Source organism: Aethalodelphis obliquidens, unplaced genomic scaffold, assembly GCF_003676395.1.
Source record: "Aethalodelphis obliquidens isolate GAN/ISIS:26980383/991018 unplaced genomic scaffold, ASM367639v1 scaffold14, whole genome shotgun sequence".
In the NCBI taxonomy this organism is placed as follows: Eukaryota; Metazoa; Chordata; class Mammalia; order Artiodactyla; family Delphinidae; genus Aethalodelphis; species Aethalodelphis obliquidens.
Genome location: NW_020837958.1, coordinates 18,724,130 through 18,796,218, shown reverse-complemented (window position 1 = coordinate 18,796,218; position 72,089 = coordinate 18,724,130). Strand labels below are relative to the sequence as shown.

Below are 72,089 nucleotides of genomic sequence, written 5' to 3'. Positions count from 1 at the left end.
CGTTTAATGTGCTGTTGGATTCTGTTTGCTAGTATTTTGTTGAGGATTTTTGCATTTATGGTCATCAGTGATATTGTCCTGTAGTTTTCTTTCTTTGTAACATCTTTTTCTTGTTTTGGTATCATGGTGATGGTGACCTCATAGAATGAGTTTGGGAGTATTCCTCCATCTGCTATATTTTGGAAGCTTTTGAAAAGGATAGGTGTTAGCGCTTCTCTAAATGTTTGATAGAATTCACCTGAGAAGCCATCTGGTCCTGGGCTTTTGTTTGTTGGAAGATTTTTAATTACAGTCTCAGTTTCAGTGCTTGTGATTGGTCTGTTTATATTTTCTACTTCTTCCTGGTTCAGTCTCAGAAGTTGTGCTTTTCTAATAAATTGTCCATTTCTTCTAGTTTGTCCATTTTATTGGCATAGAGTTGCTTGTAGTAATCTCTCATGATTCTTTGTATTTCTGCAGTGTCAGTTGTTACTTCTCCTTTTTCATTTCTAATTCTATTGATTTGAGTCTTCTGCCTGTTTTTCTTGATGAGTCTGGCTAATGGTTTATCAATTTTGTTTATTTTCTCAAAGAACCAGCTTCTAGTTTTATTGATCTTTGCTATCATTTCCTTCATTTCTTTCTGATCTGATCTTTATGATTTCTTTCCTTCTGCTAACTTTGGGGTTTCTTTTGTTCTTCTTTCTCTAATTGCTTTAGGTCTAAGGTTTAGTTTTTTATTTGAGATTTTTCTTGTTTCTTGAGGTAGGATTGTATTGCTATAAACTTCCCTCTTAGAACTGCTTTTGCTGCATCCCATAGGTTTTGGGTTGTTGTGTTTTCATTGTCTTTTGTTGTTAGGCATTTTTTGATTTCTCTTTGATTTCTTCAGTGATCTCTTGGTTATTTAGTAGTGTATTGTTTAGCCTCCATGTGTTTGTATTTTTTACAGATCTTTTCCTGTAATTGATATCTAGTCTCATAGCATTGTAGTCGGAAAAAATACTTGATACGATTTCAATTTTTTTTAATTTACCAAGGCTTGATTTGTATCCTGGAAAATGTTCCATGAGCACTTAAGAAGAAAGTGTATTCTGCTCTTTTTGCGTGGAATGTCCTATAAATATCAATGAAGCCCATATTGTTTGATGTATCATTTAAAGCTTGTGTTTACTTATATTTGCATTTTGGGTTATCTGTCCGTTGGTGAAAGTGGGGTGTTAAAGTCCCCTACTATGATCATGTTACTGTGAATTTCCCCATTTATGGCTGTTAGTATTTGCCTTATGTATTGAGGTGCTCCTATGTTGGGTGCATAAATATTTACAATTGGTAATCTTCTTCTTGGATTGATTCCTTTATCATTATGTAGTGTCCTTCTTTGTCTCTTGTAACAGTCTTTATTTTAAAGTCTATTTTGTGTGATATGAGAATCGCTACTCCAGCTTTCTTTTGATTTCCATTTGCATAGAATATCTTTCTCCGTCCCCTCACTTTCAGTCTGTATGTGTCCCTAGGTCTGACGTGGGTCTCTTGTAGACAGCATATATACAGGTTTTGTTTTTGTATCCAATCAGCCCGTCTCTGTCTTTTGGTGGGAGCATTTAATCCATTTACATTTAATGTAGTTATCAGTATGCATTTTCCTATTACCATTTTCCTAATTGTTTTGGGTTTGTTATTGTTAGGTCTTTTCCTTCTCTTGTGTTTCCTGCCTAGAGAAGTTCCTTTAGCATTTGTTGTAAAGCTGGTTTGGTGGTGCTGAATTCTCTTAGTTTTTGCTTGTTAGTAAGGGGTTTAATTTCTCCGTTGAATCTGAATGAGATCCTGCTGGGTAGAGTAATATTGTTTGTAGGTTTTTCCCTTTCATCACTTTAAATATGTCCTGCCACTCCTTTCTGGCTTGCAGATCTTCTTCTGAAAGATCAGCTGTTCTCTATAGTTTGATTAATATGTGTCTTGGCATGTTTCTCCTTGGATTTATCTTGTATGGGACTCTCTGCACTTCCTGGACTTGATTGACTATTTCCTTTCCCATATTAGGGAAGTTCTCTACTATAATCTCTTCAAATATTTTCTCAGTCCCTTTCTTTTTCTCTTCTTCTTCTGGGACCCCTATAATTCGAACGTTGATGCATTTAATGTTGTCCCAGAGGTCTCTGAAACTGTCCTCAATTCTTTTCATTCGGTTTTCTTTATTTTGCTCTGCGGTAGTTATTTCACTATTTTATCTTACAGGTCACTTATCCATTCTTCTGCCCCAGGTATTCTGCTATTGATTCCTTCTTGAGAATTTTTAATTTCATTTATTTTGTTGTTCATAATTGTTTTTTTGCTCTTTAGTTTCTCTAGTTCCTTGTTAAATTTTTCTTGTATTTTCTCCATTCTGTTTCCAAGATTTTGGATCATCTTTACTATCATTACTCTGAGTTCTTTTTCAGGTAGATTGCCTATTTCCTCTTCATTTGTTTGGTCTGGTGGGTTTTTACCTTGCTCCTTCATCTGCTGTGTTTTTCTCTGTCTCCTCATTTTGCTTAACTTACTGTGTTTGGGGTCTCTTTTTCGCAGACTGCAGGTTCATAGTTCCCATTGTTTTTGTTGTCTGCCCCCAGTGGCTACGGTTGGTTCAGTGGGTTTTGTAGGCTTCATGTGGAGGGGACTGGTGCCTGTGTTCTGCTGGATGAGGCTGGATCTTGTCTTTTTGGTGGGTAGGACTACATCCGGTGGTGTATTTTGTAGTGTCTGTGACCTTATGATTTTAGGCAACCTTTCTGCTAATGGTGGGTTTGTGTTCCTGTCTTGCTAGTTGTTTGGCATAGGGTGTCCAGCACTGTAGCTTGCTGGTCGTTGAGTGAAGCTGGGTCTTAGCGTTGAGATGGAGATCTCTGGGAGAGCTTTCACCATTTGATATTATGTGCAGCCGGGAGGTCTCTGGTGGACTAGTCTCCTGAACTCGGACACTCCCACTGAGTGTCCCACTCAGGCACAGGCCTGACACCTGGATGGAGCACCGAGACCCTGTCAGCCTCACGGTGTGTAAATAGCATACGATTTAACAACTGCCTGCACTTCATGTTGCCCAGACTGGGCAGGAGTGCGCCCTGAGGTCGGTGGGCCCTACTCTGCACAGTGGGCGACGGGAGCTACCTCTCCAGTGAGGGAAACCCAGAGAGACTCCCCTGGAGCCACCGAGCCCCTACGAGGAAGTAAACCTTGTTTTCTACCTGTCGGTCTAGGCTTCCTCTTGGACCCAACCGCCGCGCTGCGCACCTGCCCTCCAGCCCACAGCTCCCAGTCCCGATCAAGGCCCCCACAGGTTGGTTTGGTTCTCCCAAATCCAAATCTTAAGGCTCCCCCCCAGTGCCATCTCTTTAACAAACTCTAATTGATCCTCCTGCTTCTAAGTTCCTCCTCACCTATGACACCTACTTTTAAGATGTTGCCTTATTTATATGAACCTTCTGGTAAGGGCAGTTGCTACTCAGCTCCACCTCATGGTCAACATACAGGTATTAGAGCCCCTGTTGATGGATCATCAGAGTTTTTTAGAGAAGCTGAATGAGAGACTTTTATGTGACTCTCTTCATTAGTAAATGGTGGTTTAATTTTAAAAAATGACCACTGTACTGGCTAAAATAAATCTGCACCCTAACAGGGTTTTTTTGGGCTTCTACTTTGTGACTTTGTTCCAGAACATTGTTTGTAGAAAGAAGGAAGGAAAAAAGAAACAAATAATAAGTTCTGCTTCTTCCTTTTCAAGGTGGCACTGTGAATATCTGTGTCTGATTCTACCCACACACATATATAAACCTACCTTCCCATCCATGGGTTGAAGAATAGGTCTCAAAATTTACCCACTCTTCTAACCACCTGTATCTCAGTGGGGCCACGTAATAGCAGTAAGTCTCAGTGGGAATCTGTGCAAGTCAAGTTGTATATGGTATATAAACATCTGTCTGGTGGGAGTGAGAGCACACTCACTTCCCTATGCCCCTCATTAACTTTCTGAGGTAGGGTTGTTTATGTTGGAACCTTTAGGTTAGTGTGACTATTGTACATGATGATTTCATTTTGTACAATGCGTAATATCGTATACCCACATAGAAGCTATCATTTTCATTTGTACAGAGTGTAATATGATATACCCACACAGAGGCTCTCATGTTGTGATTTCCAATCAGTTCATAAACATTTAATCCATGTTTTTGATGTGTATGGCTCTGTGTTTTGTGGTCTAGGCAGGAAACACATGGAAAGTGGGGAGGACTCACGTTAATTGAACACCTAGGATGTACCAAGACCTTTACTCTCTTCAACCCATTTCATAAGTAGAAAACAATAAGAATCTCATAATATGTTAGGAGTAGCTTACAAATACACATGGAAAAAATAGCTGGCAATACAGTACCTAGAATGTCATATACCATGAGTGGTACAAGTAGCAACAACAGGAACCTGTAGCAAGGAGGCATTACCTTAGGCAGGAGTGATCATAGAAGACTTCCTGGAGGAATAGGGCCTTGGAACTGATTGGATGAAGGGATAGAAGTAACTCTGCAGTTTATAGTGCAGTGGTCTAAGGAAAAACTAAAGGAGGGACTCTCTTCTGAGAGATATCCTAACCAAATGATTATGTTGTTGGAAATAAGCTCCCAGAACATCTGGTACCACAAACTATAATATAGAAAAATACATGATCTTGAGTAAACTTTAAATTATACACACACATGCACACACACATATGCACACATGTTACGTATATATGTAAACATATGTACATACAATGTATATGTACACATATAATACATATGTGGATATATATGTATAATGTACGTATAAATATACATGTCTAGATAATCTTCTAATTCTTGCTTTTGGTAGAGTAAATTAAAATTCAAAGCGGTTAAAAGTATAAAAGACTTTTGTGTTACATTATTAAACCTCTTCTCTCCTTGATTTGCACAGCAATTGTTTGGATCACTTCTAGAAACTTACACGAGTCAAATGTGCTAAGATAGAGACATTCACATTGTTTATTTAGTCACTTTTGTTTTTGCCTTTTCTAAAAATAATTTTGTTAGACTAAAGAGCCAGCTGTCTTCAAAGTTGCATTTTAAGTAACTGAATAAAATATAGGGCTTATTATTCCACGTTTAACAGGAGCTTCATAGAAATCTTCGTAAACTTTACAACCTCTGACAGCTGAGAACTAATGATTTGCCATCCATGGTTTGAGACTAGTGCTGATAACTAGTGCTGATAAAGAAAGATAGGAAGAAAGCAGTGTTTTAGGAACACTCCTTCTATGGTGTTATGAAGGATAGAACATTTACGAGAAGAACAAATGAAGGAAACTTTTTAAGATTGTAGAGTAAGCTCATCTGTCATTAAACGTAATTTTATGTTAACTAAATTAACCATGATTTAATAAAGACTTCTCTATGCTGAGACCAGTGCTGAATAATGGATAATGGTATTTATCAGCTTCCAAGATGGCCACCAACCATCCTACCTTCTGGTATTTATGCTCTTTTGTAGTTCCCTCCCATACTGAATCACATCTGGCCTGTGTGATCTAAAATACAATGGGACTGATGTGAGACTTTTGATGTGAGGTCATATATGGGATTACAACTTCCTCCTGGCATTGTAAAAGGCACTGCAGCTTCTGTCTTGGTCTCTTGGATCACCCACTCAGGGGAAGCCAGCCATTATGTCATGAGGATTCTCAAGCGGCCCACTGCAGAGATCCACATGGAAAGCAGCCTCCCACCAACAGCCAGCACTGACTTGCCAGCGATGTGACTGTATACTACCCTGGAAGTAGATCTTCCAGACTCAGTCAAGGTTTCAGATCACGATAGCCCCAGCTGACATCCTGACTGCTTTGGACACACTAAGTCAGAGCTACCTCGCTAAGCTGCTTCTGAATTCCCAAGTCCTTCTTTCAGAACTTTAATGAGTCTGCAAAGCACTTGCACAGAAGAACCGCAAAATCTCAGGTAGGGAGCGGGAGAAAGAGGATGGAGGAGCTGTTGAAATTCTTTCTTAATTCATAGTCTGGTCTTTCTCAGAGATGTCTCTGAGATCATGTGAGTCATGGAGGGAGGCTTTGCCCCTTTCTCTCGTCATAGAGCCCAACAGTGCAAGATGCAGGACAACAGGAGGGATTATTTCCAGGGAGTACTGGGAATGATGCTGAGCATGAAAATAGTTAACCAGGACAAAAGAAATACCTCAAACAGATCAACTGGGCAGAGAGCTGATGTGCATATAAAAGAATTCCCATCTGGAAACCAGAGGGTTGAAGTTCTGAAGAAAACTTCAGGGCCCCAGCCAGACAGTGTCTGTCATGCAAAAGGCCTCAGTGATGGAAGGAACAGGAAATGTCATCAAAAAACTAATGAGACTGTCAAGTTTCAGCTAGAATTAGATGAAAGCCTGCTTCACTTGCAGGGGATAGTCCTAGTTAGAAGATGAGGAGCCAGAACAGAGCTTGAAGAATTGGATGTTTAAGATAGATTTTTAAATCTCCCCTTATTCGCCTACACCCTCTATACTACATTTAAGAATAAAAACTTCAAAGTATCTGACAACCCAGAATAGTCGTCATTTCCCTTTGGAGAAATGACTGTTCAAAAAGGAGCCTGGAACTTCCAATTTTAAGGGGGAAAGTTTACGTGGATCAGGTACAACTTGAGGAATTGGGGCCTTTATAGGGTCCAATTATGGAAGATAATTTCAAAGAGAAACAAATTGAAGTTTGTTTCAAATTGAAGTGTGTGTGTGTATGTGTAAATTTGACCCAAATGTCAGCTTTGTTTTGCTTTCTAAACATACTTGAAAATGTTTGTGACCAAAGGGTCTGGCAGAGTTTCTTGTATATATTTTCTTAAAATTAAAGTTAAAAGGCATATACATATTTGACCTACTATTGGAACTATCTAATAACCGCATCGATTTCCCATATAGGACTACTTTTTCCCTAGTCATTATGTAACTAATCCAAATAGAAGATTTACTAAAAGTAAATGCTAATTGGCCATGTTCTTTTCTTATGACTTACCTATCAATGTCCTCAGACCATATTCCCAAAGTATTTAGGCTACTGTCTCTCCCCTCTCTCTTCTCTCTCTCTCTATCCCCCATATGTGTGTGTGTGTGTGTGTGTGTGTGTGTGTGTGTGTGTGTTGCCAATAAATCATAGTTTCAGAATATTTTAGGCTAAATCAGATACTGCTTAAAATATTGATGGATATTATAATCTCTCTATAAAAATTCCTGAGATCAGGAGTAATGGAGACCACACTTGCCTTGATGATGCTCTTTGGTTCTCTTTCTGCGTCCACAGCTTTCCCCCTCACCCTGCATCTCATTCCTTTTTAATACGTTCTGCTACAGATCCCCTCATTATGATGTCTGTGCTTTCCCTTGTCAGAATGAAAATCATTCTGAGTCATCACTACATCTCACTTTTTGTTGCGGGTGTGAGTTTTTATTTTTTCTTCCCTTTGTCCTGTTTGTTGTTTTAGTGTAAAGTCAGAAAAAAATGCACTGGAGGCTTCTCTCCAGTTGATCCTTTAACCTTGACAACTTATAAATAATTTTAAAAATCCGTTTTCTTTCTCTTTCCTTTGTACCAACTTTTGAAGTTTGTTCTGGCCTTCATCATCTCTCACTTAAAGATGGTAATAGCTTCTAAATTTATCTCCCTGACTCTAGACTCTGTTCTCCTCAAATATATCATACACCATGGTTCCAACAGGGTAATTGTTGTAAAACTCAAATATGATTATGATAATTCTTCCATTAAAATATTCCATGATTCCTCAGTACCTACATTATAAATACAAATGAAATGGCCTGGTATACAAAATCTCTTACAGTCTGTTCCCAACCTACTTTATCAGACTCGTCTTCCTTTACTCCTAATACACTTAATTCTCTCTCTTTCCCCTTTGTTTCCCTATACTCGAAGGGCCTTCCCCAACTATAAGACATTTTTTGTCCCAATACATACTCAGTTTTTAATTTCAGAAATAAATACTGTATGAGGAAAGGAAGCAAAATCCTTTACCTGTCCTTTATTATACATGTTCTGACTTAGAGTACCATAGACTGTAGCAATCTGAAAACTGGTAGCAAGTCCTTTGCCAAGTAAGTGAGAGGCAGTAATTTTATAAGACAACTATTGTCCTGTCAATTCATGCCTTCTCTTCTTTTTCTCCTCCTCTGGTCAAATTTCTAAACCCAAGTATAGCAACTTCCAGGGCATAACCAGGGGTAAAGTAGGTGGAAATGGCTGCAAACATGGGGGTAGATGTGACAGGTGATGTATCCAGACAGGTGAAGTCTCCACAATTAAAAATATTGCCAGTGTGACAGAGACTGGAAAAACCCTGGTAATCGTTTATCTAGAAAAGTTTTTAAAACTTCTCCATCAGTTCATAAAATCATATAACCAGGTAGTAGACATGAAAGACAGCTAACAAACCAGAGCTGTGTTAAAAGATTATCTTCCAGAAACAGAGAATTGTTTGTATTGTCCAGCCCTCAAGCTGTAGAACTGGAAAAGAGATTCAAACAATACCCAAAGGCACAGGAAGTAGAAACAAGAGCAGTTGTACAAGCAAACACAAATTTTTAGTCTAGGCAAAACTTATTTGATTCAAGGAAAAGTGTAAAGAAAGAAAACAAAACAATTAAAACTGTAGTACTGAGGGAAAATACTACAATATAAGGGAAATAAAATAGTATCTTACCTTAAAACCAAAAGTAAATAGATACCTTTGAAAATAATCTATTGTAACAGAAGAAAATATTTTTATAGCCTTAGTGAAATTCAGTAACAGATGTATAATAAACATGGAGGACAAAAAAAAAGGTGAAATAAAGTTAAGATAAATAGAAAAATGAATGAATAAGAAAGAACTGCTAGAAAATTAACAATAAAAGAACTTATTAACTGCCACATTGCAGTAAGAGCACATAATACTAGGGAAAATTGAATTGGTTAAATATAGGAGAACCTTGAGCTAGACTCTACAGAGATAAAGTTAAGAAAACTAAGGGATAGAGTGCTATATTTAAATAGATTGAGGATTTATTACATGTCAAGCTCTATATAGTATTTATCTATTAGATCTAATTTTCATGCATTATAATACAGTTAATTCTAATAACAAATCTGTCAGATGAACATTACTATCTTCCTCTATTTACAGATGAGAAAATTAGAGTTTAAGAGGTTAACTTGCTCAAGCCTGGACAGATGGCGAGTACAAGTGCTGTTGACTCCAGGTTGAGGAAAATGTTGTTAACTATTCTTCTTATAAAAATAAAAATCTCTGTCTATCATAAAAGACTCAAACTATAGTTGAAAGACTGAGAACAATATATGTAAGACATATGACAACCAAAGACATGTAATTAGCTTATTTTAACTGTAAAAGGAAAACATGAGCAATGAACACCATATGAGAGAAGATGGGCAAATCACAAAAGAAGAAACATGGCCAAGTAAAATACTTAGAATAAATAATAATTTTACTAGTAACAAAATGATTTTAAAACAAGGCAGTGGAATACATTTTTTCATGTTTTAAATCAACAAAAAGGAAGGGAATGATCCTGAGTGTCAGTGATAGATGAAAACAAGAACACTTTCGTTGACTGATGGTGCTAATACACATGGGCATAAATTTTCTGGAGAATCATTTAGCAGTGAGAGTTAAAAGCCTTAAAAACTAATAAGACTTTTAAGCCAAAAGTTTACTCTCAAGAATTCATCATAGATAAATTAATTTTACAAGTGCACAATCACATATGTTTATTACAACATACATTTATTATAGTATTGTTTATCATAGGGAAAAAAAGAAATAGTTAATGTTCTAATAAGGGACATTAAATAAGTTATTGAATATACAATGAATCATTTTCTAATGAAATGATTTCCAGATATTCAGAATGACGTTACATCTGTATAATCAGATGGGAAAAAGATGCCTCAGTTACAATATGAGAAAAAAATATAGAAAAGCATGTATGACATGCTCTATGACACTGTTTATTTGTGTTTTGCATTCTTTCCATAAAGAACCTGGATTATTCATGTTAAAGTAAATAGAAACTTCTCAGTGAGTAAGATTCTTGGTTTTCCATAAATTTAATGTAATAAAGCTCCTGTAAAGGTAACATCTTCATCTTCTGATAACAGCACCCTAAGTCAATCATACCAATATTTTGCTAAGGACAGACAACTAGGAAAGATACACCACAGCAGGATGGCCTGGAAGGAACTGGAACCATTTGTGGAATGCAGTTCCTCCCAGTTGCCCCCAGAGGCTGAGAGGAAGGAGTAGAGATACTCTGGAGCCCCCCATTCCTGTCCTCTGAGATCCTCTGCCTGTGCCTCCCATGAGTCTAACTCAGTCAGAAGCCAGATGGTGTGGAAGTCTGCAGTTCAGTAGCAGGGAAAGAGTGAGAACTAGATATAAGGGAAAATAGGACCAGGAGCAGCACAGGCAAGTACACAAACCACGTGGGTAGATGCCACTTTGAATTCTCTATAGGTCACCATCATTCAGAAGTGCCTGGTCTGAGGGGTTCAAGGTTAAGAGTGATCCACATGTAGAGAGCCAGTGGGCTATAGGTAGGTTCATTCTGGTTTGCCTGGGATAGACTTGCTTATATTGGTTGTTTTAGTATAAATTTTAATAATGCTCTTTGTCACTCTCACAAATGTCTCACCTTAAATGATAAATCACATCATTGTCCTAGCTATAAGACTTCCTCCTTTTCTCAGATTCTTTTTGATTGTTATCTACATTTTCTAAAATTGGTAGAGGTAATACCAAGAAAGAGGATGTATGTGGCCACATTATCTATATATATTGGAGGACAAACAAAATGGAATCCTTTGGAATAGCAAATTCAATAAGCACAGAAAAGAATCCATGCAAAAAGTAAGTTTTCAGTCCCAGAAGCTATTCTAATCCTCATAAGCTGCTGCTAGAATATTAAACTGGAACTGAATTTTTATTTAAATATCTTGAAGTCCATAACATGTAGTAAATTAGTAAATGAAGCAAAAACAAAGTAATAAAATATCTAGAAAAAGATGTGGATGAATATTTACCTGATCTCACAGTAAAAAAAGGACTAAATCATGTTAAGAAAGAAGCATAAAGAAAAGCTTAATACAACCTAATATAAGTTAATAGAGGAGATTTCTACGTAGTGAAATATTAGTTGTTATTCATTTTATTCTTTCAGTTTTCCTATAGTTTCCATTTTTCTACATTGGATTTGAATTAATTTTATAATCTAACAGAGTATTTAGAGATAAAGGTTGTAGTAATTATATGAATGAATTAATCTAAATGCCTTAATGCTTAGCATATAGTGAGACCTCAATAAATGATAGATATTCATATTTGGTGGTATAAAATAACTTGATTGCTTAAGACTAATTTTTTATTAAAATATATAGGGGTTATTATGGCTAAAACTTCACCAGCGTTTTGATGTCCACAGGTTTAAAATTAATGAAAATAACAAAAATTTTTAATTAAGACTTTATTTTTTAGAGAAGTTTTAGATTTACAGCAGAATTAAGAGGGGAATACTCCCCACTCCAAACATGCATAACTCTTGGTGGTGTACATTCTTTAAGTTTGGACAAATGTATAATGACATATAGCAATCATTATAATATCATAGAGTATTTTCACTGCCCTAAAAATCCTCTGGGCTTTGCCTTTTCATCCCCTACCACTACACCCCTGGGAATCACTGATCTTTTTATTGTCTCCATAGTTTTATCTTTTCTAGAATGTTATATAGTTGGAATTGTGCAGTTTGTAGTGGTTTCAGATTGGCTTCTTTTACTTAGTAAAATGCATTTAAGTTTTCTCCATGTCTTTTCATGGCTTGATAGCTCAGTTTTTTTTAAAGCGCTGACTAATATTCCATTGCCTGGATGTACAGTTTATCTGTTCACCTATTGAAGGACATCTTGGTTACTTCCAAGTTCTGGCAATTACGAGTAAAGATGCTAGAGAAATCTGCGTGCAGGTTTTTGTGTGGACATACATTTTAAGCTCCTTTGGGAGTGTAATTGCTGGACTGTATTATAAGACTCTGTTTAGTTTTGTAAGAAACAACCAAACTGTCTTCCAAAGTGGCTGTACCTCTTTGCATTCCCACCAGCAATGTATGAGGATTCCTGTTGTTCCACATCCTTACGAGCATTTGGTATTGTCAGTGTTCTGGATTTTGCCCATTCTAATACGTATGCAATGGTCTTTCATTGTTGCTTTAATTTGCATCTCGCTGGTGACATATGATGTGGAGGATTTTCTCATATGCTTATTTGCCATTTGTGTATCTTCTTTGGTGAGGTATCATAATAAATATTTTTTAGTGAAGTTGATTAATTTTTGGTTTTCTAAATCCTCAATCTTGAAATTGGGACAGGAATAATTTTTATTTAGTTACAAAATGGCAATATATAAAACAGAACACTTTTGCATTTGAATATTTTAAGTTGGAAGACATAAAATAAAAATGCAAGTTTTAAGACTTTAAGAAGTTTTAAAAAGACTGCATGTAGCACAGGCATTTCTAGGAAAAATGTTTTTCCAGGAATACAGTGAACAAGAGAAAAGAATGTTGATCATTCTTTCTAAAGGAGGGCAGCAATCTTATTTTGAGGTAATTAAAATTACCTTGAATTTTTAGATTTTTAGAGTTCAAATTGGTATAGTTTCATTTTTATTAATAGGTGGATGTCAAAGAGAAAGGAAATATACTGGGAAAATGAAAAGTCTGTGTCAATTGGATGTATTAAAAAACTGGCCAGAAAAAATAAATTAGTCTGTAGTTTTGTAAGATGACATGCAAGTATAAGGCAAAACAGTGATCGTTTTGTTTTGTTTTGGCATGTTTACTTTCAATGCTTTATTCATTGTGTTCTTTCATAATTGAGCTCTTTCTTTATCTGTTATTTAATTTTTTTTATTGAATTGTAGTTGATTTACAATATTATATTAGTTTCAGCTGTGTAGCATAGTGATTTGATATTTTGCAGATTATACTCTATTATAGATTATTACAAGATAATGGCTATAATTCCCTGTGTTATACAGTATATCCTTGTTGCTTATCTATTTTATACATATTAGTTTTTATCTGGTAATCTCATACCCCTAATTTGCCCCTCCTCCCTTCCCTCTCCCCTTTGGTAACCATAAGTTTGTTTTATATCTTTGTGAGTTTGTTTCTGTTTTGTGTAACATTCCTTTGTATTATTTTTTAGATTCCACATGTAAGTGACATCATACAGTGTTTGTCTTTGTCTGATTTATGTTCACTAAGCATAATATTCTCTAGGTCTATCATGTTGCTGCAAATGGCAGAATTTCATTCTTTTTTATGACTAATATTTCATTATATATATATTTATATATATTAATGGCATATATGTATGCCATTTATATATATATATATGCTTCTTAATCCAATTGTCTGTTGATGGGCTGTTGGGTTGCTTCCATGTCTTCGCTATTGTAAATAGTGAAACAGTGAATGTTTTAATAGCACTAAACTTTTAACTTTAAGAGAAGCCTAATTTTTTTTCCTATGATGTCACCAATGCTCATAACATGTTAGATATAGCTTGTGGGGGGGGAATTGGTCTCACAGTATGTGACACATTCTTTGAAACATTGTCATGGGCAGCAAATCTCCAACTTCGAAGTCACATTTTATTTTGTACTTTATTTTGAATGGAGAGATTGACTAAGCTAGGGAATACTAGTTTAGGGATAAATTTTTGGTGGACTATAAGAATATTGATTTTCTTCTGTTGTATGGAACTTGGTTTTGGAGATAATTCTGAAAAAGTAATGTGGTAGATTGAATTATAAGTTCCTAATGATTTATTTCCTTTCCACCTGTCTCTTCCTTCCCTGTAGGCATTAGTTTTGAGCTTGGTTTTATGACACGCCTTGGCTAATGGCATATAAGCAGAAATGACATTTGCCATACCTAGGCAGAAGCTTTAAGCGTGCCTTCAAGGTTTGGCTCTTTGTCTGTTTCATTCCTACCCTTTGCCATGAGAGAGGAGCATTTTCAGATAGTAGATACCTCTGGGTTCCAGAATGAGAAGAAACATGGAAACCCATGTTTCTTCTCTCTTGCTCTGTAACATGTTTCTCATGTTACAGAGCAAGACATTAATAATAATAATAATATTTTGTAAGCCTATAAGATATAGGAGTTATTAATTACTACAAAGATTAACCAGTAAAGTAAATGCCAGAAGTGGAATGATGCCGAAAAGAACCCTAAAATAAAGAACAAGGAAGTATGTAGTAAACTGATATAGGAGGCAAGAAATATGCCAAAACAAAACAAAAACAAAAAACAAAACAATCGCTGTTTTGCCTTATACTTGCATGTTGTCTCACAAAGCTACAGGCTAATTTATTTTTTCTGGCCAGTTTTTTAATACATCCAGTTAACACAGACTTTTCATTTTCCCAGTATATTTCCTTTTTCTTTGTCATCCAGATTGCTAATCCAGAGAACTGTGAGCAAGTAAAACAGTTGTTCTAAGCCACTAGCTTTTGGGGTAAATATTTGTTGCACAGTGACGAGGTAACATATATATGACATAAGGGGGCTTATTTAACCCCCTTGATCAGTTGTTTTATCTACAAAACAAGGCTAATGATATTTATTTCAGTGTTGTTATGTGGCAAGACCAGGCATATAGCAGGTTCTTAAAAAAATGTTTATCCCCCTTTTTGTCATTTTTCCTCTCTCCTCTTTTTCTATTTTTCCTTCCTCTGTTGCTTCTTCTCTCCTCCTCCCGGTGGCATCATAAGAACAATATTGTTGGAATCAATGTGTAGCCTACCAAGATGCTTACTTCAAAGAGGCCAAATGACTTATTCATTTGGCTAAGTCAGTACAAACAAGTTGGTGTAAAATTAGCTGCATCCCATTACAGATAGATTTGTTAAAAATCTCATTAAATACAGGGGAAAAGTGTACATCCCTGTAGAAGTACCAGTTTTCCTATAAATATTCCTATAAGATTTCCTATAAAATCTTCTTCTAAGTGATATATTTCTCAACTAGTCATAATGTTTCTCATCAGTAGAGTGAAATCTGTATGTTTTTATGTCTAGTCTTATTTCTATGCCAAAAAAAGAAAACAAAATCTTCTTTGGCAAAGCCAATAGACCAACAAGACATTCTTTATTCATCCAGCTTAATCAAAACTTGTAATCAGTGAATAAGAATCATTTGCCTAAAATAAAAAAAAAATGGGTCTAAGATTGAATGACTCATGCAGGAACTTCATGATTTTGCTCTGTGCTTTATGAAGTAATTCCATAATCATATGTAATTATTTTAAATATTTTATAAACTACAGTGACTTTTTAATAAGAGTCTCTAATTATCCAATACAGTGTCTAGAAAGATTTGCTGAATATGTAGTATACGTGTGATGAGTCATTTGTCATCCAAAAGCTTGTGAAGAAACCCTCATTCCTAAAAATAGGTTCCCATAGATTTGATACCGGCTGTAATTTTTCACTTGAGACATTTCCTTTTATATCTCTGACTCCACTTTTGGTAAATCATGATACATAACTATATAAAACATCACATAATCTAAAAAAAGGGAATAAAGGTGCCAACTGTACCACATCACACACAGTACACTATGCACCAAAAAATTAAACTAGCAAGTGAATTCCAGGATATGGAGGATTAAATTTTTAGTTTTCCTTACGCTTCGATTCACTGTCTTGCACCCTTCCCCTGTACCCCAACTTCTTGGGAATTCATGAGATCTGGCATACACTGACAATAGGGAAAACAATTATTAACATAATGAGAACATTTCTTTTTTTTGTTTAATTTCTTGGGATGAAGCTATCACATTAGTACAAGAGCTCATTCATTCTTGTGTATTCAAAGGATAGCACTCTAACAATGTATCTTAACTTTAACATTTCCTCTAGGAAACAGAATCAGGTTAGGAGGAACAGAGTAATCTCTTAGACTGGATGTCTTCTGAATACTCAGTGCCCCAGTCACACGGCAAAGTGTGGAAACATGAATTCATATTAGAATATAACATAAAATCCAGGTTAAAACGCTATATGGGTTGAAAATTGTTGTGCCATTGCTGTAAATCTAAAGAATGACATTGTATGGTAATGAGATTGTTACATTTTTGGTGCACCCTTGTAAGCTTCTGGAGGAATCCACAGATTAGGTCCATCTTAGGTTTTGATTAAGTTTGAATAAGCTTCCTCATTATACATCCACCAAAAATGTTCTGGTCCAATCTGATCAAATCAATATTTTAAAATACTTTATTAAAAAAAAAACTTGGTTTTTGTCTTCTTTGGCACAGGTTTTTCAAAGTACCTGTGATGTTTTTGCAAAACTTGCTAGGTAACAGAGCACATGCTTCAGGTTTATTAATTTCATCCTGAAATGCTTGTTTCTGCCCAGGAAATGTTTTTACGTCACAAGTTGGCTCATAGCCAACACTGTTGTATCATAGATAGCTTTGGATAGAAGCCTTTCAAAATGATGCAAATCTCTCTGGTCCAAATCTCTCATTTAATGGATGGGAAACTAGTTCCTAAGAGGTTACTATGCTTTCCTAAGGCCACGCAGCTTTGAGGAAAAAGAAAAAGTTAAAAACAAAACTCCCGCAGAATCTCTTGTTGTAGTGATTCATTCAAGGGTAGGCACTTGACCAGAGTTTGGCCAGTTAGAATAATTTTGCTAGCCATAGTGATTACTTCAGGAATGCTTCACTGAAACAAGATGGTGTAATCAGAATAAATTCCAGAACTCATACAAAATTCACAAGAGGTCTTTTTATTTCCTGTGCTGAACTTGAAAGATTGGTAGTTCTGGTGCTGAGGGCAGCCATGTAGACACTTCAAGGAAGCAAGCCAGTTGAATGAAGCTGGATAGATTGTTATTCCTCCCCAGTACTTACATATTTTCCTGATACATCCCTGATGATTTCAATTATGTAAACTGTTGACCTGAAACAAATAGACTGCCACATATTTCTCCAGCAAAGATGGGTTTATTCGCGATCAGCAGAGAATTGCAATTTGGGGTCTGCAGCCACGCAAGGCACGTGCAAGTCCCCACACAGCAAGGGAAGGAGAGGGCTTTTATAGAGGGGAAAGGAGGTTGGGAGGGCTACAGTAAACAGAGAGTCCAAGGCTTTTCATTGGCTGAGTCCTTGCCAGTAAAGAAGAGCACTTTCTTCTTCCTGTTGGGCTCTGCGATTGTCGCAGGGTGTGAGAGCGCCCCCTTCTGGTCCACGAACTCTTTTTTTTTTTTTTTTTTTTGCGGTAAGCGGGCCTCTCACTGTTGTGGCCTCTCCCGTTGCGGAGCACAGGCTCCAGACGCACAGGCTCAGCGGCTATGGCTCACTGGACCCAGCTGCTCCGCAGCATGTGGGATCTTCCCGGACCGGGGCATGAACCCGTGTCCCCTGCATCGGCAGGCAGACACTCAATCACTGCGCCACCAGGGAAGCCCCACGAACTCTATTTAATTGAGGTTTCTGTTTATCAATTTTTTACAAAACCAATATATTTCTTCTGTTTTTGATGTATGCTTTTAATTAGCTTAAGTAAATTTGAGTTGAGTTGTCTGTCACGTGGAAAGTGTCCTGATAGATGAACTCTGCATAATTTACTCGATTGTTAAAGCAATGTAAGACTTTTAGATCCCTCTAATACATTGACAATGTGAAAAAGAATGCTTTGTGTAGAAGTCTTTCTTTGTATTTCAGGATTATTTCCCTAAAAGCGATATAACAGAGACTCTTAACAATGGAATTCTTAAATATGAGAGAGATTCTTGAATATGGAATTAGTGGGCCAAGAAAAATGAATATTTTTAAGACTCCTTATACATATTTTCCAATTACCTTCTAAAAATGAGCAAGCTTTATTTCTATTGAAACTATATGGGCTGATTTTTCTCATGCAAATTTTATTAGACTTGAATACTATCATTTAAAAAAACATTGTTCCTAGTTCAAGGCAAAGCTGGTACCCCATTTTCAAAAAGGAAAGTTAATTTTTTAACTAGTCCTTTAGGTTTCTTTAGGATGGGTGACGTGAAAGTCATAGCAAAACCATTCCATCTGAAGCAGTTGCAGGTTGACAGAGTCTCTGACTTTGCAACCAAAGTATCCCTAACTGCAGGGAGAAGCAGAATAAGTCTGTTTGGGATGGTGTTGAGTAGGACAGAGAGCAATGAAACCCACCAAAAAAACAGGACTTTTTTTGGAAATCAAATTTTATTTTTAAAAGTTATTTTCTTTCTACTTTGTATCAGAACTACATATATTTGTAATCTGAAAGTAATGATTCAAATGTTTCTTCTTATACTTTTGCTTCAAATTATTTATATTCAAAAAGTGTGAGTAATTTAGTTTGAGAAACTCAAAGAGAATGAGACTAGATCACCAGTTGTTTTGAAATGTAGAAATAATAGAAACCCCTCAAGAAACAGCAGAAAGATGTTTCTTCTGGAAACTTTAAGTACTCCAAAGAGCAAATATTATAATTCAATATTCCTTTTATTTTGACCCAATTTTATATCCTGATGAGTAAAATATGTTATATAATATAATTAATAACAAATCCCAATGGGACAGCAGTAACTATGTGTATATTTCCTTTTGTAATTGTAAGTGGACCTTCTGTGTAACCACACATGGCAGGCTAGCTGATTGACAAGAGAAGATTCAATTAGTGACAGAGATGTGAGAGAGGTGATAACTGACAGTTTTAATCGTGTGTTGTGAGGAGCGCATACATCTATGGAATAGGTTAGGGATATTTTCCCCTCATTATAGAGGGAAGAAGTTTCAAGTTAGGCCTCTATATAACATGCTCAAAATTGCAAAGAGGTGTATCAGAACAAGGCTCAGAAACCCCAAAGTTGTCGTTGATATTGTTTTTAATTCTGTTACCTGCTACATGTTATATACTTCATTCTACAGAATTAAATTATTTAACTATGGAAAAAAGAAACACATTACTAATCCTATAATCATCATTCTAGGAGTGAATTTTTCTTGGTGACACAGTTTCTGTTGAGATGTTCTTTTTGTGACACTGTCACAGCAGTAATTATCATGAACGGAAGACATTGTCCTATAGGGAACAGAGCCTGTGCCTCACCTGATCTAAGCTGGTGTTTTGTGACATTTGAATAAATTAGTAATACTCTGCTTTTTGGAAGAAAAATGTTCTATCATTACTAAAATGTAATTTTAAAAATCTCATTTAAGAAAAGCTCAGAATGGTTATATTCTTCTTTTTTTTTTTCAGATGTACTGACTTATTGAGTAGGACCATTCTCTGATAATTCTGTAATGAATAATACTCATACTAATATCCTGATCATCCTTAAACAATAACCATTGTCATGGTAACTACATATCACGGGAAAACAAACTGTGCAAATGAGCTTCTTCCGTAGCTTTAATTATGTGAATAGAAAATTGAAGGAGTACATTTTAAGGATTCAGTTTCCTATTTAAGTGTTGACTAAAGTAAATGACTCAAGCACTTCTGCACATCTGACTGTTGATATGTTGAAGACGTTAACATGATTACGTCTGTCTGGATTTGTGTTGACGTTCAATACAGGAAACAATTTAAATTTCTGTTTAATGTTTTACTTTAAAACAGAGTAATGGTGTCTGATTCAGTTGTTTTAATCAGCTATTCTGATTGCTATATTCTGGATTCAGTGCATATAATTTAATGACTGCTCTGAAGTGAACTACTGATTTTTCACTTCTAATACAATCGGTTTGATAGTTGGACAGGAAAAGTAAGGGCTACCGTTGCAGATTTATTTATTCATTTAGCTTATATTTATAAAGCACTTGCAGTATGTACTGGGTGCCGTTAAGAGTACTCAAGTTAAAGTTAGATGTCTAATCCCCTTATAACTTAGACTCAGTAGGAGTCCATAAGATGAAACAACTAAAATGCAAGATGGTATGGGCTATGTGCATATCACTGGTATAAGTGTTCCTGGTGAATGGAACACATTCAAGGCTATATTATCAATGTGAGACCATGCAGATTGAATAAAAGGTTCAGATTGGAGAGAAGTGGGAAATTAAGAAAGAAAAGACAGATTAAGGAGGCTGGTGATAGAGAGGCTCATTAAAAGGCATTATAAGTCCACATGAATGACTTAGATAATTACAGATAATTACAAATCAGTGCATGGGAGGGGTTTTTTTCCCCTTCTTTTTCTTCTTTAAATGGAGATTTTCTAGAGTGGTTCAGAAAATCAGAAAACCGTAAAGAATAGGATATTCCTAAAGCAATAAAATGAGGGATAGATCATGGCCAGCAAATTCAAATATTGATGTCATAACCCTTTTTGAAAATCAGAGCACTGAAGAGTAATAACACACTCACACACACAAGATTCAGGATGCAAAGAAAGACACAAAGGTGGCATTGTTAAGGAATTGATTTTTAGTCTGCTTGATCAAAAGGGTGCTATGTCCAAGGCTTTTCTAATAAGGATTGCAAAGGCAGCATCACAGAAGTAAGGGATAGTAGGAATGGAGAACTTAAGCATATGCTGAATGTTTCACTGTACTAAAAACAGAGAATTTGATAAATGCTTAATTTCTCTTGAAAAAGAATAGAAGCATTGAGAAAGCAGCTGCTTTGGGGTGATTCTGACAACCAAGAAGAAAATTTTCATAGATATAGATCTGAGGTACCTCTTAGTAGAAGAGAGTCATGTTATATTGGATAAACATATAGCAAAGAAGAAACTACTGAACATTATTAGAAGATATTCTCATCTTCCTGAAAGTCCATTATGAAAATATAAAGCATAAAAGGATAACTATGTTCTGTTAATAGCCTTCTAACTAAGTACCAAAAACGTAATATAGAAAGCTGTGAGTTTAAATTTAGCAAATTATTAAGCAGATGTTAGCTAACTAGGAAGAAAACCCTATACAGTAGGAACTTAAAATTGATATAGCGTTGGCATTAGGTGCTTCCAGAGGTAGTAGACTTGCAGGTAAGCTTTACACTGAAATACTAGAAGATTTTTTCTCCCCAAATATCAACCTTTATCTGATAAATCTTAAGGGGAAAATAAAGTAAGAAAAGCAATTATAAAAGCAAACAAGAACAGCAAGATCAAGCATTTTCACTGCTTCTGGCTCAGCCTCTGATGTCAATATTTCACAAGTATTATTTCATCAAATTATCAACATTCCAGAGAGATAGCAAGATAGAAAGTTAGATTTTAATAGGAATGAGCCCTGAGATAAGAAAATGCTCATTCTGAAGTCAGTTATGGAATAAAGAAATCAGGAGCTTTCACTGAGTCTTGCATTTGGTGGGGGTTTATACACTTAGTGTATTTTTCCAATAAAACATTAATTTTAATATCCAATAATGAATGGTTAAGTGTTACATTATAAATCTCGTCAAAGTCATTTATGCTGCCCAAGAACCAGGAGAGAGTCTAGTACCTTCCTACTCAAAGTATGATCTGTAGAATGGCAGCAATGACATTTTCTGGGAGCTTGCTAGAAATGGAAACTCTTAGAGCAGACCCCAGGCACACTGAATCAAAATCGGCATTTTAACGAGATCCCAGTTTAGTTGAGAACTTTAACGATTGAAGGGTACTGTTCTAGAGCACCCCACTCAGTTATGACATCTACTTCCTTTCTTCCTGCCGAGAAGTTTCTATATTATATAGGTTTTTCCCCACCATTGGCAGATTTCTCCCCGTGGTTTTTAAATGAGTTCTTTGGCAAGAATATGTGACTGTTTTGAGTTATAATTAAATTTGGTGGGCTCTAGAGGTGCTGCATGAATGGAACATAGAGCTTAGCATTCTGCAGTTCACTGATTCACTCTTTCAAATGACTCTTTTGAGATCAGATCTGGGGCTCTGGTTACACGATGCCAACATAAATTGAAAAGTGAAGAAAAATGCAACATAAATTTTCTTTGGTATGGTAAATGATGTTAGGCAGTATTACAGATAGCATTTGTCTTCAACCTACTGGAATTAGAATACGACTCAATGCCATGAGGAATCAGGTCACTGCTCTGGCAAGAAATATGATCTATGTTATGATTCAGAACTCAGCAGAAAATGGTCTTCTCACTTTAATCCCTTTGCAGCTTTGAGCTGGTTATGCCATCTGTATCAGTCAAGTATTACTGTGTAACAAACACAGCAAACCTAATTTATTAGCTCCTGACTCAATGAGTAAGCAATTTGGACTGGGCTTGGTTGAGTTGTTCTGTTTATCTTGCCTGGGTTCACTCAAGCCACTACAATTAGCTTATCAATCACATGAGAGTTGATTGATCCTGGATGGCCTTTTCCATGTCTGGCTTTTGGCTGGGGTAGTTAAGCTACATGTCTTCAGAAGGCTAACCCAAGCTTTTTCACATGGAAACTGGGTTCCAAAAACACTAAGTCCCAAACAAGCACTTTTTAAGTCTCTAAATGAATCATTCTTGCTAATATTCCATTAGCTAAAGCAAGCCACACAGCTAAGTCCAGATTCAAGGGGTAAAGATACACATAGATTCTATTACTTGATAGATGCAGTAAAATGCCATGGCCATTATTTTTTTCTCAACTTACCACCTCTCTATCCCAAAATAATGAATAGGTTTTATGAACTTGTACCTCTTTCTTTGTAAGCATTTTCAGTTATTAGAAGAAAACCCCATGGCAATGAAACTACTGTAGGGCAGAGATGCCGTAGAGCTCTAAGATTATGGAATATGACTTTGAACTTGATCAGGAAAGGGCACTTTCTTATTTGCTCTGAAAGTCCACTTCCTTGCTTTTATTCTAGAAAATCTGTATTTGTGAGTGGAACTCTATTTTGTCTTGTTTATTTCACTTCTGTTGCATCGATAAAATCTTCACCTGTTTGTTCTGGCATGAAGAGCAGCTGTCTGCTCTGGAGGAGTATTTCCCACCTGGGTAGCTGAGCTGTTTCTCAGTGGAAGACACCTTTGTCGGTGTTGGTGGGAACTGAGCATCTTGGCTAATTTGGATGCTTCCCTTTGGACCTGGTTAAACAAGACAGAACAGGAAGTGTTTGATTCCCAAATCTGTACTATGAGAAGTTTCCTAAGACACACAGTGGGTGAGAAAAGCATCAAAAAGGAGGTATGTGGTACATGATACCAAGAGGCATTAATAATTGATGTGAATTGTGAGGTAGACAGAAGAATATATATCAAGGGACTTGGATTGTGTCACGGTAAACATGTGAACAAAGCCTTCACAGTTTTTTTTTTTTTATTTGAGGTATAGTTGACTTACAATATTATATTAGTTTCAGATGTACAACATATTGATTTAATATTTTTATAGATTATACTACATTTCAAGCTACTATAAAATATTGGCTATGTTCCCTGTGCTGTACAATATATCCTTGTAGCTTATTTATTTTACACATAGTAGTTTGTATCTCTTAATCCCTTATCCCTATCCTGCCCGTCTCCTCCTCCCTCTTCCCACTGGTAACCACTAGTTGGTTCTCTGTATCCATGAGTCTGTTTCTGTTTTGTTATATTCATTTGTTTGTTCTATTTTTTAGATTCCATATATAAGTGGTGAAATATAGTATTTGTCACTCTCTGTCTGACTTATTTCACTTAGCAAGCATTATGCCCTCCAAGTCCATCCATGTTGTTAAAGCCTTCATAGTTTTATATGATGGAAAAATACCTGATATATGTGAATAAATTAAGATATCATTTTCTTGTGTTGGACTCTGTGCATACCTGAGATATTATATATATGATCATACATATATATGTACATATATGTGTGTGTGTGTGTGTGTGTGTGTGTGTGTATGACAGTTGGGGCTTTTTAAAAATCTTATCCATGTTGTTGCATGTATCAGTCGTTTGTCCTTTGTTATTGCTGAGTACACTCTGTTGTATGAATACCCCCACAATTTGTTTTTCCATTTACTTATTGATTGATATTTGAAGTGCTTCTGGTTCTTGACTATCACAAATAAAATTGCTGTGAATAATTTTCTATGAATCTTAGTGTGGATATAAGTTTTAATTTCTCTCAAGTTAAGTAGCAGTAGGATTGCTGGGTTATATGGGAAAAGTATAATTAATTTCACAAGAGCCACACTATATTCCAAAGTGATTGTACTATTTTTCACCTTTCCAGCCATCTGTGAGTGTCCTGCTTGCTTGATATCAATACTAACATTTGGTATTCGTAGACTTTTTAATTCTAGTCATTATTGTGAGTAAGATTTAGTATCTCACTGGTTTTAGTTTGCGTTTTCCTGGTCATTAACTATGTTAAGGCTCTTTTAATGTAATTAATGATCATTTTATATCTTCTTTCAAATATTTTGTGAATTTTTTGTTGACTCATCTGTCTTCATATCATTAAGTTGTAAGAGTTCTTTATATATTTGCATACAAATGCATTACCACATGTATGTAAATATATGCATATATGCATTATGTGTTATGTATTTGCATATTTGTGGCAAATTCTTTCTTCCGGTCTATAGTTTGCCTCTTTTTCCCCCTCGATCATGTCATTTAAGAGCAGAAATTATGAAGTTTAGTGGAATTTAATTTATGCTTTCTTTTTAATACTTCTTTTTGTATCTTTTTAAAGAAACCTTTGTCTAACACAAGGTTGCAAAGATGTTCTCCTATGTTCTCTTCTAAAAGATTTATAAATTTAACATTTATGTTTGTCTGTATTACATTTCAAATTAATTTCTGTGAGAATGTGAGAAAAGGGTTAAAGTTCTTTTGTTTTTTCATACAGATATTCAGTTTTGACAGCACCATTTATTGAAAAGACAGTACTTAAAGCATTGACATTTGTTGGCACCTTGTCAAAATTATTTGATCATACATATATGATTTGTGCCTAGATTCTCTATTGTTTTCCACTGATCTAGCTTTATACCTATGGAACACTGTTTTGATACCTGTAGCCTTGAAATCAGATAGCTTAAGGACTTCCTTTTTTTTCTTTTTTTTCACAGTTGTGTTGGCTATTGTGAATTCCATGATTGACCTTGCTAAATTTGCTTATACAATCCAGAAGTTTGTTTTTTAGATTCCACAGAAATTTCTACGCAGTCATGTCATCTATGAATACATTAGCATATGTCTTTCGGTCCTAACTTCCTGTTTCTTTATTATTTTTTCTTACTTTATTATATCTCCAGTACAATATTTAATAGAAGTGGTGAGAGTGGGCATCTTTGCCTTGTTCCTGTTTTAGGGGAAAAGCATTCAGTCCTTAACCATTAAGTATGATATTAGCTGTAGTTTTTTCTCTGTAAATGCTGCTTATCAAATTGAATAAGTTTCTTTCTATTTTGAGTTTACTCAAATTTTTTCTCATGAAAGGGTGTTGAATTTGAGAAGATTATTTGAATATTCTCTTTAGACCTGTTATGGTAGTGTATTATATTGATTGATTTAAAATGTTGAACCAACCTTGCATTACTGAGATAAGTTGCACTAGGTAATGGTGTGTAATACTTTTACATATTGCCAAATTCAATATTTTAATACGTTGCTGGGTTCAATTTGCTAAAATTTTGCAGAGAAATCAATTTGCCAACATTATTTTGAGTCTTTTTACTTTTATGTCCTATGATTTTTCTCTTCTTATAATATCTTTGTCAGGTTTTATGTTCAAGTTATGCTGGCCTTATAAAATGAGTTGTGAATGTTCCTTCAGATGTTGATTTATAAAGGAATTGTTTGAAATTGATATTTATTTTAACTTAAATATTTATTAAAAGTTATTAGTAAACCCATTTAGATCTGGAATTTAGAGTGTTTTATTTTGCATTAATTTCTTTTAAAACAGTTTTAGGGCTACTCAGAATTTGTTTTTCTTCCTTATATTGTTTTGATAAATTAATTGTTTTTTAATGAATTTGTCCTGTTTATCTAGGTTATTAAATATATTAGCACAAAGTTGTTCAAAATATTCCCTTGTAAACCTTTCAGTGTTTATAAGGCCTGGATTGATATCCCTTTTTCATTACTAATATTATTAATTTATGTTTTCTTTATCTCATTTAAAATTATTCTGACTAGAGTAATTCAATTTTACTAATATTTTTATTTTTATTTATTTTGTTTTTGCGGTACGCGGGCCCCTCACTGTTGTGGCCTCTCCTGTTGCGGAGCACAGGCTCCGGACGCGCAGGCTCAGCGGCCGTGGCTCACGGGCCCAGCCACTCCGTGGCATGTGGGATCTTCCCGGACCGGGGCACAAACCCGCGTCCCCTGCATCGGCAGGCGGACTCTCAACCACTGCGTGACCAGGGAAGCCCTGATTTTTATTCTTAAGTCACCCAGTGAAAAACAATCCCATATTAAGAGCCTTCCTTCTATGTTCTCATGATAATTCAGTGACTTCCAAAGCTTCATGTATTTTTAATGAGAGTTCCTTGTGCTGTTACAGAGGAACACAAACAAAAATTGTTTGCTTTGCATTTCTATACTCAATTCAGTTCTATTGATATTGTTGCATAAGTGCTGAGACTAAGATGTCACACAAGCAGGTTTCTATGTTTTTTTGTTCTCTTGTCTCTTCCACTGTTTTTGACACTCTCCTGCATCTAAAATCTATGACCCAAGTTTGTCTCTTCACACGTTACCTCAAAAGTTCTAGTGAGTAGAAGAGGGGGTATATATTCAAACTCCTAGAAAACAGACTTCAAAGGTTCTGCATAATCCTGCTGCAGATGTAAATCTGGGTGATGTAAATACTCTGCAGAAAAAGTAGGGTGGTGTCTGTACAGGTGTAATAGTATCTGCCCACCATCTTGCCTATTGTACTTGCAAGCTTCTAATACCTTATGGGATTGGGATATGATAGGAAGACAGCTAAGGCTAGTCTGGCTCACAGAATTTTAAGTTATTCTATTTACCTGATGGTTCCCATTACTAAAAAGAATAAAAATTATTCTTCTGTGTCTTTTTTTTTTTTTTTTTTTTTTTTTGCGGTACGCGGGCCTCTCACTGTTGTGGCCTCTCCCGTTACGGAGCACAGGCTCCGGACGCGCAGGCTCAGCGGCCATGGCTCACGGGCCCAGCCGCTCCGCGGCATGTGGGATCTTCCCGGACCGGGGCATGAACCCGTGTGCCCTGCATCGGCAGGCGGACTCTCAACCACTGCGCCACCAGGGAAACCCTCTGCTGTGTCTTAAAGCTGACTCAGAGAGTATAAAATTTCCCTGAAGCTTACCTATGCCAGGCCCTTTTTTCTCAGCATTATATTATCTTCTCAATAACTTGCCATTTTTAATCCCACTGTCATAGTAAAATAATCAGTATCTTTTGGGGGAACTTCCAGCATGTAATGCTCTATTTTATTAAAAAAAAAAAAAGACTACAAAATTCCCTATGACCACCCCTTGTATAACATCATCATTAAATTTTTTCACAAAAAAAATTTCTGCCTGGAAGTTCTGCTTCCAGGCAAAGATAGAGTAACAGGATTGGATTTGTCTACCTGTCCCCTTTCTCCCTGCCAAAAAAGGAAAGAAAATATATAAAACAATGATTCATAAGACACTGGAGGTCAGTCAACAAAGAAGAACGTAAGAAGATGTAGGAAGGAAATTAGGTGATTGCCCCAGCTTACTGCCCAGAGGTTGTTTCCAAGCCACAGCATGAGAAAAGGTAACTCAAGAGGAGAATCTTTAAGATTCTTGAGCTGAAGAAATGATCTGAGTATCTGTGGAGACAAAGGAAGTTAAAATTCTCAGGACATAGTACTGTGAAAAGAAGCATATGGAGAGAGAACTCCAGAAATATACACAAAAGGCTTTGCTCAAGCATGGAGAAGAGTAATTATTAGTACATGCCTGTAAGGAAATTACCCAAGTCCAGGGACAGAACTGGCTGAACATATCAGGGAAAAGAGTTCTCAGCACTCACATAGGGCTGGAAGTAGTCCCTGTTACCCCCAGCCAGACTACAAGACCTCATGATTTATGAGCATTGGAGAAATGCCCAGAGGGGTCTTGCCTTATTAGTGGAGAATATTTTATTTTAGACTAAATTCTGCTCAGATCAGTCTAAAAAATTTTTTTAAGTAAGACCGAAAGGGATCAAACTGTTTCCAAGAAACTTAATTGCATTCCAAAAGAAAGATAAAAATTGATATGTAGTAATATAATAATATCTGGCATCTAACAAGGTAAAATTCACAACATCTAGCATCCAATCAATGATTGGTATGCAAGAAAATATGAATCATAATGTGTAGAGATATCAATTGAAACCATTACATATCTGAGTTAGATGTTAGAATTAGCTCATAAGGACATTAAACAATTATTATAACTATATTCCATATGTTTAAAAAATTAAGCAGAGACATGGAAAATACAAAAAAAATTCAATCAAACTTTTAGAAATGAAAAATCCAATGGATGAGATGAACAATGTGCTAGATGGCATTAACAACATATTAAGACATTGCAGAATAAAAGGTTAGTAATTTGAAGATACAGCAATAGAAAGTATCCAAAATTAAACACAGAGGAAAAAGAATTTTAAATAATGAAAAGGTTATCAGTGATCTAATATACTTATGATTGGAGTCTCTGAAGGAGTGGGCACAAAAAATGTTTGAAGAATAATGGCCAAAAAATGTTCCAAATGTTATGAAAGCTATAAACCCAGATATCCAAGATGCTTAATGAACCCCAAGCACAAGAAACATGAAGAAAACTACACCAACGCACATTGTGGTGGTTAACTTTTATGTGTCACTGGACTGGGCCATGGGGTGCTCAGATATCTGGTCAAACATTCTGGGTGTTTCTGTGAGGGTATTTTTGTATGATATTAAAATTTAAATTGTAGACTGAGTAAAGCAGATTGCCTTCCCTAATGTAGGTGGGTCTCATCCAATCAGCTGAAGGCTTGAATAGAACAAAAAGGCTGACCTTCCCCCACATAAGGGAGAATTCTTCCTGCCTGCCTGACTTCTAACTAGAACTTTGGCTTTTTCCTGCTTTTGGACACAAACTGAAACATTGGCTCTTCCTGGGCCTCCAGCTTGCTGAGTCACCCTGCAGATCTTGGGATTTGTAAGCCTCTGTAATCATGTGAGCCAATTCCTTATAATAGATCTCTTTTTATATACATCCTATTGGCTCTGTTTCTCTGGAGAACCTTCATTAATATATATACCATAATCAAATTATTTAAAACCAATGACAAAGAGAAAATCATAAAAGTATCCAGAGATGCAAGACATATTATATTTAGAAGAAGATAAAAAGAAAAAAAGAAGACAAAATATTTTTGCAGAAATTACAAGCAATAAGCCAATGGAGCAACATCTTTTAAATGCTTAAACCTAGAGTTCTGTACCTATTGAAAATATATCTCAAAAATGAATGCAAAATGAAGACTTTTCAGCCACATAGAAGTTGAAATAATTAACTCCAAAAGCCAAATGCTATAAGAAATATTAAAGATGGTAATTCAGGCAAAGGAAAATTATGCCATATGGAAATATAGACCAGCACAAAGCAATTAAGAGTCCCAGAAATGGTAACTACATGAGTTGGAAGAATAAATCTAGAGTCATGAGAAATAAAAGTTAATCTTTGATGTCAGACTATATTCTCCTGAGAGTCTTACCCAGAATGGAAAATATCTTTCCCATCTCTATAAGTCTCCTTATATATACATTGTGGCCTTCACAGGGACATCTATCCTGATTGTCTTGATTTGAAGAGATTCTTGACTTCATAAATCTGCATATGTCTTGTTTATTCCTCATTGATTTAGCTCTAATAGGCACTTCTGTTTCCAAAATGGATATTGATTCTTTCTCTGGAAGGAGAAACATATCACATATTGATTGTGGAACTCAGATCTTTTTCTTTTTGGCCCTTGGAATGTCCAAATATGTCCTCACTCTCATGGCTTATGACCTTAATGTGGTTATCTGCTGTAGGACACACAGCCTTCATGAGTTATCAGGTCTTCCAACAACTAACTGGCAGTAGGGTCTTGCATTAGAGGATAACTTTCTTCCTTGGCCCATGCCATCTATATTTTGCATTTTTCCATCTAAAGCCAAGGAAATTAACCACTTAACTCTGAGGTCCAAGTTCTTCTAAATCTCTCCTATGAAAACCCTACTATATATGAGATGGTCTTGTTGGTCACAAGTATTATATTACTGCTCATCCTGCTTGTCCTGATCCTGACCTCATCCCACATGCTTATCTTCTTCACCGTCTTACACATGAAGTCACACAAAGAGAGAGGCAAGACCTTAGCCACATACTCCTCTCACCTGAGTGTGGAGGTATTCTCATGAGGCCAGGACATTTCATCTATATGGCTCCCAGTGACTTCTGAACCCCAGATCAAGGCCAGGCCAACTCTGTGTTTGACAGTATATTCTACACATGCTGAGCCCCTTGATATACATTCTGAAGAATGCAGAAGTAGTGGTGACTCTGAGTAAGCTATTGTATAAATAAACTCTAAAAGTTAAACACACACCACTGTAGCTTTGAAGACAAATGTGTACCAGAATAGTGTGCTTTTTCCACCATTGTAATACCCAAATCATAATTCTTGACATAACACTGGCAAAATGAGAATTAATAAAATAATTAGATATTCATTGATTATTGTAAACCTTAATTATTAATATATGGCCTGAACAATTCCCTCTTTTTGTATAAGAGGAATGAAGTTAAGTACATTTTAAATTTAAACTTTCTAAAATGGCATTCCATGAAAGATAGTATTTGAGAAATATTAGCACATTTCAACTATGACTTTTTAGTCACCAGGTTTGGTTAGGGACAAGAAGACCATGTCTAACACTCAGAGACTGAATTATTTCGTAGTTAATAAATCATTTTATTTTGTCTCTAGGCTATAGCTGATCTTGTTATCATGAAGATTAATATTAACTGTACTGTGGTGAATTAAAGATGGATGCATATTCTTTGATACTCCTTCCATGGAGAGATAAGTCTATTTTTCTCTCCCTTTGAATTAGGGTGGCCTGTAACTGCTTTGACCACTAAGGTATGACACATATGGTGCTATGTCAGTTCCAGGCTTAGAGGACAGTCAACTTCCATCTTGGTCTCTGGAAGACCTGAGCTGCCATATAAGAAGTTTGACTCCCATACCCCTTGCAAGAGAAACAGCATGGAAAGGATACATAAATAGAGAAAGGAAGGTCCAGCTAATCCAGACAGGCATATGGATAAAGTCACCTTGGACCTTCCAGACATCACAGCTGCGAGCTGAGTACCCAGTTGGTATCACATGGAGTAGAAAAAAATCAGTGAACCAAGCTTTTCCCAGATTCTTGATCCACAAAATTAAACTGTATAATATATTTTTTTTCTATTTTAAGACAAAAAATTAAAAAACAAAAGGAAGAAAGGGAGATTAAGAAAAAGGGGGGAACCTATCTTCAGCTCAAGATTATTTCACCATATATACCCTAGACCATTCACGTATTCTCTCCAAATTGAAAAATGCTGTTGAGTAAAATTATCCAAAACTACAGTTGCTATTATACCATTGTCTAACAAACCTGTCTTAGAAACAATTGATATCCAGGGAGAGGTAGCTTTGACTTAGTGTATACTAATGACCAGGACCCAAGCTCTATAAAGTTACATGTTAATTTATAGAAGATTAATAAATTACAAATTGCTTTTGTATGAGAGGGATGCAAGTGAATTCCGTCCAGTAGAAAAGATAGTTTCAAAGATTCTGGTTTGATGGACTATAGAGTATCAACCAGTTTTGTATTTAATTTAGCAATCTTATTTCAGCATTCTTTCTTTTATTGATTAAACACATCAATTTTCCCTCTTTCTCCTTGAAAACAGCTTTACCATTCTCTTTAATATGTTAAATTAATCTTTGACAAGTAAAAATATTGAAATTATAAAAATAAATTGTCCTCTCAGTATTCTAAGACCTGCCCTTCCCACCTCCACTTCCTTGACTACCGTGCAGAGTATGGATGCTGTTATTGGGTTTGAATTTATTATTTTTCAAACAAAAAATAAATTTTTGTTTATTCATGTATAAATTCAAAGTATAGGAAGTTTCAAAATGTCTCAAACTCTTACCACTCAATGTAAAATGCAAAATGCATTTTAAAAATAGTCTTTCTAGATATCTATCTACAAAGACAATATTATAAATGTTGCTATGAAACAGTATATTTTATTCACTCAGTAACATTTTGCTGAATTTTTTCTATGTAAATGAGCATGGATATGCATCATTCATTCTTTTAAAAGTCTTCATAACTCCTATTTACCACTGCAACAAAAAGAATAAAATACCTAGGAGTAAACCTACCTAGGGAGACAAAAGACCTCTATGCAGAAAACTATAAGACACTGGTGAAAGAAATTAAAAATGATACCAACAGATGGAGAGATATACCATGTTCTTGGATTGGAAAAATCAATATTGTGAAAATGACTATACTACCTAAAGCAATCTACAGATTCAATGCAATCCCTATCAAATAACCAATGGCATTTTTTACAGAACTAGAACAAAAAATCTTAAAATTTGTATGGAGACACAGAAGACTCCAAATAGCCAAAGCAGTCTTGATGGAAAAAACAGGAGCTGGAGGAATCAGACTCCCTGACTTCAGACTATACTACAGAGCTACAGTAATCAAGACAATATGGTACTGGCACAAAAACAGAAACATAGATCAATGGAACAAGATAGAAAGCCCAGAGATAAACCCACACACCTGTGGTCAACTAATCTTTGACAAGGGAGGCAAGGATATACAATGGAGAAAAGGCAGTCTCTTCAATAAGTGGTGCTGGGAAAACTGGACAGCTACATGTAAGAGAATGAAATTAGAACACTCCCGAACACCATACACAGAAATAAACTCAAAATGGATTAAAGACCTAAAGGTAAGAGCAGACACTATAAAACTCTTAGAGGAAAACATAGGAAGAACACTCTTTGACATAAATAACAGCAAGATCTTTTGTGACCCTCCTCCTAAAGTAATGGAAACAAAAACAAAAATAAACAAATGGGTCCTAATGAAACTTAAAAGGTTTTTCAGCAAAGGAAATCATAAACAAGACGAAAAGACAACGCTCAAAATAGGAGAAAATATTTGCAAACAAGTCAATGGAAAAAGGATTAATCTCCAAAATATATAAACAACTCATGCAGCTCAATATTAAAGAAACAAAGAACCCAATCCAAAAATGGTCAGAAGACCTAAATAGACAGTTCTCCAAAGAAGACGTACAGATGGCCAAGAAGCACATGAAAAGCTGCTCAACATCACTAATTATTAGAGAAATGCAAATCAATACTACAATGAGGTATTACCTCACACCAGTTAGAATGGGCATCATCAGAAAATCTACAAACAACAAATGCTGGAGAGGGTGTGGAGAAAAGGGAACCCTCTTTCACCGTGTTGGGAATGTAAATTGATACAGCCACTATGGAGAACAGTATGGAGGTTCCTTAAAAAACCAAAAATAGGATTACCATATGACCCCAAAATCCCACTACTGGGCATATACCCACAGAAAACCATAATTCAAAAAAACACATGCACCCCAATGTTCATTGCAGCACTACTTACGATAGCCAGGTCATGGAAACAACCTAAATGCCCATCGACAGACGAATGGATGAAGAAGATGTGGTACTTATATACAATGGAATATTACTCAGCCATAAAAAGGAACGAAATTGGGTCATTTGTGGAGACGTGGATGGACCTAGAGTCTGTCATACAGAGTAAAGCAAGTCAGAAAGAGAAAAACTAATATTGTATATTAATGCATATATGTGGAACCTAGAAAAATGGTACAGATGGACTGGTTTGCAGGACAGAAATTAAGACACAGATGTAGAGAACAAACGTATGGTCACCAAAGGGGGAAAGCGGTGGGGCGTGGGTGTGGGGGTGTGATGAATTGGGAGATTGGGATTGACATGTATACACTGATGTGTATAAAATTGATGACTAATAAGAACCTGCTGTATAAAAAAAAAATAAATTCAAAAAAAAAAAAGAAAGAAAAAATGACATGCTTACACTGAATTCATCTCACAAATGTAATGCTGAGCAAAAGAAGCCAGACACACCAAAAGTATTTACTAAATGATTCCATTTATTAAATTTCAAAGATACATAGAACTCACCTATGGTGTTGTAAGAAGTCAGGATATTGGTTACCCTTGATTAGAAGGGGGCCATGAGGACTTCTGGGGTAATGGTCTGTTTCTTGATCTAGTAGTGCTGACTATATAAATATGCTCACTTTGTGAACATTTATTGACTTATACATTTATAATTGTGTACTTTTCTGTATTAGTATTATGTTTCAATAAAGTCTGTGTTAAAAAGAAAAAAAAAGTCTTCATAAGGTGTTGTTTGATAATATTCCTGTATTAAGCCTTTCTTTTGTGGATCAACATTTAGCTGTGTCCAAGTTTTGGTTTTATAAATATTAAACACACTTGTCATGCATTTTTATATGGTATATCAGTTATCTACTAGTGATAATTATTTAGAAGTATAAATTCTGGATCAAAATCTTGATACATATTAAGAAACTATTATCCAGGCATAGGTTTTACCCGTTGACACATAGACAACAGGATATGAAATTGTCCATTTTCCCATGTACTTCCCAAAACTCTAGTTACTATAATTGATTTAGTTATTACCTGTCTAATAGATTTAATTTTTATTTGAGTGACTCTGATTATCAGTGATTCTGATACTTCTTTTAAAAATTTGTATTGGGGACTTCCCTGGTGGTGCAGTGGTTGGAAGTCTGCCTGTCAATGCAGGGGACACAGGTTCAGTTCCTGGTGTGGGAAGATCCCACATGCTGTGGAGCAGCTAAGCCCATGAGCCACAACTACTGAAGCCTGTGTACCTAGAGCCCATGCTCAGCAACGAGAGAAGCCACTGCGATGGGAAGCCTGCGCACCGCAGCGAAGGGTAACTCCTGCTTGCCGCAACTAGAGAAAGCCTGCGTGCAGCAATTAAGACCCAAAGCAGCCAAAAATCAATAAGTAAATAAATTTAAAAATTTGTACTGGACATTTATTCATATTTCTTCTTCAAAGATTCTGTTTAAAGTTTTATATATGTTTCTCTTTGGATATGTGGATAATAAGGGCTCCTCTATATTATGAATATTAACTATGTGTCTGTTATATATCTGCACATCTACACCCATATATAGCTATCTATAACTGTTATAACTATATTATAACTATATACCTGTATTAAATCTATATCCCCCATTTGTAATGTGAATTTTAGTGCTGATTCTGATGTCTTCAGCTGAACAGAGTAATCTTGTTTGGTTTGGTTTTTCATATTCATCCTGTCATATATATCACCTTTTCCTTTGTGATTTGGGGCATTTATGTCATGTTTAGAAAGGTCTCCACCACTTGAAATTTTCATTAAATGCCAATTTTGTTTTACTTTTTGTGTATTTAATTTTTAAAATTTTAAAATTATTTATTTATTTATTTTTTACCGGGCAGGTTTTTTTTTGCATTTTATTTATTTTATTTTTTGACTTTTATCTTGTTTATACAGCAGGTTCTTATTAGTTACCTGTATTATACATAATAGTGTATATATATCAATTCCAATCTCCCAATTCATCCCACCACCAATACCCCCCCCCACATCCCCCCCTTGGTGTCCATTTGTTCTCTACATCTATGTATCTATTTCTGCCTTGCAAACCAGTTCATCTGTACCATTTTTCTAGATTCCACATACATGCGATATTTGTTTTTCTCTTTCTGACTTACTTCCCTCTGTATGACAGACTCTAGATCCATCCACATCTCCACAATGACCCAATTTCGTTCCTTTTTATGGCTGAGTAATATTCCATTGTATATATGTACCACATCTTCTTCATCCATTTGTCTGTTGATGGGCATTTAGGTTGCTTCCATGACCTGGCTATTATAAATAGTGCTGCAATGAACATTGGGGTGCATGTGTCTCTTTGAATTATGGTTTTCTCTGGGTATATGCCCAGTAGTGGGATTGCTGGGTCATATGGTAATTCTATTTTTAGTTTTTTAAGGAACCTCCATACTGTTCTGCATAGTGGTATATCAATTTACATTCCTACCAACAGTGCAAAAAGGTTCCCTTTTCTCCAAACCCTCTCCAGCATTTGTTGTTCGTAGATTTTCTGATGATGCCCATTCTAACCAGTGTGAGGGTATACCTCATTGTAGTATTGATTTGCATTTCTCTAATAATTAGTGATGTTCAGCAGCTTTTCATGTACCTCTTGGCCCTCTGCATGTCCACTTTGGAGAGCTGTCTATTTAGGTCTTCTGACCATTTTTGGATTGGGTTCTTTGTTTCTTTAATATTGAGCTGCATGAGCTGTTTATATAATTTGGAGATTAATCCTTTGTCCGTTTATTCATTTGCAAATATTTTCTCCCATTCTGAGGGTTGTCTTTTCATCTTGTTTATGATTTCCTTTGCTGTGCAAAAGCTTTTAAGTTTCATTAGGACTCATTTGTTTATTTTTGTTTTTGTTTCCATTACTTTAGGAGGTGGGTCACAAAAGATCTTGCTGTTATTTATGTCAAAGAGTGTTCTTCCTATGTTTTCCTCTAAGAGTTTTATAGTGTCTGCTCTTACATTTAGGTCTTTAATTCATTTTGAGTTATTTCTGTGTCTGGTTTTTGGGAGTGTTCTAATTTCATTCTTTTACATGTAGTTGTCCAGTTTTCCCAGCACCACTTATTGAAGAGACTGCCTTTTCTCCATTGTATATCCTTGCCCCATTTGTCATAGATTAGTTGACCATAGGTGTGTGGGTTTATCTCTGGGCTTTCTGTCCTGTTCCATTGATCTATATTTCTGTTTTTGTGCCAGTAGCATATTGTCTTGATTACTATAGCTTTGTAGTATAGTCTGAAGTCAGGGGGTCTAATTCCTTCAGCTCCATTTTTTTTTCCCCTCAAGATTGCTTTGGCTATTCGGGGTCTTTTGTGTCTCCATACAAATTTTAAGATTTTTTGTTCTAGTTCCATAAAAAATGCCGTTTGTAATTTGATAGGGATTGCATTGAATCTGTAGATTGCTTTGGGTAGTATAGTCATTTTCACAATATTGATTCTTCCAGTTCAAGAACATGGTATATCTCTCCATCTGTTTGTGTAATGTTTGATTTCTTTCATCAGTGTCTTAAAGTTTTCTGAGTACAGGTCTTTTACCACCTTAGGTAGGTTTATTTCTAGATATTTTATTCTTTTTGTTGCAGTAGTGAATGGGATTGTTTCCTTAATTTCTTTTTCTGATCTTTTATTGTTAGTGTATAGAAATGCAAGAGATTTCTGTGCATCATTAATTTTGTATCCTGAAACTTTACCAGATTCATTGATTAGCTCTAGTAGTTTCCTGGTGGCATCTTTAGGATTATCTATGTATAGTATCATGTCATCTGCAAACAGTGACAGTTTTACTTCTTCTTTTCCAATTTGGTTTCCTTTTATTTGTTTTTCTTCACTGATTGCCATGGTAAGGACCTCCAAAACTGTGTTGATTAATAGTGGCGAGAGTGGACATCCTTGTCTTGTTCCTGATCTTAGAGGAAATGCTTTCAGTTTTTCATCATGCAGAATGATGTTTGCTGTGGGTTTGTCACATATGGCCTGTATTATGTTCAGGTAAGTTCCCTCTATGCCCACTTTCTAGAGAGTTTTTATCATAAATGTGTGTTGAATTTTGTCGAAAGCTTTTTCTGCATCTATTGAGATGATCATATGGTTTTTATTCTTCAGTTCGTTAATATGGTGTATCACATTGATTGATTTGCATATACTGAAGAATCCTTGCATCCCTGGGATAAATCCCAGTTGATCATGGTGTATGATCCTTTTAATGTGCTGTTGGAATCTGTTTGCTAGTATTTTGTTGAGGATTTTTGCATCTGTATTCATCAGTGATATTGGTCTGTAATATTCTATTTTTGTAATATCTTTGTCTGGTTTTAGTATCAGGGTGATGGTGGCCTCATAGAATGAGTTTGGGAGTATTCCTTCCTATGCAGTTTTTTGGATGAGCTTGAGGCGGGTGAATGTAGCTCTTCTCTAAATGTTTGATAGAATTCACCTGTGAAGCCGTCTGGTCCTGGGCTTTTGTTTGTTGGAAGATTTTTAATCACAGTTTCAATTTCATTACTTGTGATTTTGTCTGTTCATATTTTCTATTTCTTCCTGGTTCAGTCTTGGAAGATTATACCTTTCACCTTTCTAAGAATTTGTCCATTTCTTCCAGGTTGTCCATTTTATTGGCATAGAGCTGCTTGTAGTAGTGTCTTATGATGCTTTGTATTTCTGCGGTTTCTGTTGTAACTTCTCCTTTTTCATTTTTAATCTTATTGATTTGTGTCCTCTCCCTCTTTTTCTTGATGAGTCTGGCTACAGGTTTATCAATTTTGTTTATCTTGAAGACCCAGCTTGTAGTTTTATTGATCTTTGCTATTGTTTTCTTTGTTTCTATTTCATTTATTTCTGCCGTGGTCTTTATGATTTCTTTCCTTCAGCTAACTTTGGGTTTTGTTTTTTCTTCTGTCTCTAGTTCCATTAGGTGTAAGGTTAATTGTTTATTTGTGATTTTTCTTGTTTCTTGAGGTAGGATTGTATTGCTATAAACTTCCTTCTTAGTACTGCTTTTTCTGCATCCCATATGTTTGGATGTTGTGTTTTCGTCTGTAGGTATTTTTTGATTTCCTCTTTGATTTCTTCAGTGATCTCTTGGTTATTTAGTAACAAATTGTTTAGCCTTCATGTGTTTGTGTTTTTTACATTTTTTTCCCTGTAATTGATTTCTGATTTCATAGCATTGTGGTCGGAAAAGATGCTTGATATGATTTCAGTTTTCTTAAATTTTCTGAGGTTTGATTTATGACCCAAGGTGTTATTTATCCTGGAGAACGTTCCATGTGCACTTGAGTAGAAAGTGTATTCTGCTGTTTTCAGATGGAATGTCCTGTAAATATCAATTTAATCTACCTGGTCTATTTTGTCATTTAAAGCTTGTTTTCCTTATAAATTTTCTGTCTGGATGATCTGCCCTTTGGTGTAAGTGAGCTGTTAAAGTCCCCCACTATCATTTGTTACTGTCAGTTTCCTCTTTTATAGCTATTAGCATTTGCCTTATTTATTGAGATGCTCCTATCTTCGGTGCATATATATTTATAATTGTTATATCTTCTTCTTGGATTCATCCCTCGATTATTTTGTAGTGTCCTTCCTTGACTCTTGTAACATCCTATATTTTAAAGTCTATTTTATCTGATATGAGTATTGCTACTGCAGCTTTTTTTGATTGCCATTGGCCTGGAATATCTTTTTCCATGCCTTCACTTTCAGTCTTTATGTGTCCCTAGTTCTGAAGTGGGTCTCTTGTAGACAGCATATATATGGGTCTTGTTTTTGTATCCATTCAGCGAGCCTGTGTCTTTTTGTTGGACATTTAATCCATTCACATTTAAGGTAATTATCGATATGTATGTTGCTATTACCATTTTCTTAATGCTTCTGGTTTGTTTTTATAGGTCTTTTCCTTCTCTTGTGTTTACTGCCTAGAGAAGTTCCTTTAGCATTTGTTGTAAAGCTGGTTTAGTGGTGCTGAATTCTCTTAGCTTTTGCTTGTCTGTAAAGGTTTTAATTTCTCTGTTGACTCTGAATGAGATCCTTGCTGGGTAGAGTAATCTTGGTTGCAGGTTTTTCACTTTCATCACTTTAAATATGTCCTGCCACTCCCTTCTGGCTTGCAGAGTTTCTGCTGAAAGATCAGCTGTTAACCTTATGGAGCTTACCTTGTATGTTATTTGTTGCTTTTCCCTTGCTGCTTTTAATATTTTTTCTTTGTATTTAATTTTTGATAGTTTGATTAATATGTTTCTTGGCATGTTTCTCCTTGGATTTATCCTATGTGGGACTCTCTGTGCTTCCTGGACTTGATTGACTCTTTCCTTTCCCATATTAGGGAAGTTTTCAACTATAATCTCTTCAAATATTTTCTCAGACCCTTTCTTTTTCTCTTCTTCTTCTGGGACCCCTATAATTTGAATGTTGGTATGTTTAATGTTGTCTCAGAGGTCTCTGAGACCGTCCTAAATTCTTTTCATTCTTTTTTCTTTATTCTGTTCCATGGCAGCGAATTCAACCATTCTGTCTTCCAGGTCATTTATCCATTCTTCTGCCTCAGTTATTCCCCTAATTGGTTCCTTCTAATGTGTTTTTCATTTCAGTTATTGTATTGTTCATCTCTCTTTGTTTTTTCTTTAATTCTTCCAGGTGTTTGTTCTTTAATTCTTCTAGGTCTTTGTTAAACATTTCTTGAGTCTTCTCGATCTTTGCCTCCATTCTTTATCCAAGGTCCTGGGTCATCTTCACTATCAGTATTCTGAACTCTTTTTCTGGAAGGTTGCCTATTTCCACTTCATTTAGTTGTTTTTCTGGGGTTTTATCTTGTTCCTTCATCTGGTACATAGTCCTCTGCCTTTTCATTTTGTTTATCTTTCTGTGAATGTGGTTTTCATTCCGCAGGCTGCCAGATTGTAGTTCTTCTTGCTTCTGCTGTCTGCCTTCTGGTGGATGAGGCTATCTAAGAGGCTTGTCCAGGCTTCCTGATGGGAGGGATTGGTGGTGGGTAGAGCTGTGTGTGGCTCTTGTGGACAGAGCTCAGTAAAACTTCAGTCTGCTTTTATGCTGATGGGTGAGGCTGAGTTCCCTCCCTGTTGATTGTTTGGCCCGAGGCAACCCAACACTGGAGGCTACAGGCTCTTTGGTGGGGCTAATGACGGACTCCAGGGGGACTTATGCCAAGGAGTACTTCCCAGATCTTCTGTTGCCAGTGTCCTTGTTCCCATGGTGAGGTACAGCCACCCCCCACCTCTGTAGGAGACCCCCCAACACTAGCAGATAGGTCTGGTTCAGTCTCCTGTGGTGTCACTGCTCCTTCCCCTGGGTTCCGATGCGCACACTACTTTGTGTGTACCCTCCAAGAGTGGAATCTCTGTCTCCCCCAGGCCTGTCGAAGTCCTGCAATCAAATCTCGCTAGCCTTCAAGGTCTAATTCTCTGGGACTTCCTGCTCCCCTTGCCGGACCTCCAGGGTGGGAAGGCTGGCATGGGGCTCAGATCCTTCACTACAGTGGGTGGACTTCTGTGGTATATTTGTTTTCCAGTTTTATTGTGATTGCGCCCCTCCTACCGTCTCATTGTGGCTTCTCCTTTGTCTTTGGATGTGGGGTACCTTTTTTGGTGAGTTCCAGTGTCTTCTTGTCAATGATTGTTCAGCAGTTAATTGTGATTTCAGTGCTCTTTCAAGAGGGAGTCTTGTGTATTTAATTTTTAATATGGAGAGAGACCAAGTAAAAATGTAGCATAATCCAGCTTTATATTTTCTAGATATTCATCTTCAATTGTTCTTTTTTTTTTTTTGCGGTACACGGGCCTCTCACTGTTGTGGCCTCTCCCGTTGCAGAGCACAGGCTCCGGACGCGCAGGCTCAGTGGCCATGGCTCACGGGCCTAGCTGCTCCGCGGCATGTGGGGTCTTCGCAGACCGGGGCACGAACCCGTGTCGCCTGCATCGGCAGGCAGACTCTCAACCACTGAGCCACCAGGGAAGTTCAATTGTTCATTTTTTACTCATTTATTTATAATGCCATCTTTGTTGTATTTTAAATTCCCCTATATAGTTAACTATACTGTGATTTTCCTTTATACTTTTAAAATGAGAAACATTCATAGATTAATGTAACAATTTTCACATAATTTGTATATTTTGTAGCTATTTTACTAAATTTTAATTTATTTCTAGTAGGGAAGCAACTGAAATTTTTCATAAATAACTTGCTTCCTCATTTCCAATATTTACATCTTACATTAGTTATCTTTGATTGACCAGCATTTAAAGATTAATTTTTAATATTATTTGTGTTAAAGAGCAAACTGTCTTCTTCTTACAAGAACAAATATTTTCAAGTCTTGCTGAGTTCAACTGTGTTTGGCATTTTCTGTTTTATTTATAGGTGATTAAGTTAAATCCATCTTACAGACCATTTAGGTAATGAAGTCGATATTGTTGCTCCATGAGTAATATTACTTCAGTAGCCAAATGTAATACCATCTATATCATATGCTCATAAATTAATGCATTATTGAACATGGCCTTGCATTGTGAACTGCAATCATATTGTTGGGTAAGAACAGATAGATGAGTATATTTCCTATGCCAGCTATTGTGGGGGCTTATGTGTAATACTCAGAGATTTTCCTGAAGTTCAGTAATTTAGGGTTATTGACAATATCCCTTGTATACTGAGTCCAGCTTTGGTAGGCGTGAAAATTTGTAGTAATTAATTAACTCATTTATTCATCTGTTCATTTACAGAGTGTAATGGTATTTTATTTCCAACTTGCACATTATACTGTAGCCAAGAATATATTCTATTCTGGGCAGAGTTTAATACCTCCAGGATACTGCATTGGTTTCTTGCTCAAATGCAGTTGTCCATTCCAACTGGATCAGTTTCACAGCATGGATCCTGTAAGCCCCCAGCCACATAATAACATAGTACACTTGAAAGTCTTTTTTTTATTTTTGAAAAAGCACATGTTATAATAAAGCAAAAGCAATACCTTGTATACCTCTGGGATTTACAAAAAATCAAATTCAGGCTATGTTATTGCTTTATATATGTATTTTCGTAATTTTGTAAATATAATTGTACTGTAAAACCTGTGTACTCAAATGACCAATCACAATGAAATTTTTACATAAAAAAGCACATAAGTAGTAGCATTGGGAGAATAGTGAAGGAGGCAGACATGAACAAAAAACTTAGAGCACACAATTCTAGTAAAGATATTTTGAGAGAAAGATGCACACACCTGTGCACACACTTGACCCATATTCCAATGAAGATATTTATGATCCAGAATGTCTGGTTTTCATAAGATGAATTGAGGGGTAGATCATAAAAGTGTGAGTAGAATGCTTTTTCTTTATGGAAAAAGAAGGCTAAGGATTTTTCTTACAATCCTACTGTTTTAAAACACAGGACTGGCTTGCCACCGTTATAATTACCTAGTTTTAGTGTTATCCCACTTGACTTTCATATCCCCAAGTCTCCGCTCCACATCTGAATATAATAACTCAGACCAAGGCTTTGGAAACTTCCCACAGGAACAATTCCCTCAATTCTCATCTTCGTCGGATAATATGACAGCTTTATCCCTCACTACGTCCACTATTATTTTTCAGTTCTCATTATTATACCTTTAATTCTATCTTACCCATTTATTTCTAGTTCTTTACAATTTCTCTTCCTAGTTACAAACTATTATCTCTCTTTTATTATGATTTTTTCCCCTAATCATCTTCTATTATCTCTTATTTTAGTACTTGGCTTTCCCTCTTTGATGTTTTTTAGTTTGAACTTCAGGTAATTTGACCCTTTTTGTTAATTCTTTGATTTATCATGGATCCATTATCTATTATTTTTTTGTATCTTTCATCTTTTTCTATATATTGAAATTCACACAATTGTATGGTTTAGCTGCAGCCGGCAGGGTGATGAGCTGTGGAGAGCTGTCAGAAGGTGAACAAACAGGCTTTTATGATAAAAGGTTGAAGTAGAGCATACATGAGGTTAAAAAAAGCATTTATTATAGGATTTAGAGAATTGAATGTACATGACATGATTCTAAAAAAAGGAGAAAAAGTACACTGAGTAGGTAATGACATCATGACAAGAGGAAAGCACTATTTATCTCATCAAAGCTTAGTGAACTTAAATACTAAATCGCATAAAGCATGCGTTTTCAAAATAGTTTGTGGAAGCTTAGATCAGAAAATCCACATTTGAAGTCTGTATGCATACGCCAGAAGCACTGGGTGTTGGAAATAGCACCTGACCTGGGAGGCAGGAGATTTCACCACTTGTTTAACCTTTTTCTTTTTGACTTTTATTTTTTCCTCTATAAAATGGAATTAATAGACCTTATTGCAATAGTTATATATCCTAGGGTCCTAGACTCTTGTCATACCATCTTTGTGGTAACGTCTGGAAGAAAGGTTAAAAACTTTCTATTCATATGTTCTTGAATTTAGGTAGACTTGAATGTAAGTCTGGTCCTCTTGACAACTATCCTAAGCTGCCTCAATTTTCATATATTAAAAAAAAACTTTACTACATACAATGATGCATTTAATCAAAACTCATGGGATGTAAAACGACGAGTTGTTAAAAATAAGTCCTATGAAGAATCTTAATATGTACTTCCTTTGGCTCAGTAATTCTACTTCTAGTAATACATACAAAGGAAAAAAAAATACAAAGTTAAGGGGAACCCTTTAACTTTAAATGCAAAGGTATTCAATGCAGTGTTTCCTTAAAATAAAATGAGGACATTTTTGAAATGATGTAGCTATCCAGTAGTAAGGAAATGGTTAAGTAAATTGTCATGAAGCATGTTTGAGAAGAGATCCAACATAAAAAATACTTTATTTTTAGGTAAAAAGCATGTTTCAACATTATGTAAATAATAGATCTTAATCGTGTTAAAATGCTTAGAAAGAAAACAAATAGAAAGGCAGAAATCAAAATAGTGTGTTTTGGCAATCTAGATGGCTTTGGGTACTTTTCTATTCTCTAAATGTTCTGTTATAAGATTGTTAATTTTTAATGGAGGGAACAGTAGCATACTCGTTTAATAAATCCAGTATAACTTTTTAGGAAATTCCCTGCATTCCTTCTATGTGGCAGGACTATATTTTTGAGACCTAAATGCCGTATCCTGAGGGATGTTTGAGAGCTGTAAATGTGAAACCCAAACTAAATCAAACCAAGCCAAATCTCAAAAAAGACAATCCCAATCTAAGGGATTATACACATTGCCCTGAATTTTGTTTCTTAACATCTTATTGCCTATTGGATAATATAAGAAACAGTGAAGTAATCGGCGTTTATTGATCTGGAGTTTTATTTGCCTAATTATGTGTTCGCTCTAGACCCTGGTACTCAGCAGCCAGGTTCTGCACTTGCCCCTTCTGTTTCCTGTCATGTGTTGCTACCTCCACTTCTCAGCCAAAGCATACTGTTTATTTAGTGAAGCACTTTTGTGGGCAGAGTGCTGTCTTTCTGGGACCTGTTGCCTGCCCAGGTTAAAGGATTTTGGAAGCTTCTTATTTGTAATGCACTTTCCTGAAAAACTAATCATTAAACATAGCGATGTAGGAAAAGCTAGTTGGAAGATGAGGGTAGAAGGAGAAAGCCTGTGTTACTATTGCTCCAAGTGACATGGTAACACAGAAAGTGAAATTTCAGGGATTTTGGGGGTCCTTATTTACTTTGATGCTAACCAGAGTTATGGTTGCCTTGGCAACCCTCACAGCTACTGAACATCTAGGTAGGGAACATAGCAGATGCTTCACCCTCTTGTACTCCACCATGGAGTCGGGAAAAATTAAGTCCTGTTAAGTATAGCTCACATGCTCTATGCCTTTTATAGGTGGCTTTTAGAATAACATAATTTCTTCAGTCACATTTTCTCAAGTCATTATTTCTTTTTCCTTTTTATTTTCTTAAATGGCACAACTCAAAAGAAGCAACTACATTAGAAGCAGGAGAAATGTTCACAAGAGCAAAGTAGAAAGCACAGACTAATTGAAATGATATGAGAAGCCTTTCAAACTCTTCTCCAAAATAGAAATCGGGTTCACTGTATTTAAAAATCCCTGGAAGGGGTTTCCTCATCACGTTTCTGTTTTCAGCTCATTGACTTCTAGCAATGTGCAAATATACTGGATAAGAGAAACAGCTGCTGTTTTAAAATCAACCCCACTATGAGTTTGAATATTCTGCAGAATTGAGAGATGTTGGTCTAAGCACTAAGCCTTTCTGCCAACCTCTACTCATGTATAAAATGAAGATGCTACCACATAATCGTGGAGACGCTTGCTGCTCCAAGTGTGCGTCTGAGGACCATCAGCATCAGCACTGAGTGGGAGCTTATTGAGAGAAGCTTTGAGTGCACAGCCCAAGTCATGTTGTCTCATATCCCCCAGGCCTTCTGGATCATAATCTGTATTGTAACGAGGTCCCCAGGTGATTTGAGATGCACAGTATAATTTGAGAGGCACTGGTGGAGATCCTGACAGCATGTCTTGGCTCATGGCAGACGCTCAAAAACTAAGCATCCTGTTCTCCTTCCATGTAGCAGATAGAACTTTACTCTTGCTTCAAAACAAATGGACCCTATTTTTAAGGCTACGCAAAAAACCCAAATGGCCGTCCTTCAACTCCCTTTGTCATTGTGGATCTTTCACAGATTTGATATTCTGTTCTTCTGTGCAATTTAACACTTTATTTTTTTAAATTTTGGGCTGTGTTGGGTCTTCGTTGCTGTGTGCAGGCTTTCTCTAGTTGTGGCAAGCAAGGGCTACTCTTCATTGTGGTGCACGGGCTTCTCATTGTGGTGACTTCTCTTGTTGCAGAGCACGGGCTCTAGGGTGCGTGGCACAGTAGTTGTGGTACACAGGCTCAGTAGTTGTGGAGCATGTGCTTAGTTGCTCCACGGCATGCGGGATTTCCCAGACCAGGGCATTGACAGGCAGGTTCTTAACCACTGCGCCACCAGGGAAGCCCTTAACACTTTAATCTAGCATTAAACCCAAAATGTGCTTAATTAGTAAAATTATATGCATCATTACCTAATCCAAATGCTTAGCCTTTGGAGGTATTTATGACACATTAAATTCCAATCTACATGCGGGAAGCCTAAGTTAACGTAGCTATACTAAAATCACAATTAAATATTTGAAAAGTAAGTTGAAGAATGAGGAGATTTTTTGGTAAATTCTAAATTTTTATGAAGTCTGGAATATTTGAGGGCTTTGAGTCACATTTCATGCCTGTCTTTGACCCTCTTTAGCAAGGGACTTGCTACGGTTTATAAAAATGTAATAGAAATAATATGAACTACCTAATCCAGGGTCAGTGAAAGTAGTTACATTTGTCCCTCTGTTATCATGTTTAGAAATGATTGCTTCTTAGATGGATAGGCATCTGCACAGACCCACACACAGGTATATGAGAAGGCCTTCAATACATAAAAATTATATAATCTTATCATTCATCACCGTTCACTTTAAAAATTAGGAAAAAGTTTGAATCATTGAATAAATAAATGCAGTTAGATTATTATTTTCAAATATATACAGTGATTTGAATAAATCATTTAACAAAGTGTTCCCAAGTAGAGATCCTCAGGGACCAGCTTTAATGAAAACTGAAGATGCTTCTGTAATTAACGATCATGTGCATTAAAATTTTACTTTCTTAAACAGTATAAATGTGCTTTCTGCCAGGCTTATCTCATCTTAGTGATAGCAGAATCCTTTCTCACCTGGTTAATGCTGGTGACAATCTATCACCTCCCCCTTCTACTATCCCACCGTGAGCAGGAATGTCATCCACACCAAAAGATGATGGTAGATATTCGATATTGAAGTTCTCACAAGAAAGAGATTAGCCTGCATGTATCAGAGATGTCCTGACCCCAACAATCTTTTTTTCTTTCTTTTAACATACTCATTAACTGAGAAAAGTTTCAGGTTCAGACTTTAACCAAGAAAATTTCTCTCACATTCCAAATTAGCAGAGCACATATTGACAAACTTTTAAGTTAGAGAACTTGGTAGTCACTTTCCTCACCATGAATGACAAATATAATTATATAGAATAAACCCTCTAGCATTTCTTCCTTTGGCAATTACTATGAGTTGTGCCTGGGGATACAGAGTCTAGCCCTGGCCCCCTGAGTCTTGTAGAATTGACTGGGTCACTTAGCCACTTACAGCCCATTTTCTAGGGAGCAGGGACTCTGTCCTGTTCACTGATGTGTCTTATTGCCTAGAAGTGTAACTACCCTATACACTGAATAAACAAATCTATTAAACCTGCTCTGTCCATCTCTTTACAGGGAGAGTTGAGAGCAGAGCTTCCCAACTGGGGTGACCTGTCCCACTAATAGCCCCAGTTGGTGACAGGTCTGCTGAAATACTGTTCCCCTCAACCTGGGGGCAGCAGGGCAGGGCCTGGGGCAGCTGGAACTCTGAGGACATTCTCTTAGCAGCTTCTTCCAGTAGCTCAATGGCTCTACAAATAAAGTGTTACCATTTTATATGTGTGTCATGGCATAGAAAACATTGGAAAGCCCTTCTTTAGAGCAAGAGTGATAAACACAAAATGTCTACAGGGACCAGGCAGTTAATTTGAGTGAATCAAGCCTGGCATAAATATCTACTAGGTGTTAGTTTGGCCCTGGTTTAGAAAGCAGACATACTGAACATGAAAATGTTATATCAAACTGAAATTGATCATGGGAACTTAAATCCTGAAGGCATCAGACACAGATATATAATATAGAAAGTGAACATCTTCATGGAATTATTAATATATTTCTGATTTGAGTTACACAGATATCAGCCTCTGAAACATACGGAATTAGAATGCCATACTTCTGCCTGTTAGTTTTATCCTCTGAACCTCTACCCTTTTTGGTCCTCATTTGTTTTTCCATGTATTCCACCTTTTCTATTACCGATTAGAGTTCATTTCTCTCACGTCTATTCCAAGCTTGCACATGGAAATGCACACGCCAATTTGTGTCATAATTTTTATTTTGTGGCCTCATCGTGTGTTTTTAGTCCTGGATACCATAACTCCTTTTTTTCCCATCTTTTATGTAAGTGCCTAGAAAGCACCAGGCATTATACTAAAGTCTTGGGAAAAAGATTAACATGACATGAATTGTGTCTTGAGAAGCTCATATTATAGTAGAAGGAGACTGTATGATAAACCTTTAATGAAAATAATAATAAAATTTTATTGAGAGGTAATAAAATTCCTTGGGTACTAGGAATTTTTCTAAGCAAATTTGCACTTATCATCTCATTTAATCCTCATGAAATACATGTTTAGATCCTATTTGCTAATCCAAATTTTCTGAAAGCTACCAAAGGGATGCTAGGATTTCAGGACAGTAAATTCCAAGATGGTGGACAGTCTTGATACATTTTCTTGATACGTTCTTACTATATGCACTCAGCTGCCCTTGCATTCCTGGTCTTTCTCTCATTCCAAACACACAGGTACTTGCATAGCCATGATCTGTGCATATGTAAGGGTTTATTATGGTTTGGGTTTGGCATGCTTCCATATTTAAAGGATGTCAGAGAATCTCAGGATATACGTGTGTGTGCATATTTATACACATAAACTATAATTTATTAAGAGTTACCAATGAAGAAGGAATTCTCTGTAGGGTATCGCCACTACTCACAGTAGTCCTGCAAGGTAATAATAACAATCTCCATTTTAAAAATGAAGCTAAGGGCTTCCCTGGTGGCGCAGTGGTTGAGAGTCCGCCTGCCAATGCAGGGGGCACGGGTTCGTGTCCCGGCCCGGGAAGATCCCACATGCCGCGGAGCGGCTGGGCCCATGAGGCATGGCCGCTGAGCCTGCGCGTCCGGAGCCTGCGCTCCGCAACGGGAGAGGCCACGACAGTGAGAGGCCCGCGTACCACAAAAAAAAAAAAAAAAAGAAGCTTAAAGGGAGTAGGCAGTTTGTCCAACTTCACATAAATAGTAAGTACCAAAGCTTAGATTCATATTCATATTTGACTTTAAAATCTAGGTTTAGCCATTGCTTCTCTCTTACTTAAAGTAATTTAGTCCAGCCATTCATCTGATACTCATAACACATCTGCAACTTCCCTGTCAAGTGGTAAAACAGCTTATGCCTTCAAAATGGAAAGGACAGAGTTCCTATGTCATCTAGAGACACCTTGGACAGCTCTTGGCTTTGAAAGTTAAAATATCATAAAGTTGAAAACATCTTAAAAATGAAATCCTTCTTCCAATGAGGATGTTCAGATTCTGTCCCTTGAACTATGTAGACGTTGTTTCTTTTTTCTTTTTTTAGCAATCCTTTTGTCTTCTCTGAACTTTCCTTTTTTCAAGAGTAACTATCTCTGGTTCTTCATCTGGTCTTCGTAGTGCAGTTTCTATTCTCTTCCCTTTCCCTGTTCCTCTTGGAACATGTCCAAAGTTAATAAACCAAGTGTGATGTGCTCAGCCAGCTCTTCATCCTCTTTCTTCTAGTAACAGATTCTGCTTTTCCCCACACCCTAGGCAGCCACTGGCCAAGAAAGTGATCATATGACAAAATCATGGCCAACCATATTACCCCATCTCTCTGACAGTAGTGATTCGGACAAAGGTTTCTATATGGCTACAGCATGGCCAAACAGAATTCTTCTCAGGGATTGCCGTCAGGGTACAGGGCCAGAAGCTTTCTCTTTCCACTGTAACAGCTAAGCTGAGACTCTTGATAGTAATGGTCCCTGACAGTGGTGAAGGCCTGTATGAAATAACAGAAGGTAAGACCAGCATGCAAAATGAGCAGTGATAAGCAGAGATGAGAAATTCGCTCTGAGACCCTGTTTTCCATCCCTCAAGTCAAGGTTCTAGCAGCTCTTTCTCCAGGTTTGTAGGTTACCTGAAAACTCTTCTCAGCCCTGTAAGCCAAAAAATTCCTTTCTTGCATGTGGAGTCTCTGTCATTAACAAGGAAAAAATCCTGATCAATGCACCCCATATTAAGGTATAGAGTTTGGAACTGAAAATACTGAAAAAAACAAGCGTGCCACCTCCCTTTCTTCAGATAATCTTATCCTACAGTAAGACCTCAGAATCTTTTCATTTTCTCAGCAGCCACGTCAACACTCCTGACTCAGAATGAGCTTGTTAACAAATAAAATACCTATGAATTTCATATTTAATCTGGTGTACTAATGAGTTTAGATTCTTTTAGAGCCCAATTCTAGAGTCCAACGTATTTGTTCTTTCTCCAGCTTCATGTAATTTGCATATTTGAAAAGCTTGTACTTCCTGACTATAGCTTGGTGACCTTGGACCAATCTTTCAATTTAGGTAATGTAAAATTTGAAAACTATCTATATTTTTGGTTATTGTGGGGATAAAATTCATGTCAGGGGATTAGCACAATGCCTAACACATAGTAGGTGTTCAAATGTGGTAGCTATTAAAAAGAAAGAAAGAAAAAAAAAGAGAGACCTTTGATAAACAATAAAAAATTGTGCTCTAGGAATTAATCAGTTCAGTAACTGGGATCTTTGATATGGTTGTTAGGCACTTACTTATGAATCTATTTCCCTGTGCGATTATCCAGGTTATGTTTCTGTTTTGACTGTGCCAAATGCCTTGCTTAATCCAGATGAACATAAGCCACCTCTTTAGAATTTTTGTCCAAAGGAGAATGAAGCTAGTCTGACCTGACTCATCCTTTATAAACTCCTCCTAGCTTCTGCGGATCTCCACTTTCATTTCTAATGTTCGCAGACCATCTCTTTTTTTTTTTTTTCCTTTCCTTTTTGACTGTGCACATTGTTCTTTATTGATGATACATGACCAGGTAGGGCTCCCTAATCCTCTCCCTCTTCTTCAGGAGCTCTGGGATGGAAACTGTTGAGGATGGGATATTCTCAGTGTGTTGGGGGATTGAGTTGGGGCAAGAACTCCTTAGGAACTGAGGGCTTCTTTCTTCCTTATCTTGTTTTCACTGAGGCTGGTGGTCCAGGGATCTCTTACTCCTTGGAAGCCATATGGACCATAAAGCCCACCACCCTTTTGCTGTAGCCAAACCCATTGTCATAACAGAAAATGTGTTTGACAGAGCAGCTACCGAGGGCAATGCCAGCCCAGCATCAAAGGTGAACGTGGGAGTATCACTGTTAAAGCCGCAGGAGGCAGCCCGTCCTCAATGTAACCCAGGATGTCCTTTAGGGGGCCCTCTATTGCCTGCTTCACCACCTTCTTTCTCAATGTCATCACATTTGGTGGCTTTCTCCAGACCACAGGTTAGATTCTTGACTCATTGGAGCTGGGATTTGGGATCTGGGAGGCCATGCCAGTGAGCTTCCAATTCAGCTCAGGGGTGACCTTGCCCACAGCCTTAGCAGTGCCCATAGAAGCAGGGATGATGGTCTTCTGGGCAGCCCCACAGCCATAATACCACAGCTTCCCAGAGGAGCCATCTGCGATCTTCTGGGTGGCAGTGATGGCATAGACCTTGGCCATGAGTCCCTCCATCATGCCAAAGTCATCATGGATGACCTTGCCCAGAGGACCCAAGCAGTTGGTGGTAGAGGAGTCATTGCTGACAATCTTGAGGTTATTGTCATACTTCTCATGATTTATGCCCAAACATGCGGACATCGGCAGAATGGACAGAGATGAGGATGACCCTTTTGGCTCCATCCTTTCATAAGCCCCAACCTTGTCCAAGTTAGTGAAGACATCAGTGGATTCTACAACATATTTAGCACCAGCATCACCCCATTTGATGTGGGTGGAAGCTTGCTCCTAGAAGATGAAGATGGGCCTTCCGTTGATGACAGGCTTCCCATTCTCAGCCTGATTGTGTCATAACTTGCTATGGGTGGAATCATACTGGAGCATGTAGACCATGTAGCTGAGGTCAGTGAAGGGGTCATTGATGTGCAGTATCCATTTTGACAGAGTTAAAAGCATCCTGGCGACCAGGCATCCAATGTGGACAAATCGATTTACTCTGACCTTCATGACTGTCTCAGGGAGGGGGCCAGTATTGCACAAGAAGATGCAACTGTCTGTCAAAGAGGGAAGAGCAGAGAGCCCCACTTCTTTAATAATTATGAAATTGTGCTTGAGATTCACCTGAGGCTTTAAGGTCTAAAGTTTGTATGTAGCTAATTCCTGTCCTTTTTAAAAAATAAGAACCACTGTTTATTTACAGCCTTGTGGCCCCAAGACCGTCGAAAACAGCACAATAATTTCAAACACAGGGTTTTTAGTAGCCGGAAATGTAGCCTCGTTTAATTCAACAGGTGCTTTCCTATAATTCATCCAACTACACATAATAGGAAGTTCCTCTTACCAATAATGTTTGTTATGCTTTTTTTTCAGTCTGAAGATCATTCTCAACACATAAAAATTATGTATATATAAAAATATATGAATATATGTATATAATTTTTAGTTCATAAAAGAAATCATTACATGTCAAAATTTCAAGTTGACTTTATTACCCTTGCTCTGGAAGTTGGCATCCGTGCATCTAGGGTGATAAATGTTATTCCCTGCTTGCTCTCAACTGTTTTCGTGAGTGAATCACTGGGTACCACCTACACTTTGTTCTCATGTCAGACCTGCAGTCCTCCATAATAGCAGTCAGTCTCACAGGTTTATCTGTGTACCTTTTTCCTTTCTCTTTCACATCCAATTTAATCATTTGATTATGCCAGATACAGTTTAGACAAATACATTCTTCCTTGCCCTTATGAAAGTCACTCTAACTGAGCTTGTCAAGTGAAGCTTTACCTTAGAGGCACCTATATTCATACAAATTAAGATATGGTCAATAATTATAATAAATTCCTGTTCATTAACAGTTCCTAATTTATTATTACTCCTTAAGATACTGTTGTTTTTAATTTTTTTCATGTTTTTCATAACTGAATCACACATTTTTGCCTTACGTAGCATCAGGTCAACAAGCCTTATCAAGTTAGTGGGGGGAGACATTGTCTGTCTCTGTCTAGGCTAGGTGCCTCACAGACATCTCAGTAACAGAAGTATTTCATTGTGTAGGACACTTGGTTTATCAAGTTAAATGCATATTAGAGAGCTAACTGGGAAAAAATAAAATTACAACCCCACAAAGCCATTAATTAAAGTTATCATAAGAAAGGATTATGATGACTTTCTCTTGCACATTAGGCTGTGTGCTTTTGTTTTTGTTTTTTGTTTCTTCCTTTTCTTCCCTTATCCTTTCAGGTGGCCTGGAATTCAGGATAATTGCAATTGCCCCTCATTATTATGCTCTTGTATCTTGTAACCACCGAACATAGGTTCGGCTGCTCACTGCTCACATGCCAATAATTCTAGAGGCAAATGTCCCTAGAAAAGAAAGGTGCTTTAATCAGAAAAGCTGGCTATCTGGGGAGACGGTGGACTTGTGTCCAGAGACCAGCTCCGAAGATTCTTCTCAGTCATGACAGTTTTTAAAGGGAAAAATGCGGGGGGAGGGGGAAGAATCTCAGTGAATCATCAAGGCAGGAGGTTGGGTTCTGCCTCTCCATTGAGTGCAGACTGGCTTTCTCTTCAGATGTTATCTTGCCTGAGTGATCTGCCTGCAGCATTGCTTAGAGGGGCTACTGGGGGAAGAGAGCTAGTCTTTTTATCTAGGAAAAGAATCAACAGGTTAGACAAGGCATGGTGTGCATTCGGGAGAGCCTAAATCGTGAGTTAGTTTCAATTGCTTAGTGATCACATTCCTTAATTAGGTCCTTTTAAGGTTAGAGGGGAACAGAAATAGGCAAACAGGAAAGGGGCAAAAGAGCTGCTTTCATTGTAATCTCCTTTGCCTCTCTGCTTGCTTCCCGTCCTCCACAGCTTATAGGTGGAGGCAAGTATAATGCCACTCAGTGTCATTGCTTGGAAGTTTAAAATTTCAACACAATCAACTAAAGCATCAAATACAAAATACAAACCATCAGCATGCATTATCTACAAGACTTATCTGCAGATTGGTTAGAAAGGAAAGAAAAAAAGAGAAGAAATATTGTCTAGGCACACTTCTTCCCTTCTAAAAATCTGGGTCTAGTTTTTCCGAATGAAAGTGAATAGAGTCAACGCTAGGAAAGGTGGTACTTAATGTTTACCTCCCTTTCTTCCCAAATAGGCTTCACTGGATTCAGATTTAATTATTTTATTCTTCCCTTTGGTAGTAAACAGATACTCTTTGGTCCCATTTTCTGATGATTGCACCCTGATTTTTCCTTGAGAAAGTACTACTTTCTCATTCTCTCAGTTTATGGGATCCGGATGAACATTGCAACAGGAATGGCTTCCCTCTGCCTAGGGTTGAACAGTAATCCAAGTTGGTCCATTTAGAGCTCGTACTGGGGGCTTCTGATGAAAAGAACAGAAAAGCAATGTTCTTTCTCATGCAGTTGCCAAGAGAGTATAATGCAAATTAAAAGCCTTGACATCTATTTTGCCAGCAAGAGGAAGTATGAAGCTAAGAAGGAAGCCCACACAGCGCAAAGCATAGCCGAGAGATGGAAAGAACAAGTCTTAGTCTTGATAAGGACTTTTGAGTACCTGGATTCAGCTGCTCCTAAAGCCACTTATTTCTAAGAATCTTGAGCTACGTAATATATTAAAGGCCTGTTTTTGTTTGTGTGGAGACGGAAGGTTTTCCTATCTCTTATGAATGAAAGAATCTTGCCTCATACATCATTTTCCTCCCAAAACATCTCTCTTCATTTTTCTGAGCACTGAAAGACATATCATTTATCTGCTGTTCGTTTTTCCACCTTGTAAAAAAAAAGTACACTTAGAGACCTGTTTGTCTGTATTGCCTCTTCTCATTAGCCTCATTCTCATGTCATGCTCATTCTTTGAAAATCTTATTACTGTATTCCCTGGGTCCTGAAAAGTGATTGGCCCAATACTAGTAAGCATTCCTCCACATTTCTCTGTCTCCTGTATTGGAATTTTCCCACTCACATAGCCTTTAGCTCATCATGTAACTTCTCAGAGTTACTTATCTGATTTACATATCCTTTCTTGGTTATATGTGAAATCCAGTCATTTTACTCTAACCTTTAAATTTAGTGTAAAAATAAAGGCCTTGTTAATTGAGAAGGAAATTGAAATTAATGTCTTTATTATGAGGGAGGGGGACCTTAGGAGCTCAGTGTCTTAAATATCGAGTTGATTTCCTCACATGCAAAGACTTTCGTGTCAGTATTTAAAATTTGTAGTTCATTAAATATTAAATTTTAGAATACTAAAAGTATCACAGTTTATTCATGTATTTTTAAAAATTTAAATCTTAGTTATCCAATTGTTAATTATTCTTAATAGCATAAAAGAGTCTTTATTTATTTATTTTTCTAATTCACTAATTCTCTTTTCTGAGACAAAAAATCAAGATACTTCTCACACTTCCCTTGGTACTATTCCTTCCCTCCTCCTCTGGCTCTTTCTCCCCCACTCCTCCTTCTTTATCTGACTAGATTCTTTCAAAGAGCCTACTTTACATTTGAATTGCAACACATACGTTTTAAAAACTGGTGGTTAAATAGCAGTATGTTTCCTATTCATTTCTTTTAATTTTCCATAATTTGGGTCTCAATGAGCTGTTATCATATACAAACAGCCTGGCCCCTTGAGATGTTCTGGGATGAAGATAATTTGTACACATTGTGATTGTTAATAGAGAATTTGTTGTACAACACATTCTTTACAATGCAGTGAAGATAATTATAATTGGGGGCACAAAATAAAACCTGCTCCAGCTAGGAAATTGTTCAGATACACATGTTATTTTTATGCATCTCCTGGGGAAAGGGCAGGCCATGTCAAGGACTTACATTTGATATTAAAATATCAAATTGTCAAATGATAACACCTTCAGGGAAACATGCTTAACTACCTATTCAAATTACATTTTATATATTTCTCTCCAAGTGAAAATGTATCATTTTTAATATCCTGAGGCTGTTTGTCAAGGTGGTTAAAAGGGTGAGAAGCTATTAAGAAAAGCACATTTTTGAAAAGGACACATAATCTCTGCATTGTGTGTAAATTATGGTAGCAAACCAAGTCCAGAAACATATACATGGAAGGAATAAAGAAGAAAAAATAGTTGTGATGAATAGGGAGGAAAATGAAGTGAAAGTGTGACAAAGCATCTTTTTTTAAATTGTGGGAAATGTCCTTCGTGAGACGACTGAATTTGGAGAGGAATCCAGAGAAAAGAGAAATGCCAGGCATATTGTCTTTCTTTTCAACCAATGTAAAGGATACTGTTGTGAGCCGCACTGGCCCCTTTTCAGGACTGAAGGAATTGTGCCCGCAGTTGCTGGGAGTATGACTGCTGACAGCTCTTAACTGCTAACCCTCTCCAGAAATCGCCCTAGGCTAGAGAGAGAGCTGCCTCTGATGGAGCAGCCTGTATCCCATTGACTGGTTGGTCCCTGAGGCCAGAGGTCCAGACTCCTTGACGCAGGGAGAGCTAACTCTGGAGGGCTTTCCCAGCTTCCCTGTGGGGACAGCTGCAACACTTGCTGAAGATGAATCAACTTCTCTCTGCCCAACTCTGCTTCCTTCCTGTCCCTTGCCCTCCCCAGGTGTGGATCCTGAGGACCTCAAATAAACGTCTTGCATGTTAATCTCCAACTCAGGGCTTCCCAGGAAGCCCTGTCTGCCACAACGTATGCAATTATTTCTCTGGTTGCTATTGTTTATTGAGTAAATATTATGCATTAAGGACAGTGTATGCACTTTACATGGATTATTTATTTTGATCCTCATGGATTCCAAGCCACTGGAGTTAGCTATGGAATGGTAATGGTGGTCTCATGGAATATGCCTGCTCAACGGACCAGATTTGAGTATTGCCAACCAAGGAAGCTGTCATTTCTTTGTTTAAACCCATCACTCTTAGATTAATGTATAACATCTGTTTTTTGTTCCTAACCTCTCTCTAATTTCCTGCCACTCCTACCTTGCTTCCTATGATGATCCACACGCTCTACCTTTTTTCAGTTCCTGTAACTCAGCAAACCCCTTGCAACTTCATGGCCTTTGAAGATGCCATTCTGTTGACAAAGGATACTGTTTTACCCAATGTTTCTACCCCATTTGTCAGTTTAACTACCATTTATCATTCACTGTTCTCTGAATTTCATTTTTCCCAGAAAACATCCTCTGAAATACAGATTAGTCAAATTTGACTAATATATAAACCCTCTTAGCAGCCAGGCCTTCTTTGGGGCACTTGTCTCAGTTGTAACTGAACGATTCCATGCACATTTTTCTGTGAAGTAGGTACCTATTTAAAGGGAAGGTTGATGGGGTAAAGACATGTGCAGTGAGCTACATGAGGTCAAGGACCATTATCTCTCTTATTTACCACTGTGACTTCAGTACCAAGCTCTGGACTTGGCATTTCTTAGATATGTGTAGAAATCACAGAAATTTATTTCTCTGCCTTTTTTTTCCCTCTGCTTGCATTTTTTTTTTTCCGGTACGCAGGCCTCTCACTGTTGTGACCTCTCCTGTTGCAGAGCACAGGCTCCAGACGTGCAGGCTTAGTGGCCATGGCTCACGGGCCTAGCCGCTCCGCGGCATGTGGGATCTTCCCGGACCGGGACACGAACCCGTGTCCCCTGCATCGGCAGGCAGACTCTCAACCACTGTGCCACCAGGGAAGCCCTCTGCTTGCATTTTTAACCATAATGTTTTTCTCCCCTTTCCTTGCTAAGATGAACACACATATACATATGGACATGTGTGTATATGTAGGGGTGTGTGTGTGTGTGTGTGTGTGTGTGTGTGTGTGTGTTGGTATAAAATCTTCAGATTCAGTTTCAAATTAACTTTTTGTCTTAGAATAAACACTCCTTTTAAGCTGACTTTATATATTCCTGTTTTGATATGAAAAATAGAGACTCTATATCCAAGATTTCAGGATATGCCTCACAGCTTCTCTAGTTACATGAGTATGTTGCCATTTCCAAAGTCTTTGAACAATTAGATTTAATCACTTATTTCTACTATACACAATGCTACAATACACAAGAGCTTATAGCTATAAAACAAACTATTTTTGTATTTTTAATTGACTTTATTTCCTAGGATAGACCAAAGAAATGCTTGTAAGAGATGAGTAAGCCCTCTCTGGATTGAAAAATTTTTAAAAACTTAAAGTCCTCAGCAACTTAAAGTGATAATGGATCTTTAATTTCTTTAAGTATTTTGACTTCTCTGAGTTCCCAGTTGGTTTTGAAGACTCAGGTACAAGTAAAAATATTATCAACCTAGAAAGTGAGTGTGGCTAGCTGGGTTTGGTTTTCTTCAGTCTTTCAGGAAATGACAAAACGTTCAACCTTTTGAGAGAACTTAACTTTATGTGCCTATGTTCAATGCTGACACTGCTAAAAACGAATCATTAAATGTGAGATGAAGGCAAAATGGAAAAATGTTTAACCAGCTGTCCTTTCCCAGCGCTCCATTTATAAAACACTGTATTTTGGATATACAGAATATATTTCAATGGCTAGGATATAAGAGGACCAAAAAAGATACGTGTCAATTGTTGAAATTCATTTATAAAAGCATTTTGCATACTTACAGAAACAAATTTTGATGACTGGAATGGTATGTACAGGGGATAGGAAGGGGAGGTTCTTCATTAGTTAACTGAATGAAAGATTTCTTATAAAGTGCAATAATGGCGCTCATTACATACTTCAAGAAGAGGCATTGAATTCAACATGGAAGGAAAAAAGCTAATTCATCCTTTTTGTAAATCCATGAGCTTTGGTTGCATGAAATAATAACCTTAGTTACATAGAATTCAATTAAAAGAGGCTTTCAGTTAATCAGATTTATGTTCCCAGAGTTTTACTTTGGAAAAAAATAAAGAACCCAAAGACCAACCAATTAAATAAATATGTGTATGGTTCATGTTGTTGATTGATAGTTTAATCCTAAGATGTAGATCTATACTACTAAAAACATATTTATATATTTTATGCTAGACAATGAGGAATGCCACTTGGGGTGATTTAATTTTTGAAGAAATGTTGAGTGCCTAAGATATGCCAGATGTTAAGATAATCACTTTGGATTAAATGGTAAACTAAAATAGATATTATCTCTGTCCTCATAGAGTTAAAATCTAGTGAAGGACATAGGCATGGGAAAAACTTATTTTTAAAAATTAGGTAAATAAAGACTCAGTTAAGTACTATATGGAAAGTTATGTGATGCTTTGAGTGTGCAATAGACCTAATTAGGAAGGTGAGAGAAAGCTTTCCCAACAAAGGAGCAATTGGAAAAGGAGATGAAGAATGATGCAATTATTAGTTTAAGAAAAAAGAGAAGAATTTCTTAAGAGATGAGCTTTAGGAAATTCCCTAGTGGTCCAGTGGTTAGGACTCTTCGCTTTCACTGCCACCAGGGCCTGGGTTTGATCCCTGGTTAGGGAACTAAGAAAAAAATACACATGACTGGAAATATGATAACTTTTAAAGTGGTAGAAATATTCCCATCCAAAGAGTTTCATTTCATTATTCTTTGAACAAATATTGTCTAGTTATAGCAAGAAATCGTCTAGATTATAGGAATGTGGTGATGAACAAGAAAGACAAAGTTCCTCACCTTGAGGAGCTTCATATCTGGTAACCCAAGACAAGTTAACCAATAAAGAAATAATTTCATATATTAATAAATTCGGTATAGAAAATAAACTTAGGTAAATAAAGGCTAGAGAGTGAATGTGACAGGAGGTAATTCTTTAGAGATCCGTGAGAAAATGTTAGCATAAGGAGGAATATGAGGAGGGTAAACAAGGTGTGAGCAATAATTGTAAGGTCCCTGCGCCAGACACTTCATTCTGAAAGGCCAGGGCACTTGGAACTTGGTGTGGATATAGAAGAGAATGCAAGTTGATGAGGATCTTGGAGTCATAGACAATTAGATTTGTACAAGGCCTTCTTGACTGTGGTCAGGAGTTTGGGTTTTATTCATATCAAAGACTTTGGAAGGATTTATGCAAGAAAGAAGAATTAGTAGGCCCTAAAACTAATTTGGCCATGAATTGATGGTAACATCAATGACAGTGGTAGTGAGAGAGAGAAGAAGTGAGATTTGGGATGTATTGAGGATAGAAGGTTACTGATGGGTTGGACTTTCAAGGGCAGGAATAGAAAGGAATCAAGCAGAATTGCTAGGTTTTTAGTGTGACCAACTGGGTTCAGCATGGTGCCATTACTAAGGTTTCACCATATTCAATTAAATCCTCATATGTCTTTCACCTTAACACTTGACCACCCATCTATACATTCTTTTATTGTAATATTGAGTGCTTATTTTGTACCTTGCAAGAAGCACTACCCTTTAGGGACACAAAGATGAAAAAGATAAACTATGTCCCCACCTTACTGAAACTTCTATTCTAAATAGGAAGAGATAGACTGGAAGAAAATACATAAACAAAAAATCCTACAGATTATGATAAAGGAAATAAAACAGCTCCTGGGATAAAGAGTATATCATGGTACCTAAGTTAACTAGGATGGTCAGGGAAAAATTCTTAGGTGGTACCTAAGCCAACATCTATAGAATATAAAGGAGTCAGGCATATAGAGAACCTGGGGAGGGTTTTTAATTTTTTTTTAAATTTAGCATTTAATTTTTTTTTTCATTATCTACCAAATGAAGACTTCATGACTCTGACTCTGGGAAGACTAGTTCTTATTATATACTCTTAAGAACAATAGTACCACCACCATCTTATTTTCCCTACTGTAGAGCATTAACTTCTTTTGATCTTTCTTTCAAAGTAATTTTCATATTCTTATTGATTAAAAAAGTAACACAAAGCTACACTAAATCACATTACAGAAATACTAGTTTCCATTTACTTTACCATTCCCTCTCTAAAATATACATTGTCAATAGTTTTTGTATATTTCACCTTTTAAATATACATGTTTATATACTATATTTGCTCTATTTTAACAAAATGATACAGTATTAACTATGTTCCTGTAGTGCTTGTGGGTTTTTGTTTTCATCTGTTTTTATTTTTCACCTTGTAATAATATCTTGGATAGCTTTCACTGCCAACACATATGGAACTTTTCATTGTTTTTAATAGTCACATCATAATCCATTTATGGATCTAACATTGTTATTTAGTTTCTCAATTTAAGAATGTTTAGATTCTTTCCATTTTTCACCATTATTATGGATGATTAATGAAAAGTTCTTTGCAATTGTGGGGTGTTTATAAAGAATGTAGCAGAAATGTTAGGTCAAAAAGGTATGCATATTTTAAATTTAATAGGTATTTCTATATTGCATTCCAAAAGCTTATATCACTTTCTTATATGAACAAAGCATAAAAGTACCAATTTACAGTTTTCTTTCATAAGATTACATATTAATGTATCATTTTTATTTTCAGTTCCTTGATAACCAATGAAGTTCATGTTGATGCTGTCTCTCTTCTAACAGATTCCTCACTTCTAACTTCATTTATAAATGGTAATGCTTTAATGGCCATTTGTCTCACCATTCTAAATTTCTTTCTGAATTTCATGTATTTTTATTGTCCAAACATGCCTCACAGACGCAAAACCCCAAATCAAACCAGCTTCAAAATTTAAAGGAGGTATTTGCATTCTTAGCAATGAACACAATTTGGAATATGAGAAAAACTTTGTGCGAGGCTAGTATTTGTGCAAATGAAAGAGAGAACAGTAGAAGCTGACACTGTAGTACTCTGCTAGTGGCAGTCAATTCTAGAAGTTCCCATTGGAAGATACTCCACAGAGATATCAAAAACAATAAACTGTGTACAAGGGTCAACAGGGAATATACTTCACTATTATTGGGTAGAGCACCTGTATCTGTGTGGAAGTTACTGAGGATTTTCCTTTACACACGTGATGCATTTTTCAAGTGTTCCATGAATACTTAGGAGAATAAATCTGTATGTGTTAGGTTTCATCTATTAATTCTACTTTATCAATCATATCATTCTTATCCTTTATGCATTTTATTCAATATCTTAAACTGGAGCAACATGTTCCAATGAAGAATAAATAAAGCCACAAGTGACATAATGACATTTCTTCTGGAGGGTTGATATCAGTATAACACACTGGGAACTTCTGTTAAACTTTGATTTTGAGAAGTGTGGCTGTTATGTATACTTTATATACTTGAGTATTTTCTCTATTATATACAGATAATGGTTTCATAAATGTCCATTAATGTCATTTACATCTCTAATACATTTTTTGCTTTATATCTTAAAATGCTTTATTTTAATTTTGCATATAGATATTTATTAATCAGGTCTTTACTTTGGATGTAGCTTGTATCAATTTAAAATGATTGTCATCTTCCCTTTGCATTACATTCTGATTTATCTATTGAATTTTTGTTTCCATATTATTGTCTAATGCACATTTAGGAATCCTTTTTTTTTTTTTTGACTAGTTTTATTTTCTTTTAGAACTGTGTAAGTAGGAAAGCAAGATATAGTATTTTGGTCTACTTCAAGAAATCATGCTTTATAATGGTGGAAATTGCTGTTTATGTTTATTAGAAATCTGCTTATTTCATGTTCTTCTGCTGTTTTGTTTTTTGCCTTTTGTTTTACATTGATTCTATTTCCTTTCTTTAGTTTCTTAATTTTTAAAAAATATACTTTGGAAGTTGGGGTGGTAAAGTCTGTTTTTAATTGTTCTGGTGGCAACCCTTATGTTATAATTAACATCGTTATGATTAAATTCATCTAACTTCAGATTAGAAACAAAACAGTAGCTTTTGACTTTTCAGTATTTAAAAATGGGAAATTTAGAATTTCTTTATTGAAGTATAGTTGATTTATAATGTTAGTTTCAGGTGTATAGTATTGTGCTTCAGTACTTTTACATATCATACTTCATTAAAAGTTATTACAAGATAATGCCTTCAATTCCCTTTGCTATACAATGTATCCCTGAGGCTTATCTATTTTATACATACTAGTTTGTATCTCTTAATCCCATACCCTTAATTTGCTCATCCCCTCTTCCCTCTCCCCTTTGGTAACCACCACGTCGTTTTCTATATCTGTGAGTCTGTTTCTGTTTTGCGTATACATTCATTTGTATTATTTTTTATATTCCACATAAAAGTGATATCATACAGTATTTGTCTTTCACTGTCTCACTTGTTTCACTAAGCATAATATTCTCTAGGTCCATCTATGTTGCTGCAAATAGAAGAATTTCATTCTTGTGGCTGAGTAATAGTCTATTGTGTGTGTGTGTGTGTATGTGTGTATATCCACATATACACACACACACATATATATATATATATATATATATATATGTATACCACATCCTCTTTATTCATTTATCTGTTGATGGGTACTTGGGTTACTTCTTTATCTTGACTATTCTACATAGGGCTGCTACAAACCTTGGGGTGCATGTATCTTTTTGAATTAGTGTTTTCTTTTTTTCCAAATACACACCCAGGAGTGGAATTGCTGGGTCATTGGTAGTTCTATTTTTAGTTATTTGAGGAACCTCCATACTGTTTTCCAAACTGGCTACACCAATTTACATTCCTACCAACAGTGTATGAATGTTCCCTTTTCTTCACATCCTCTCCAACACTTGTTATTTGTAGCCTTTTTGATGATAGCCATTCTGACAGGTGTAAGGTGATATTTCACTGCTGATTTGATTTACATTTTTTCTGTTAATTAGCAATGTTGAGCATCTTTTCATATGCCTGTTAGCCATCTGTATGTGTTCTTTGGAAAATGTCTATTCAGATCTTTTGCCCGTTTTTTTGATTGGGTTGTTTGCTTTTTTGATATTGAGTTATATGAGCTGTTTATATATTTTGGATATTAACTCCTGTCAGTCATATCATTTGCAAATATTTTCTTCCATTCCACAGGTTATCTTTTCATTTTGTTGATGATTTCCTTTGTTATGCAAAAGCTTTTAAGCTTAAGTCCCATTTTTAAACTATTACTTTTATTTCTTTTGTCTTAGGAGACAGATGCAAAAAAAATATTGTTACGATTTACGTCAAAGAGTGTTCTGCCTGTGTTCTCTTCTAGGAGTGTTATGGTCTCAAGCCCTACATTTAGGACTTTAATTCATTTTGAGTTTATTTTATATAAGGGGTGAGGAAATGTTCTAATTTCATTATTTTACATGAAGCTGTCCAGTTTTCCCAGCACCACTTATTGAAGAAATTATCTTTTCTTCATTGTATATTCTTGCCTGCTTTCTTGCATATTAATTGTAAGTACATGGATTTATTTCTGGGTTCTCTATTTTGTCCCATTGATCTATGTGTTTGTTTTGTGCCAATACCATGTGCTTTTGATTGTTGTAGCTTTACAGTGTAGTCTGAAGACTGGAAGGGTTATGTCTCCAGCTTTGTTCTTTTTTTCTCAAATTGCTTTGGCAATTCAGAGTCTTTTGTGGTTCCATATGAATTTTAGGATATTTGTTCTGTGAAAACCATCATGGGTATTTTTATAGGGATTGCATTAAATTTATAGATTGCTTTGGGTAATATGGCCATTTTAACAATATTAATTATTCTAATCTAAGAGGACAAGATATCTTTCTATTTCTTTGTATCATCTTCAATTTCCTTCATCAATGTTTTATTTTTTTAGAGTACAGGTCTTTTACCTCCTTGGTTAAGTTTATTCCTAGGTATTTTATTCTTTTTGATGTGATTTTTAAACAGGATTTTTTTTTTTTTTTTTACTTTCTCTTTCTGATAGTTCATTATTAGTGTGTAGAAAAGAAACTGGTTTCTGTATATTAATCTTGTACCCTGAAACTGCTGAATCCATTTATTAGTTCTAATAATTTTTTGGGTGGAGACTTTAAAGTATCATGTCATCTGCAAATAGTGACAGTTTTACTTCTTTCTTTCCAATTTGGGTGCCTTTTGTTTTTCTTGTTTGATTGTTGTGGCTAGGACTTCCAAATAAATAGAAGTGGTGAGAGTGGGCATCCTTGTCTTGTTCCTGAATTTCACCATTGAGTATGATGTTAGCTGTGCATTTGTCATAAACGTTCTTTATTATGTTGAGATAATGTTCCCTCTCTACCCACTTTGATGAGAGTTTTTATCAAGAATGGATGTTGAGTTCTGTCAAATGCTTTTTCTGCACTTATTGAGATGACCATGTGATTTTTACCCTTCCTTTTGCAGAATATTGAAGGGTCTTGTTTTTGTTTTTTTGTTTTTTTATATCCAGTTAGCCTCCCTGTGTCTTTTGATCAGAGCATTTAGTCCGTTGATACTTAAAATAATTATTGATAAGTATGTACTTGTTGCCATTTTATTACTTTTTTTTCTGGTTGTTTTCATAGTTCTCAGACCTTCCTTCTACTTTTTGTTTCTTCCGTTGTGGCTTGATGATTTTCTTTAGTAGTAGGCTTGTGCTCTTTCTTTTTAGTTTTTGTGTATTTACTGTAGGTTTTTGATTTGTGGTTGCCATGGGGTTCATATACATTGACCTATAATTTTATCTACTTGTTTTAAACTAGTCATCATTCTGAAAAACCTACATTTTTACTCCTCTCCCCTTCATTTTGTGGTTTATTTATTTATTTTTGGCTGTGTTGGGTCTTTGTTTCTGTGCGCGGGCTTTCGCTAGTTGCGGCGAGTGGGGGCTACTCTTCGTTGCAGTGTACGGGCTTCTCATTTCAGTGGCTTCTCTTGTTGCAGAGCACGGCCTCTAGGCTCATGGGCTTCAGTAGTTGTGGCATGAGGGCTCAGTAGTTGTGGCCCATGGGCTTAGTTGCTCCACGGCATGTGGGATCTTCCTGGACCAGGGATCAAACCCATGTCCCCTGCATTGGCAGGCAGATTCTTAAACACTGCACCACCAGGGAAGTCCCCATTTTGTGTTTTTGATACCATATTTTACATCTTCATGCTCATCCCTTAGCTGTTTATTGTTGTTATAGTTGCTTTTATAATTTTTTTGTCTTTTAATCTATGTACTGATTTATCTAAGTGGATTTATCAATCCTTACTATATACTGGTTTTTCCTAGTGGAATTTTCTCTTTCTTATAAATTCTTACTTCTTTCCCACCTAGAGAAAACCCTTTAACATTTCTTTTAAGGTAAGTTTATTGTTGATGAACTCTTAGTTTTTGCTTATCTGAGAAGTTCTTTATCTTTCCTTCTATTCTAAATGATATTCTTCCTGGGTAGAGTGTCATAGGTTGCAGGCTTTTCCCTTTCAGCACTTTGAACATATTATGTCACTCTTCTGGCTGCAAAATTTCTGCAAAGAAATCAGTTGATAGCCTTAGGGGGTTTCCTTTGTATATGACTTTTTGTTTTCCTTATGCAGCCTTTAGAATTCTCTCTTTAATTTTTGCCATTTTAATTATGATGTGTCTTGGTGTGGGTCTGTTTGAGTTCATTTTGTTTGGAACCCCCTGTGCTTCCAGTACCTGAATATCTCTTTCTTTCTTCAGGTTTGGGAATTTTTCAGCCATAATTTCCTCAAATACATTTTTGATCCCCTTCTCTCTCTCTTCTCCTTCTGGAATCCCTATAATAGCAAATGTTGGAATGCTTAAATTATTCCACAGATCTCTCAAATTGCTTTCATTTTTTTAAAATTTGTTTTTCTTTTTGTTGCTTTGATTGGATGATTTCCATTATTCTCTCTTCCAGATCACATATGAGTTCTTCTGTATCACTTAGTCTGCTATTCATTCTTTGTAGTATATTTTTAAAATTTCAGCTATTGAATTATTCATTTCCGATTGGGTCATTTTTATGTTTTGTATCTCCTTGTTAAAATGTTTACTGTTTAGAGCAATTCTTTTCCCTAACTCAGTTAACATTTTTATTACTAATATTTTGAATTCGTCATCTGGTAAATTGTTTTTTTCTGTTTCATTATTTTCTCTTGCTCTTTGAATTGAGAGTAGTTCCTTTGCCTTTTCTTTTCACCTAACTTTTTCAGCCTCTGTGAATTTAGGTGAAACAGTTAACCTTGTTCTTTTGTGGGAGCATTACTATACAGACTCAGTGTGCCCAGTGCCTTTGGTGAGAGAACTGGATTTGACATGGATGAAAGTCACATCTTTCCTCAAGGTGTGCTGGCTGCTATCACCTTGGTAGTGGGTCAGTCTATAGATGGAGGGGCTAGAGCTGTCACCCAGTGTGAGGTGGGACTTTGTCTCTGCTCAGTGGCTATTACTACCCTGTCAGGAGCAGGGTCTATCCCAAGTTGCTTGAGCAGAAACCTTGAGGGTCATCCTGACCTGGCTCTATTCCCTTTAAGTGAGAGTCTCTCCCTCTCCCCACACCGGGACCTTTGCCCCAGGGGAGGGGAGTGCTGAAGCAAGTGGGGCCCATGTGCAGATAGAGGTTCAGTGTGCTGCCTGTGCAGCAGGTGTCTGCAGCTCCACTCAGATGCAACCTTGTGTGCAAGTCCCCTATATCTCTTACAACTGATCACTGCCCCCTGCCTCTGCTGTCCCTGCCCTATTGTAGAACCACTCCACAGAGCTGGTGGGACATGGACCCTCAGTGTGTATCAGGATGTTAGTTGTGGTGGGGCAGCTGCCATCAGAGATCTGTGTGGTTTCTGAGGTACTGCTTGAGTAAGTGCCAACAATGGCTGCTATCGCCCCATCCAGGCTCCACCCTGGGACCAACCCAGTTACCTCTCTGTCACATGGTTGAGTCTTTTTTCTGGTCGTAGGTGCTCCAGACCCAGTGCTGTGTGGTGGCATGGATGAATGGGGGCAGAGTGTTCGCTTGGCTCAGGGGTGCATAGCAAAGCTGTCACAGGAAATTGGCAGCTGCCAGGGCAGACCTCTCCACCTTGCCTCATGAGCAAGTCCCATTTGTCTCTCACAGCTCATCACTCTCACCACCCTCCATGACTCCCACCCTGTTGTGGAACTGCTCTGCAGGGCAGGCAGGGCCCTTGTGATCTCTCTGCATCTATGGCGGGGGTGAGGTGTGATGGAGCGGCTACTGTCAGAAATCTAAGTAGCTTCTGGGGCACTGCTTGAGTAAGCACCAGCAATAGCTACTGCCACCCCACCCAGGCTCCTCCTTAGGACCAGGTTGCATCTGTTTCCCATAGGTCTAGTCTTTTCCCTGGTCATGGCCACCCCAGATCCAGTGCCATGCTGCAGTGTGGAGTGAATGGGGCTGGAGTTTCACTTGGCTTGGGCTGGGGCATGCAGTGGGGCAGTCTCTGGGAACCTGGCACCCACTAGAGCAGATTTGTCTCTGTCCTGCCTCAGGGGATAGCCAGTAAATGCATTTCTCGCAAGTGGAGTCCAGCCTTCCCCAGCCCTTCTGTTTGTCCCAGCTGTCCTCCAACCCACCAAGGGGGGCTTGTGTCCTCTCAACCTGCTCACTTCCCAGGGTGTATGTCTGCCCATGTAATCTCCCTTTTACTCTGAATCTCCTCCCAGGGACACAGGTCCTGACCTGATTACTTTTCTTCCCTTCCTACCTGATTACGTGTGTATCTTTCTTACAACCTTGGTTTTACTGGAGTCTTTCTACCAGTTTCCAGTTAGTTTCAGTGAGAATTGTTCCACTATAGGTGTATTTTTGATGTGTTCATGGGGAGAGGTGAGCTCCAGGTTCTCTTACTCAGCCATCTTGATTTTCTTCTCCAGGCATTTTTCAGTTATTTGTTCGCAGCCAAACCTATTCTGTCTTACAGGTTTGCAACTATGCAGATTATTTTTTTCTTTCAAATACAAATTACTACTACCTTGTAAATGATTATTTATGTTACTTACTCCTTTTATCGTGTTAACTTATTCAGTGCTCACTGATATTCTTGACCAACAGCCCTGACAAACTCATTATTTCAGTTCTTTTCAGTATACCTGAGTAATACATTTAGAAAATGACCTTAGGTGATATATATTTTGAGAACTTTATAGCAAATATTTTCCTTTTATCTCACATACTAATGATTATGGAATGGCATAAAATTTTAGGTATAATAAAAATTTTCCTCAAAGCTATTTAGATACTTTTTTTCCCCTTTGGATATTGTTATAGAACAAGTCAGAAAGCTCTCTCAATGGCCAAAGATCTATCTTTCCCAATGGCTAAGCTGAAAGAATTGGAGAAATGAAGTTAACAATAGGAATATTGGATTATAACCCATAGAATATAAAAAAAATCCATGGTTTTGTGCTGATGGAAATAAATAATTGACTAAATATAATTGGGGGGTAAAGGACAGCTATCTTAAATATGAAATACGATTAAAAAATAGAGGTAGAATGAGGGAAACGGAAAATCTCATTAGAACTTTATAGTAATAATTATCAGGCAAGATCTACCAAAGGAATGTAAAATTAGGGAGCATAAGTGTGAGGAGAGATAGGATATTTGTATAGATTCAAAGTATCTCCCTCAGGATATCTATTAATTACAAAAGGAAAAAGAGTAGTTTTATAGTAGAGAAACCTGACAGACAGCACCTTAATGAAGTGATTAATGTTACCGTCACTAGTAAAATGACATATTGACATTTTCTGGCCCCTGCTATAAACTGGAGAAAAAAATATCACTTTTGTGTTACCTTTCCAAAAATGCGTAACTTCAGTCTAATAATGAAAAACTTTCAAACGAGTCCTCAGATTGAGAGATATTCCTCAGAATAACTGAGCAAACCCTCAGTTGTCAGGATTGTGAAAGACAAGGAAAGACCAAGGAATTGTCACAGATTGGACGAGACTAAGGAGACAACTAAATTTAATGTGGGATCTAGTAATATGTCCTAAAAGAGTATTAATAGAAATACTCATGGAATCTGAATAAAATGTATAGTTGAGTTTTAAAATAGCAAAAAATAAACAAAAAGAAAAAGACCTTTTAAGTAAGCCAACAAAGAAATGAAACTGAAATAAAAAAATATTTAGAAATGAGTAACAATGAGGACAGAGCATTTTAAATATCTGGGAAGAGATCAAAATAATTAGAGGAAAAATTATAGCCATAAATGTCTTTGTTAGAAATAAATATTTATTTTTATAAAATGAAATAAGCATTTAAATCAAGAAATTAAGGATGGGAGAACAATAAAATAAATCCAAAATACTTATAAAGGTGGACTTTGTAAAGGTTAAATAGAAATTTTTAATTCTTTTAATTAAAAGAATAAAGTATAAAGTGATAACAAAATAGATTTGATCAATAAAACTGTTTTTAACAGTGACAAATTAGCTGAAAAATTGACAAGTCTACTACAAAAAACAAGGGAAATTATTGATAAACAACTAAGAAAAAATGTACTTATAATAAATACAGTATACAACTTTAAAACATTAAATTTAATAATCAGATGAAATGGACAGTTTTCTAGGAAGAGCTGACATAAGAATAAGTAGAATCAATTTTTAGTTTTAAAAAATCTAATTAGATCAATAAACTGAGAAGATATTTTTAAAGTAGTAGAAGACCTATTAAAAAGAAAGCACAAACTCATTTATGAGCATAATCAAGATTACTTCCAGGATAAAAACCACATATTATATAAAGGAAATTCTGTTATCTAAGAGAGAATACACTGGAGTATATATTTTTAAAAAAGGAATAGTGTGCTGTGCTTCAGCGTGGAAATATCCTGTATCATAAAGATGTCAGTTTTTTCCAATCAACATTTACAGTGCAATTCTACTCATAATCTTTAAAGGATTTTCATGAAACTACCAAGAATATTTGAAAACCAATCTGGAAGGTCAAATACATAAAAATGGCGAAGAAAAACCCAAAGAGAGAAGAAAAGCTAGTTGCATACAAAAGATGAGGAATTAGAACAGTATCAGATTTCTCAGCAACACTAGAAAGTGGAATACAGTAAAATTCTGAAACAAATTAATTGTGCCAGTTTTCTACCATTTGTTCCTCCAGGTATTTCTCCACCGTAGTCTCTACCTCAGGAAACAAATTTGTATGCAAAACTTCATTGGGATCTCTCGGCCCCCTCCTTTAAGGTGTGTGTGTGGCCAATGCAAAGCCGAGCAAGAAATTCAAGGAAGGAGGAGAGTGAGGCAGCCTTGTATAGCTTTGACCTTCAACTAAAGATTGCTCCTCCTGAAAGCTGCATTCTTTACACATACTTTTCTTAAGAATTTCAATAACCACCCCCTCTTTGTTCCCTCGGGCATAAAAGTGGTAATA

General features: G+C 36.5%; 1 pseudogene; it reads right to left on the bottom strand.

The window, feature by feature from the left end:
• Positions 1–51,878: 51,878 nt before the first annotated feature.
• Positions 51,879–52,794, bottom strand: LOC113625208 (glyceraldehyde-3-phosphate dehydrogenase pseudogene; annotated as a pseudogene).
• Positions 52,795–72,089: the final 19,295 nt, after the last annotated feature.